Below are 72,089 nucleotides of genomic sequence, written 5' to 3'. Positions count from 1 at the left end.
CTGCTACAGCACTTATGAATTCTCAGACTTTACTCAGAGAAGTAGAGCCATGCAGTTTTGGGCAACAAACAACACCAAAAAATGCACCAAAAATGCATAAAAAAATGCAGCGTGCGCACACAGCCATAATTTTTTCCTTTCCCTGTACTCTGAGTGTTGGTGCAGGTGGGTGATCACGTGATGTCACTGTGTGACCCAGGTCGGCCCAGGTCTGAAGTAAATAATGGAGTAAGGAGACGATGGCTCTCTGCTTTGCCACAGTTTTTAACGATATCCATGTCTTGAGGTGTTGGATAAATTGATTGATGTAGGGAGGTCCTCCTCTCAGGTGTCTTGGTCCCAGATTGGGTGCCTAAGTGTGGAGAAAAGCGCGTGGCTTGTCAGCCATGAAGCCGCTTTTCGAGGTCAGATATAGGGCACTGACGGGAAGGTGAATGGTTCAATTTAGTCTTATCGGGAACTTTACCTACAAGAACGGTAGAAAACACAAACCCTTCCACATTCATTCCTCAGGCATAGCTAGGTGGGATCTGCAGGGGCCTGTGCACTGGGAGTTAGAGGAGAGGAGCAGTAACCCTCCACCGTAGCCAAGGTATCATGAAACAGGGCTACGGCAGTGCGTGGAGTGACTGTCCTGGGTGGAGAGAAGCCCGGCCTCTGCACCTCTGGGTGTCCCAGGATTTGTGGAGCAGCCTCAATGCTGTGTCCATCCAGATGTCAGCAGGATCGCAGCTCGTGGTGTGGGACTCCTCCAAGCACCTGTGTCGTCTTGAAAGATGTTCCCTTCACAGAACTCTGTTTGTCTCCTCTAATCACATATGACCCGGTGCCAAACAGCTGCCGCCAGCGCTATTAAAGGGCCAGGATTCCAGCGAGCATCTGCTCGAGGGTCGGTAAACAGCCATATTGGAAGAAAAGATGGTCCCGATGTTCTCCACAGTAATCCCGCAAGGAGCGTATTTATATCCTTCTGAGCCCAAAATAGTTCTGCATGAACCAAAAACTTGGAATTCAGAATTTGTAAATATTTTTATGGATCAGATATTTTTTTTTAGGGAATCTAATATTATTGGCCATGGGATGAGTTGAACTTGAGTTACATAACTGAGGGCTGGAGAAGGAATCTGACCGTAAGGGGAAAATGGAGGAAAAAGTCTGATAAATTGAAATGAAAAACCTGTGATGACTTAAGTAAATTGTAATGATGAGAATGACCTTAATAATTCATGAGAATGTCCCAGAGGACAAACCTGGACACATATGTGATGACTCATGTACAGTCATGATCAAATGTTTGGAGACTGACACAAATTTTTGTTGTCAAAGCTTTTGCTGCTTCTGTGTCCCGAATCCTCTGTGCAGAGCATCTTGCCTTTAGAGATGCTCTGCTGCGCGTTCCTGAGTTAGTGAGTTTCATTGACAGCGCAGGATTTCATGTTGATGCTGATCTATCAGGTGTTTCACCTTTCTGCTAATTGCTCAGACTTTTTTACTGAGCCTAGAACAATGCCAGTTGTATTTTCTAGTTCTGCAGTTGTGCTGTTGCTTCTGCTAGCGTTCTGATCTTTGTTTTCTGACCCCGGATTGTTATTTGACTCCTCTTTGCCCACTCTCTGTTTCCGTCGTGACCTCCTGAATTTTGACGTCGGACTGTGACCTGACCACATCTCTGTTTGCTCCCTGAACTTATTACGCGCTCTCCTGGATTTCTGACCCATTGATATTGACTTGACTATGCCTCTGTTTACTCCTTGTGCTCATACGTATCCTCCTGTTACCAGACCTCAGCTTTCCTGACTACTCTTCCATCCATACTTCCCGTAAGTAGTGGCTAGCATCACATTCAGTTTTTATACTGACAATACCTGAATTCACCATTGAATGTTATGAAGAGTGATCAGATGAATTACAGTAAATCACACTCATTCCTTGCCATGAAAATTAGCGTAATCATAAAAACCACATTTACATAGAATTTCAGCCCTGCCCCAAAATGACCGACTTGCATCATGTCAGTGATCTCTTTAGAGCAGGAAAAAAGTGTGACAAGGACAAGGCAGCTGATATCATGGTGATTGATTTATACGAGCAGAATGGTTGCTTTGCACGAAGGTGGGTTGGGGGCTGGTGCGTAAAATCATTGTCATCTTCCTTTAACCATGATTACTTCCAAGGAAACATGTGCCGCCATCATCATTGCTTTGCATCAACAAGGCTTTACAAGCAAGGAGATTGCTGCTTGTAAGATTGCCCCTAAATCAACCTTTTACCAAACATCAAGAACTTCAGAGACAGAGAGTGAGGTAAAATTGCTGTGAAGAAGTCTTCAGGGCGCCCAAGAAAAATCCTGCTATGGCCAGGACTGACTCCTAAAAATGAATCAGCTATGTAATGGGGTTAAGAACAGTGCAGGGCTTGCTCAGGAATGGCAGCAGGCAGGTACAAGTGCATCTGCATGCATAGTAAAGCGAAGCCTGGTGGAGGTAACCTGGTGTCAAGAAGAGCAGCAAAGAAGACAGTTCTCTCGAACAAAAACATCAAGGACAAATTAACATTCTGTAGGAAATACAGGGATTGGATTGTAGAGGATGGGGGATTTATGTCCTTTAATTAATCCCCTTCAGACTGTTGGGACATAGGGAAGATGATTGTCTGAAGATGAAAAGGTGACATTGCCATGAGTCCCATTTGTATGCCAGCAATAAAGGCTCCTACACCACTCAGGTGTGAGGGCTACTCATCCATGGAGGGGGTCACTCACAATGTGTGGAGGTGTCTCACCCATGGAGGGGTCACTCACAATGTGTGGGGGCTTCTAATCCATGGAGGGATCACTCACAATATGTGGAGGCTTCTCATCCATGGAGGGGGTCACTCTCAATATGTGGGGGCTTCTCATCCATGGAGAGGGTCACTCACAATATGTGGGGACGTCTCATCCATGGAGGGGTTCACACATAATATGTAAGGGCTTCATATCCATGGATGGTCACCCACAATGTGTGGGGGCTTCTCATCCATGGAGGGGGTCACTCACAATGTGTGGGGGCTTCTCATCCATGGAGGGGTTCAGTCACAATATGTGGGGGCTTCATATCCATGGAGGGGGTCACTCGCAATGTGTTGGGGGCTTTTCATCCAAGGAGGGGGTCACTCACAATATGTGGGGGCTTCTGATCCATGGAGGGGTTCATTAACAATATGTGGGGGCTTCATATCCATGGAGGGGGCTCACATGGTGATGAATAAAGAATGGGCTCTAAACCTCCTTGGAGAACAACTTCTTCCATCATCCAGGACAATGTGGTGATGATGATTTTTCCCTCATGATGGAGACCGGGTCAGAAGAGAAAAGTAAAATCTAAATGTCTCAAAGAACAAAACTTTGACATTTTGGACAAATGGCCGGAAAACTGCCCACATCTAAAGGCCCCGTTACACCCAGCGACATCGCTAATGAGATGTCCTTGGGGTCACAGAATTCATGACGGACATCCGGCCTCGTTAGTGACGTTGTTGCATGTGACACGTATGAGCGACCGCTAATGATCAGAAATACTCACCAAATCGTTGATTGTTGACACGTCGTTCCTTTCCCAAATATCGTTGCTCATTTTGGACACAGGTTGTTCATCGTTCCTGAGGCAGCACACATCGCTACGTGTGACACCCCGGGAACGACGAACAACAGCGTTCCTGCGTCCTCCAGGAACGAGGTGGGCATGACGTTCATGAGGCTACTCTCCTCCCCTCTGCTTCTATTGGTGGCCCGCTGAGTGACGTCGCTGTGACGCCGCACGAACCTCCCCCTTAAAAAAGAGGTTGTTCGCCGGCCACAGCGACGTCGGTAGGAAGGTAAGTATAGAGGACGCGTACCGGCGATATTGTGCACCACGGGCAGCGATTTGCCCGTGACGCACAAACGACGGGGGCCGGTGCTATTGCTAGCGAAATCGCCAGTGATGTCGCTGCGTGTAAAGCAACCTTTAGTCCCATTGAGAATCTGAGGTCAATACTCAAAAAGTTACAAAACCCAGAACCACAAACTCGGTGCTAACTGCGAGCTCTGATGAGACAAGAACGGGTCAGTAGTCAGTATCGGCCGCCGAGGGACGGGCAGATTCTGGAGAAATTCGGGTCAGTGCTGAGGAATATTCAGTCTGTACAGAAACTTCATGGATTTGTCAATAAAAGTGTAAAAACTGATGAAATGTTAATAATTGTCTTTCAGTTACTAAATAAATAGCAAAGTAAAGAAGCGACTGAAAACTTTTGCCCACGACTGTCCAGGCTCATGAGACTGTCCAGATGACAAACACCCGGTGAGAAGAGATGAGCGGACCGGAAATCCGATACAGAGAGAAGGGATAGTAAACGTAGGGCGTAAGAAGACCCTGATACTCACCTCACCGCTCACGTGTCTGGACCCTCCACTGCTCCCCGGTGTCGTAAGGTTCTCTGCTCCTCCATTACTTCACATCTCTGGCCCGGTAATCACTTCAGGCCAGGACTGCCAGCGGTGTGATATATGATGGATGAAGATGGCTGCGGTTATTCTCGGTTCCCACCACTGGGATTATACCAGTCACTGATAGGTAACAGACTCATGTCGCACCCGGTGGGACCAACGCTCGAAGCCCTGGGTCCTTTGCTAATGTCATACCCATGTGACCAAAAGGGGTGGGTCCTCAGCTAATAGCAAAATAATTTTGCTTCCTGGTATCAGCTATGTTGGCTGAGGCCCTGCCCGTTCTGATCACATGAATATTTCAAAAAACTGACCCGCACATCCTACAAGTGTGTATAGGTGCCAGCTGAAAAAACATAGCAAATACAGAATGAATGTTTTTAACCTAGATAGTGGCATTTTAGTTACGTACCCGGAATATTGAGATTTACCTTGCTGTTGGTTCCGGGCTTGCATGTGTGAAGCCCCACAGGTGTTGTGTCGGTGCATTACCTTCAGGGACTCCACTCAGCTGGATCTGGTCACAGGTAGGAGATCTTCTTCTTGTCGTGACGCCACTCTCAGTATTGCGGCCAGTAGGGACCGCCACTGCAGGTTGAGGGTCGCCTGGGGCTGATGGTGTGTGCAGTTAGTTGGAATAGCCTCCTGAGAGTGAGGCAAGCCCCAGGGCCCGGTGTAGGTGCGTAGTACCACAAGGCGCAGAATAACTTCACACAGGCAGAATGTCTTTCAGGGTTTTTACTCACTTCAGGTGGCAGGGTGAGTAACCCGGGCGTAGCTGGGATGAACCAGGCGGGAACCAGGTGTCCTTCAGGCTGACTTGTGAGGGTGACTACTAACTCGCCTTCCTTAGCCCTTGGTGGTTTGGGGTGACCCCGACTTTGAGTCCCTATGGGGGTCACCCAGGGAAGATGCTGCAGCCTCTCTCCCCTTCGTTCGCCGTGTGCTTGTCGCCTGGGCCAGATCACTCCAGCTTCCTGCCTCCTGTGAGCTATGGGCCCTAACTGTGGCTACGTGGCTGCGGCTTTTTGTGGTGTTGTGGCGTGGGCTTTGAGAGCCCCACACCGGCAGGTTTAGCAAAAGAAAGCTGGATCTATCTCCGCTTCGGGATCTGCCGCCCGTTTGGGCCTGGTGCTCTCTAGCAGTCTCCTTACTTCCCACTCTGTGCTCTCTCTCTAGCTGGAGATGGGTTTCGGGTAGCACTCCTAGGTGACCGTTCTCCCCCGTCGGTAGCCACTGCGCGGACGCTGTCAGACTCCAGCAGCCCAGGGGAAGGGGTCAGCTCTCTTCGGAGCTCCCTGGACTCTGCTCTGAACTGGCTCACTGCTCCTCCTCTCCTGTTCTTGCCTACGCCACCTAGCAACCAGACTCTCTTACCACACCCCTTGAGAGGAGATGGAGGCTTTTGGCCCCCTCCACTATTCCAGTGAAGGTCAAGGCTTTTCCCCCTCCTGGGATCCCCAGGGGTCCTCTCATGGGTACATGTGTGAGAGCTGATTACTATGCGCCTGTGTTCCACACCCCTGTCAGCCTTCTGGATTACCTGTATTGTACTGTCCCCAGCATGGGTGCAGTACTCAGTGGTGCCTGACCAGGTCAGGGGCGCCACATTCCCCCTTAGTTATCACCAGCACGTCCTCGGGCTGCAAGACAACATTTTAAAATGCATAAAACATTAAAACATGTAAAACATTTGTAAAAGCACCAGGTACCATACATCACCACCCTCCACCCACAAGTCCGTTAACCCACCCAAAAACCCTTTCACGTTGGCCGCGGCTTCAGCCACTTCTGGCAGGATGTAGAGGCGGCTTACATGGGCTGGTGGTTTCAGGGTATACCTGGCCTGGTGGATCCGCGCCCTCAGCCTCTTCTGGCAGGATGCAGAGGCGGCCTCCACAGTTGGTGCTGACCAGGTACCCTCTTTGTGGTGGAGAGCCAGGCCCCATAAACAGGCATGCTCTCTGGTTGCAGGTAAGCCAAGGCCCTATATACGGACGGGCCCCCTGGTTGCAGACGAGCCAAGCCCCTAAACAGGCTGACTCTGGTGGCGGTGGTGCCCTCTGGTGTAACTATTTACACTGCGAGAGTTTGTGGCTATAGCCAGTTCATAGCCTTAAGGTTTATGGTTTTTCTCACAATAGTTTATGTGGGCACATTCTTGAACTTTAAAACGTTGCAAAACAAACTTTCCAAACTGGTCAAAACTTGCTGTACTTTACTTGAACTTATGCAGACTCCTCTTCACCAGGGCTTGGGCCTGTAGGGCTGCGGCACCTGTTGCTTTCTTGACCTTTTTCTTCATCTGTAGTTGTCTCTTCAGTAGGTTCTTTGTCTTTTCTTTCCTTATGGCTGTCTTTCCTTTCTTCTTTGGGACATGGCACTACATCTAACGCGTACCAGCCTCTTTCGCCTTGATGCAGGGTAAACTGTACGGGGTCTCCCATTTTCAGGTTTCTTCCAGGATGTCCTCTGGGCAAGTGGGCTCTGACGTCTCGTCTATTGACAAAAATGCCCTCTTTTATGCCAGGTGCAACTATAAAGCCGTATCCTGACTTCAGGCTAAAGTCTTCCACAATTCCTCTACAAAGGGGTCCTCTGACCTGTGCTTTGGCTCTTCTCAGGAACCGTTTTTCTTCTAGGTCTCTGGCCGTGACTTCTCTCTGCTCTGGGGATGGCGGTGCAGGGAAAGACTGGGTTCTGCTACGGCGCCGTGTCTTGCGGACTGGATTCTGCGAAGTGCAGCTTACAAGCTCCCAGGTGAGGCTTTGGGGCAGATCTTCCTCAGCAGAAGGTGTCAGGTCTTCCTCGTCCCAGCGGGAATACGGCAGCATCTCTGGCTCGGGGCATGGATCCGCTGCTGATGGCTCCTGAGTCAGCTCCTCAGTTTCCTGGCCTCCTCTCCCCCTTAGTTCTTCTTGGCACTCCTTTGGTGGCAGTGCTGGGGATGGGCTTTCTTCAGCAGGCCCAGGCGGGGGACTCTTTGGCGTGGTTGCTGCAGGGGTTGCTGGAATCCTCTTGGGGGTATGCGGAGGGAGCATGTACTGGTCCACCAACCATTGTGGAAACTTGGCCTCCATGTCAGCCTTCAGCTGCCAGTATGCGGGGTCCTCCCCCAGCGTGGGCTTTCCAGCAGGGACCTCTTTGGACTGGGGAGCGGTGTCTGCTCTGGCCTTGCAGGCCGGGGAAAATGGTGATGCAATCTCTTGGCGGGCCGCGCCTGGCATGGTGGCGGCCTGGTCTTGGCGGGCCGCGCCCTGTATGGCGGCGGCCTGGTCTTGGCGGGCCGCGCCCTGTATGGCGGCGGCCTGGTCTTGGCGGGCCGCGCCCTGTATGGCGGCGGCCTGGATCGGCGTCGCAGCTGCGATGGGATCTGTGCAGGCTGGGCTGGGCGTCGCTGCAGGGACCGGGTCTTGGTGGGCCGAGCAGGGCATCGCTGCGGCGGCCGGGGCTTGGCGGGCCGAGCAGGGCATCGCTGCGGCGGCCGGGGCTTGGCGGGCCGAGCAGGGCATCGCTGCGGCGGCCTGGGCTTGGCGGGCCGAGCAGGGCATCGCTGCGGCGGCCGGGTCTTGGCGGGCCGAGCAGGGCATCGCTGCGGCGGCCGGGTCTTGGCGGGCCGCACCTGGCGTGGCTGCGGCCTGGCTCAGCGTCGCCGCGCCGGGCGCCTCTTCAGGGACCGCGGGCGTGGCAGCAGGGGTCGGGGCATCCGGGCCGGCAGGGGTAATACTGGACTCACCCATCGGTGGCAGCATCGGGGTCTGAGTCGTCGCCGTCCGGTCTGGCACTCGTCGTGCGGTTCCCCTCTCATAGGCCTGAACCGCGGCAGCCATCTCCAGAAGTTCCATGCGTTCTTCCCTGATCTGCTCCACGACCCGGGTCTCCAGTCGGTCGCAGAACTGGGCCAGCTCCCGATACCACCAGGCAGCGGAGCCCGGTTCTGGGTTTCTGCGGTCAGACGCCATTTCTTCTGCGCCCTCTTCTGCACGATTTCCCAGCAGTGGACTCGCCGTTGCCTCTAGTAGCAAGCTGTTCAGTTTCCGCTCTGCCTCTTTCAGCAGCTCCTCTCCCAGCAGCAGGCTTCTGGCTCCCTTTCTGTCCCGACGTCTCTGAACGCTTCCGCTCTCTTCACAAGCGAGGTCAGAACTCTGCAGGGGATCTCTGGGTAGCCACACCTCTTCGTGGGCGGTAACTTCTTCCAGCGCGGGCTGCTGTTGTTTTTCAGCGCGCTTTTCATGGTGGCAATATGGCGGCGCTTCCAATTTTTCAAGCGGACCGCCTAGGCACATGGTCACCTGTCTGAACAGGTCTAGTCCTTATCCTGTTCGTGACGCCAGATGTGAAGCCCCACAGGTGTTGTGTCGGTGCATTACCTTCAGGGACTCCACTCAGCTGGATCTGGTCACAGGTAGGAGATCTTCTTCTTGTCGTGACGCCACTCTCAGTATTGCGGCCAGTAGGGACCGCCACTGCAGGTTGAGGGTCGCCTGGGGCTGATGGTGTGTGCAGTTAGTTGGAATAGCCTCCTGAGAGTGAGGCAAGCCCCAGGGCCCGGTGTAGGTGCGTAGTACCACAAGGCGCAGAATAACTCCACACAGGCAGAATGTCTTTCAGGGTTTTTACTCACTTCAGGTGGCAGGGTGAGTAACCCGGGCGTAGCTGGGATGAACCAGGCGGGAACCAGGTGTCCTTCAGGCTGACTTGTGAGGGTGACTACTAACTCGCCTTCCTTAGCCCTTGGTGGTTTGGGGTGACCCCGACTTTGAGTCCCTATGGGGGTCACCCAGGGAAGATGCTGCAGCCTCTCTCCCCTTCGTTCGCCGTGTGCTTGTCGCCTGGGCCAGATCACTCCAGCTTCCTGCCTCCTGTGAGCTATGGGCCCTAACTGTGGCTACGTGGCTGCGTCTTTTTGTGGTGTTGTGGCGTGGGCTTTGAGAGCCCCACACCGGCAGGTTTAGCAAAAGAAAGCTGGATCTATCTCCGCTTCGGGATCTGCCGCCCGTTTGGGCCTGGTGCTCTCTAGCAGTCTCCTTACTTCCCACTCTGTGCTCTCTCTCTAGCTGGAGATGGGTTTCGGGTAGCACTCCTAGGTGACCGTTCTCCCCCGTCGGTAGCCACTGCGCGGACGCTGTCAGACTCCAGCAGCCCAGGGGAAGGGGTCAGCTCTCTTCGGAGCTCCCTGGACTCTGCTCTGAACTGGCTCACTGCTCCTCCTCTCCTGTTCTTGCCTACGCCACCTAGCAACCAGACTCTCTTACCACACCCCTTGAGAGGAGATGGAGGCTTTTGGCCCCCTCCACTATTCCAGTGAAGGTCAAGGCTTTTCCCCCTCCTGGGATCCCCAGGGGTCCTCTCATGGGTACATGTGTGAGAGCTGATTACTATGCGCCTGTGTTCCACACCCCTGTCAGCCTTCTGGATTACCTGTATTGTACTGTCCCCAGCATGGGTGCAGTACTCAGTGGTGCCTGACCAGGTCAGGGGCGCCACACATGCATTGGCCAATTCATAAACTAAAAATCTCATTTTTTCATATAGCAGTAATGCACTAGTAGAGTTCCCTTATACATTGATGGCATTTAGTGTGCGGCTGTATCCATTTTGTATTGGTTCTGATCACATGGGTACGACATCAGCACAGGTCTTTTTAGCCACCATGATTTAGCCACAACCAGTAGTAAAACACTTCTATAATAGAATTAGCATATATAATGGACACGGGGGGGATGGACAGGCAGGGAGTCGGAATCACTACCAAACCTCACCCCACCTATTAGCTGCTCGGCAGCTGCTGCCAATCAAAAGGCTGCTCATTTTATAAACTTTACTTGCTTGTGTTTCAAAACCTCTACATCCGAGCTGACCACTACAGAATCAGCCTGATAACGCCAGTATAGCACTGGTTATATGTTATATAGGAAAATCCTGATGATTGGTGCGCGTTACGTAGGTCAGGAGACTCACCGTGGTAATGAAACAGAGTCCAGCAAAGTGGCAGAATTTAATGCATTAGGAGGCACACGGTCGCAATGTAGCAGAGCCCAGCAATGTAGCAGAGCTACGCATGTCAGAAAGCACACTCAGTGATGTAGCAGAGTTTGGTAGTTTAGGTTGTACACTGCAGCAATGTAGTAGAACCCAGCAATGTAGCAGAGCTGGGTATGTCAGGAAGCACACTATGGCAATATAGCAGAGCTCCATAAAATTGCTGAGTTTGGTATATCAGGAGGCATTCTATGGCAGTGTTACGCCCTAAAAAAACCAGGTAGTCACACATAGGCCCCCGCATAACACCTTCCCTCACCTAGGTCACATACAGCCGACCTGAAACCCTAGTCAACCCCCTCAAAGCAAGACAGGCACATCAGTGAGTGGGAACAGGCGGTTAGGGAAAGCCCACCTAGGGGTCTAGACATCCCGGGGCGGGAAAACAATCAGTTAAGCAGTTAAGCAAACAGATGAAGTTGTAGTTCAAGTTGAGAGGAGTGTGGGCTGGAGCTAGGTGTAGCTCCAGCGGAGGTGACGTTCAAGTTGAACGGTGCCAGGGTCGGAGCCCTGGTACCTTGGCTAGGTGGCAGACGGTGGTCTCCGTCAGCAGGAGACGGGAAGACGGCTCGGCAGATCCGAGGAGGACCGGAGCACGGTTGGAGGCCGCCGGTACCGACACCGGAGACCCGACCGGAAACCGTGCACAGAGGAGGTACTCGGACCCTGAAGCCAGGACCAAAACCAATGGCCTAGCTAATTAACCGATTGAGGGCAGGATTATAGGTTCTGCCCCAACCAAAGTCCCAAAAGAAAAAACAGAGTACGAGGTCGGAGCCCCGTATTGGGAGCGGCAGTGGCGCCAGCTGAGGAAGGAGATTGCCGCCCGGGAGAAGAGGAAAGCGAAAGTGCTGACCCGGACCTACACTGAGAAGGACCACCTCCGGAATGCCACCTTCCGGGTGCAGGGTCCAACCTATCAAGGGCAGGTCCGGCACTTTAATGCCCAGAAAGGATGGGGCTTTATATATGAGCCGGGCCTGGATGCCGAGATCTTCGTATCCCGGAGGAATGTGGCCCCTAATCTGCCCGTTGGCCACCCAGACCGAGACCTGGAGCCCGGAGAGTTGGTTATGTACACCCGGCATTGCGGAGAGAGGGGTTGGTTCGCCCTTGATGTCAAAAGATGGGTGAGCGATGGAGAAAAATTCTACCTCCGCCACTCTCCAGCACAGAAGATGATGAGTAGGTAGCGAAACCACGGCTACCCCAGAGTGAGTCCCCCGTTGGGACTGTTAACTGTTTAAAATTCACGCTTGAAAAGTTTTTTTTTAAAAAAGGACCATGGCCGTGAACTGGCAGGCCAATCCAAAAACTGTTGGGCCTTGTAAATAGTCCCTGACCAACCTTCTCACCCTGCTGCAGTCTCTGGAGAGGCTGATTGGAGGAAGGGCCTGCGGTAGAGTCGGCCGAGGCCCAGTCACCACCAAAACCGGTGACTACCCTCCGGGTCAGGGGTCCCCTGGACGTGGGGCCCTTGAAAAAGACTGTCGGGTAAGGAACTTTTTACCCGGCCCGTAAGGGCAACACCCGGACCTGTCCTGGACTTGGGCAAGGGGTGTGTACCATTGCTTAGCGGTGGCACCATGGGACAGGTTGTTTTGGGTGGGGGTGAGGTGAGAAGGACCCGGTCCGTCCCATCCCGGTTTGCATGTGTAACGTTTAAGAAAAGTGCCTCCCGTAACGGAAGAAAAACAAAATCTACCACTGTTATTATACTTGTAAATGTTCTTTTTCTCTTTTCAGTTCCTGTTAAATAAACGTTGGTGGTCGGACAGCCCGCGGATGGTCTGTATTAAACCAAGGGGTAATGTGACGCCCTGGAAAAACCAGGTAGTCACACAATAGGCCCCCGCATAACACTTTCCCTCACCTAGGTCACATACAGCCGACCTGAAACCCTAGTCACCCCCTCAGGGCAAGACAGGCACACCAGTGGGCGGGACCAGGTGGTTAGGGAACACCCACCTAGGGGTCTAGACAGCTCGGGGCGGGAAAACAGTCAGTTAAGCAGTTAAGCAAACAGATGAAGTTGTAGTTCAAGTTGAGAGGAGTGTGGACTGGAGCTAGGTGTAGCTCCAGCGGAGGAGAAGTTGAAGTTGAACGGTGCCAGGGTCGGAGCCCTGGTGCCTTGGCTAGGTGGCAGACGGTGGTCTCCGTCAGCAGGAGACGGGAAGGCGGCTTGGCAGATCCAAGAAGGACCGGAGCAGGGTTGGAGCCCGCCGGTACCGACACCAGAGACACGACCGGAAACCGTGCACAGAGGGGGTACTCGGACCCTGAAGCCAGGACCGAAACCAACAGCCTAGCTAATCAACCGATTGAGGGCAGGATTATAGGTTCTGCCCCAACCAAAGTCCCAAAAGCAGACAACCACCCACAGAAAGGGATAGGGCAACCGCCAGGGCCCATAGATCCCACGGGTCAGCGTCAGCAGGCACGGCTCCTCAGGCACACAGAAAGCCAGGAGCGGACTCCCTTGTTCCATACCGGGAAGTCTAAAAACACAACCACAACTAGTGCAGAGGAGAAGACGGTGACCATCAACCCAGGTGGGGAACCAGAGTACAACCGGCCGCGGCGGCCGGCCAACAGCACCTGGGTTTACCAAAGGACTCATGTGATTCTTTTACTTGTGAATAACCAAACATCCCCTGGTCTCTCCGGGCGCGTAAGCCCCTGCCATCGTCATACCATGCACAGAGACACTGGGCCCCGGATAAACCATCCCTACCCACTGAGGGGTTAACATCCGGCTGCCATTACATCTCCCCCGGGTATCCCACAACAGCACCGGTGGTATGCCACTTCACCACACACCATGGGTGGCGCCACAAACCGAATACGGTCAAGGCCGTAGCGGGTCCGTATCTGAGCAGCGCCGGCGGCTGGCACGGGGGCGGCACAGCAGTATAGTAGAACCCAGCAATGTAACAGATGTGGGTTTGTCAGGTTACACATTGGCAATGTAGTAGAACTCGATACATCAGGAGGAACACTGTGACAATGTAGTAAAGGCTATGACTGCAGCAGAGCTGGGTATATCAGGAGGCACATTAGCAATTCAGTAGTGCCCAGCAATGTAGCAGAGTTGAATATGTCATGAGATTCTCTGTGCTATTGTAGCAGAGTTGAATAGGTCAATAAGTCCAAAATGACGGCTAAGGATGAGCTATATTCCAGAGCTGTGCAGGGATTGCAGTACCCGTTGTACACCGACTATCTGAATTACTTGGGCTGCCACTTCACATGACCTATAACTCGTCACATAGAAAATCAGAGAGACCTTGGCCCCAGAGGAGGTGTTACAACTGAGCCCTTCCAGTCACACGGGGATGAGCAAACCAGGGGAGATGTTAACCACAGGGCCCTGCACAGGCTAGCAGTACCCTAAACCTGACCCAAATTTGTCCTCGTCTAGCCACAGAAATTGGCACCCTAAAGTTACGCAATGGTGCCCCCACTCAATGTTGGCTGAACCTGAGTGTCCATAAATGCGCTCAAAAACTATAATACAAAACATCAATAAATATAAAAGAAGGGTATGCAGGCAGAGGATGAGACACCGGGATAAACACGTGTTCACACAAAAGTACAGGAAAAATGGAAGAAAAAGAGAAATCCAAAAGACTTATGGAATAAGAGGAAACCCTCCAAATCCCTAATTAAACAGGGAAAAGAAAGAGACTAATTAGCAAGATTATCCTAAACTGAGGAGCTGGGACTCCAAACATCCATCAATCTTGGAATATAGCCAGCAATGAGGCATGTGCATGGCTAGAATACATAGACCCTCCCAAAATGTTATCGGGCAAACAAAACGAGGAAGTGCACAGAGATAAAATAGAAAGGCAAAGGAAAGGAAAGACAAGAGAACTAACAGCAGTTGGACTTAAGCTGGGTTCACACATAGCGACAGCGACGTCGCTGTTACGTCACCATTTTCTGTGACGCAACAGCGACCTTGTAAGTCACCGTTATGATCGCTGCTTAGCTGTCAAACACAGCGACGCAGCAGCGATCATAATGTCGCTACATGTGCAGAGAGCAGGGAGCCGCGCACACTGCTTAGCGCTGGCTCCCTGCTCTCCTAGCTACAGTACACATCGGGTTAATTACCTAATGTGTACTGCAGCTACATGTGCAGAGAGCAGGAGCCGGCAGCACAGGCAGCGTGAGAGCGGCGGAGACTGGTAACGAAGGTAAATATCGGGTAATCACCTTGGTTACCCGATGTTTACCCTGGTTACAGCTTACCGCAGCTGCCAGATGCCGACTCCTGCTCTCTGCTCGCTTCATTTCGTCGCTCTCTCGCTGTCACACACAGCGATCTGTGCGTCACAGCGGGAGAGCAACAATAAAAAAAAACGAACCAGGGCTGTGTGTAACGAGCAGCGATCTCACAGCAGGGGCCAGGTCGCTGCTCAGTGTCACACACCGCGAGATCGCTAATGAGGTCACTGCTGCGTCACCAAAACCGTGACTCAGCAGCGATATCAGCAGCGATCTCGCTGTGTGTGAAGCACCCCTTAGACAAAACAGGCTGTGTTCCTACAGAAAGGGAAAACGACCAGACAACCAGAGGTCACAAGATTGATCCCTGGAGTCGAGCCATGACAGTACCTCCCCTTTAATAAGGGGTCACTGGACCCTCAGAAACACCCATCCTATGACAGCACTGATAACACTCTCTTATCAGGGTAAGGAGCTAGGGTAAGGAAGACAGCCTGAACATCGTCATCTTTAGATGAAACTTTGGGATCAAGGTCAATGAGGGTTCCCCTAGCCTGAGGGCCAGTTTAGGTTCCCCTGTTCATAATGATCCCGTCACACCTCATGACACTGAATCTCTGTTCATATGTAGTGTACATGTGGCGCCCCTGACCTGGTCAGGCACCACTGAGTACTGCACCCATGCTGGGGACAGTACAATACAGGTAATCCAGAAGGCTGACCGAGGTGTGACTACACAGGCGCATAGTGATCAGGTCTCACACATGTACCTTTGAGAGGACCCCTGGGGATCCCAGGAGGGGGCAAAGCCTTCACCTCCACTGGAAGGGTGGAGGGGGCAAAGCCTCCATCTCCAATTGAGGGGTGTGGTGGAGAGCCTGGTTGCTAGGTGGCGTAGGCAGGCACAAAAGGGAAAAGAGGAAGGAGGAGGAGGAAGAGTCTGAAGCAGAGTGTGGAGGAGTGAGGAGCATGAAGTGGAGCTCAGACAGGAGCAGCAGTGCAGGTCCCTCAAGTGAGCCAGTTTAGTGTGCAGCTCAGGGAAAGCAGACGTGAGGAGCAGACCCTGGAGCTGTTGCAGTCTAACAGCGTCCGCGCAGTGACTACCGACGGGGGAGAACGGTCACCTGGTAGTGCTGCCCGAACCCCACACACAGCTGGAGAGAGAGCCGCGTAGTGGAAAGTACGGAGACTGTCAGGGAGTACCAGGCCCAAACGGGCGGCAGATCCCGGTGCGGGGATAGATCCACCTTTCCTTGCTAAACCTGCCGGTGTGGGGCCCTCAAAGCCCACGCCACAACACCCCAAAGGCCGCAGCCACGTAGCCACAGTTAGGGCCCATAGTTCACAGGAGGCAAGCAGCTGGAGTGATCTGGCCCAGGCGACAAGCAAACGGCAAACAAACGAGGGGAGCAGTTACTTCCCTGGGTGACCCCCATAGGGACTAAAAGTCGGGGTTACCACAAACCACAGAAGGGCTAAGGAAGGCGAGTCGGTAGCCACCCTCATCAGTCAGCCTGAAGGATACCTGGTTCCAGCCTGGTTCATCCCAGCTACGCCCGGGTTACTCACTCTGCCACCTTCTGTGAGTAAAACCCCTGAAAGACATTCTGCTTGTGTGGAGTTATTCTGCGCCTTGTGGTTCTACACACCTACACAGGGCCCTGGGGCTCGCCTCACTCTCAGGAGGCTAATACAACTGACTGCACCCACCATCAGCCCCAGGCATCCCTTAATCTGCAGTGGCGGTCCCCACTGGCCGCAATTCTGAGAGTGGCGTCACGACAATCAAAATAGAAGATCTCCTACCTGTGACAGGATCCAGCTGAGTGGAGTCCCTGAAGGTAATGCACCGACACTGCACTTGTGGGGTTTCACATACCAAACTTTGGCTGCTGTTTCAATCTCTGGTCAGGAGGTTCTATGCCACCAAGTTTATAATTTGAGTTTGCTGACCATTGAGTGGTCATCCACACGATATTGGTCATCAATATTGGCTGGAGAGGAAGAGAGAATTGTCAGGTAGATGAAAGCATAGTCCCAGGTTCGTGCCAGTTGTAGCCGATTATTCTTCTCCAGAAGTTCTCAGGTGCTGACATTGATGACATTTTTACCGTTCTTACGTAATTGGCTTCTACACTTCTGAATAAAATCAACCTATGTTCATGCATGGTTGGCCCAGAAAGAAGTCATGAAAAGCAGAACATCCCAGAGGAAAAACAACCGTGGACTCTAACATTAGCCCTCAAGCCCTGTTTTTTCTCCAGGTGACATAATACTTGTAAGTTTGACATGACTATTTCTTTTCTTCCTGTGTTTCACAGAACAGAAATGTGCGCTTACCATGTGTCTGGCGGCCGACACAGGGTCAATGCCAATCGCGGCAGGTTGCCTCGTGCTCCCAACAGCAAAAAGAACCTTGACTCGACATGATCTCCAACATCATCTGAAAAGTAAACCCCAAGAGATGTAAGGCCAAAGACAACTGGTTATGTATCCGTCTGTGACCCCAGAAGCTGAAGAGTAGGAAGCAGATGTGCCCATGAGTGAGGCAAGGATATTAGGAATCCCAATGACTTACTTCCGAGTTTTTTTTTTATTACCTTATTTACATTTATTTTTTCCTTTTTTAGAAGACTTTCACATGTTCTACATATCGACTGTCACGTTCAGCTTCATCTTTACTTATAGGTCTTTCCACCAAGAAAACAAACTTATAACCTTTGAGTTGACCTCTCCTGACATGTAGTTGCTACTTGCGTAGTTTTCCTCACCTCGCCCGATCTACAGAGTCCATTACTAGTCACCTGGACACTTCTTCCTCTGCTTTTCGTCGTCTATTTCTGCATTTTCCTTGGATCAGGCCATGACTCTTCTGATCTGTGACTCCATTTTTGAGCATGCTAGTACTGCACCATATCTACTGCAGTCAATCCATGACTGTTCCCGGGACCATGACCTTGGGGTTTTTCTCCAGTGACTTTCAAACCTTCTTATGAGGATTAAGGGAACCAAGACCAAGGGATCCATCGGCATCCACTCTCAAGTCTTGCCAGCACCAGATGTATTTTGGCTTAATCCCAATTTTCAGTACGTGAGCGTAAAGCCCAGTCACACAGTGATGCCTTCCTGCCCCTATATTGACGATGAGGCAGAATTGTTGAGGGCATCCAGTTTGGTTACGTACAACTTCCTAATATTCATATAACTTAGCAATGGCGGGCCATTTTATAGGATTTATTTATATAGTTTGTGTAATTTTGGGAAAACTCCCTTTAAGACATGCTCCAAGACGCCTTTGTATGGATTTTCCCAGTGCTTTAATATTTTTCTGCAGACAAGATCGAGAAAATCCTGTTTTATGTGATAGCGCTGGCGATGAATTATTCATGGAACACGATATTCTCTTGTGTAAGCCAAAGGACAAGTGTGTTGAAAATATTATGAGAAAAGAAACAGAAATATCAAGGAGTGATAGCGAGCAAAAACAGCCCGTAATTCCATGGCCGCTCAGCTGGATCCAGGAGGTAAAGGGTCGGATTTAGCAGCTCGTTTTTCTTTCATCGCAGGACATTAGGCTTCTCAGCAAGTTGGCTTTGGAAACCATGAGTGTCTTCTACTTTGGAGGTCTGATATCACGTGTGGGGTCAGGATACGACATAATGTACACTGAGAAAAGACACACAAGTCACCTACAGGGGCTCACGATGGGTCCGGTATACAATAGTGATACCTCGGAAACATGTTGGATGACAAACAAAAAATTGCCATCAGGCTTACGAGTACAAAGGTCGGCAGAGACATTTCACAGGAGATTGTCATCCATTATGTTGGCCTCATCCAGTTACTATTGACAATAGTATGACTTTTGAGGTCAGTAGATATTCAGTTTACATGATCAATGGACATTTGGGTTATTGAGAACAAATAAGTCTGCTGGCTCCACTTCAAGTGCAGCTGTCAGGAGATGATTAAGAAAACAATGAATAAAGGAGAGAGAAAAAAGGGCCAATTGGGAGCAATGTGACAGTACATCAAAGAGCAATGTCATATTACAGTAAAGTGAAGGCGCCTAGTGACTATATACAGTGACAAGCAAAAGGGTAACAATGTTCTGATCTCTTGACTTTCAGGCTCCATATCTCATCATCTTCTACAGCTTTGAGCGGGAGACGACCTTCATTTTATAGACAATCATCTCGGCTTCTCATACATAAATGTGATTTGCAGCTATTTAGCATATGATTAGCTGTGCAGATTCGTGTCATGTCTCTGCATTGTTACTGTTTAGCTCCTTTTTCTTCCTGTATACTACAAACCACAAGCTGTTGTCACATTCCCTAACAACTCAGTGTTTTGTTGATTACCAAGTGAAAGTCACTGGTTCGAATCAAGGAGCAGCCATGAAGAACATTTCCCAAGAAAAGAAAAACAGCCTCATCCAGCTCCTCGTTAGCGGACTCTCAACCAAGAAAATTACCAAACTGCACCATCTGAGGCCATAGCAGGTTGAAGAATAGGATATTAAGTTTGTTCATCCATTCAAAAGCCAAGAGGTGAAGTCCGGGCAAAATATCGGAGTCAACAAGTTGCTCATCACAAGGTCTATCAGTTCTGGTGACGACTCGTCAGCTCCATAATAGTGACATCACAGACGTCCATGCAAGCACCGAGCGATGCGCGTTACACAAGTCTGGAATGGTGGCCCGAAAAAAGGTGAAGAATTTACTTCAATATCATCATAAGAAGCGTCAGCTCGAGATTACAAAGCAGTATGAAAAGTAGAAGATTGGAAAGGGTGATCTGGAGAGATGAGAAGAAAGTCAATAGGCAGCTCTGATGGGGGAAATGGGAAGAAACAAGGGAAAAAGAGAAACTGAAGAAACTGTCAGATTCGGTGGAGGAAGCCTGATGATATAAGGGTGTTTCACATTCAAAGGCGTTGGATACCTGACCAGGAGCGATGGTGGTCTCAATTCTGAGCTATATGTGAGGATCCTACAAGACGAGTTACTTCATGCACTCCAGTACTATGGGTATGAAACAGACGACATAGTGTTCCAGCAGAACAATGACCCAAAGCATACGGTGAGATTGGAGAAGAAATGGTTCAATGACAATGAAGTAGATGAGCTGGATTTTCGCCACCGTCCCCAGACCACAATCCAATCCAACACTTGTGGGTAAAGAAAAAGCTGTATACCCCCGAGTGAGCCGCCCAGTATACACCAACACTGGGAACGTGGAGAAGAGACCTGACCAGTATACACCAACACTGGGAATGTGGAGAAGAAATCCAGCCAGTATACACCAACACTGGGAACATGGGGAAGAAATCCAGCCAGTATACACCAATACTGGGGACGTGGAGAAGAGACCTGACCAGTATACACCAACACTGGGAATGTGGAGAAGAGATCTGACCAGTATACACCAACACTGGGAACATGGAGAAGAGATCTGATCAGCATACACCAACACTGGGAACATGGGGAAGAAATCCAGCCAGTATACACCAACACTGGGAACGTGGAGAAGAGACCTGACCAGTATACACCAACACTGGGAACGTGGAGAAGAGACCTGACCAGTATACACCAACACTGGGAACGTGGAGAAGAGACCCGACAAGTATACACCAACACTGGGAACGTGGAGAAGAGACCTGACAAGTATACACCAACACTGGGAACGTGGAGAAGAGACCTGACCAGTATACACCAATACTGGAAACATGGAGAAGAGACCTGACCAGTATACACCAATACTGGGGATGTGGAGAAGAGACCTGACCAGTATACACCAACACTGGGAACATGGAGAAGAGACCTGACCAGTATACACCAACACTGGGAACATGGAGAAGAGACCTGACCAGTATACACCAACACTGGGAATGTGGAGAAGAGACCTGACCAGTATACACCAACACTGGGAACGTGGAGGACAGACCGGATCAGTATACACCAACACTGGGAACGTGGAGAAGAGACCTGACTAGTATACACCAACACTTGGAACGTGGAGAAGAGACCTGACCAGTATACACCAACACTGGGAACGTGGAGAAGAGACCTGACCAGTATACACCAACACTGGGAACGTGGAGAAGAGACCTGACCAGTATACACCAACACTGGGAACGTGGAGAAGAGACCTGACCAGTATACACCAACACTGGGAACATGGGGAAGAAATCCAGCCAGTATACACCAACACTGGGAACGTGGAGAAGAGACCTGACAAGTATACACCAACACTGGGAACGTGGAGAAGAGACCTGACCAGTATACACCAATACTGGAAATATGGAGAAGAGACCTGACCAGTATACACCAATACTGGGGACGTGGAGAAGAGACCTGACCAGTATACACCAACACTGGGAACATGGAGAAGAGACCTGACCAGTATACACCAACACTGGGAATGTGGAGAAGAGACCTGACCAGTATACACCAACACTGGGAACGTGGAGGACAGACCGGATCAGTATACACCAACACTGGGAACGTGGAGAAGAGACCTGACTAGTATACACCAACACTTGGAACGTGGAGAAGAGACCTGACCAGTATACACCAACACTGGGAACGTGGAGAAGAGACCTGACCAGTATACACCAACACTGGGAACGTGGAGAAGAGACCTGACCAGTATACACCAACACTGGGAACGTGAAGAAGAGACCTGACCAGTATACACCAACACTGGGAACGTGGAGAAGAGACCTGACCAGTATACACCAACACTGGGAACGTGGAGAAGAGACCTGACCAGTATACACCAACACTGGGAATGTGGAGAAGAGACCTGACCAGTATACACCAACACTGGGAACGTGGAGGACAGACCGGATCAGTATACACCAACACTGGGAACGTGGAGAAGAGACCTGACTAGTATACACCAACACTTGGAACGTGGAGAAGAGACCTGACCAGTATATACCAACACTGGGAACGTGGAGAAGAGACCTGACCAGTATACACCAACACTGGGAACGTGGAGAAGAGACCTGACCAGTATACACCAACACTGGGAACGTGAAGAAGAGACCTGACCAGTATACACCCACACTGGGAACGTGGAGAAGAGACCTGACCAGTATACACCAACACTGGGAACGTGGAGAAGAGACCTGACCAGTATACACCAACACTGGGAATGTGGAGAAGAGACCTGACCAGTATACACCAACACTGGGAACGTGGAGAAGAGACCTGACCAGTATACACCAACACTGGGAACGTGGAGAAGAGACCTGACCAGTATACACCAACACTGGGAACGTGGAGAAGAGACCTGACCAGTATACACCAACACTGGGAATGTGGAGAAGAGACCTGACCAGTATACACCAACACTGGGAATGTGGAGAAGAGACCTGACCAGTATACACCAACACTGGGAACGTGGAGAAGAGATCTGACCAGTATACACCTACACTGGGAACATGGAGAAGAGACCTGACCAGTATACACCAACACTGGGAACGTGGAGAAGAGACCTGACCAGTATACACCAACACTGGGAACGTGGAGAAGAGACCTGACCAGTATACACCAACACTGGGAACGTGGAGAAGAGACCTGACCAGTATACACCAACACTGGGAATGTGGAGAAGAGACCTGACCAGTATACACCAACACTGGGAACATGAAGGAGAGACCTGACCAGTATACACCAACACTGGGAACATGGAGAAGAGACCTGACCAGTATACACCAACACTGGGAATGTGGAGAAGAGACCTGACCAGTATACACCAACACTGGGAATGTGGAGAAGAGACCTGACCAGTATACACCAACACTGGGAACGTGGAGAAGAGACCTGACCAGTATACACCAACACTGGGAACGTGGAGAAGAGACCTGACCAGTATACACCAACACTGGGAACATGGAGAAGAGACCTGACCAGTATACACCAACACTGGGAACGTGGAGAAGAAATCCAGCCAGTATACACCAACACTGGGAACGTGGAGAAGAGACCTGACCAGTATACACCAACACTGGATATCCGGAGAAGAGACCCAACCAGTATACACCAACACTGGGAACGTGGAGAAAAGACCTGACCAGTATACACCAACACTGGGAACGTGGAGAAGAGACCTGACCAGTATACACCAACACTGGGAACGTGGAGAAGATACCTGACCAGTATACACCAACACTGAGAATGTGGAGAAGAGACCTGACCAGTATACACCAACACTGGGAACGTGGAGGACAGACCGGATCAGTATACACCAACACTGGGAACGTGGAGAAGAGACCTGACTAGTATACACCAACACTTGGAACGTGGAGAAGAGACCTGACCAGTATATACCAACACTGGGAACGTGGAGAAGAGACCTGACCAGTATACACCAACACTGGGAACGTGGAGAAGAGACCTGACCAGTATACACCAACACTGGGAACGTGAAGAAGAGACCTGACCAGTATACACCCACACTGGGAACGTGGAGAAGAGACCTGACCAGTATACACCAACACTGGGAACGTGGAGAAGAGACCTGACCAGTATACAACAACACTGGGAACGTGGAGAAGAGACCTGACCAGTATACACCAACACTAGGAACGTGGAGAAGAGACCTGACCAGTATACACCAACACTGGGAATGTGGAGAAGAGACCTGACCAGTATACACCAACACTGGGAACGTGGAGAAGAGACCTGACCAGTATACACCAACACTGGGAACGTGGAGAAGAGACCTGACCAGTAAACACCAACACTGGGAACGTGGAGAAGAGACCTGACCAGTATACACCAACACTGGGAATGTGGAGAAGAGACCTGACCAGTATACACCAACACTGGGAACATGAAGGAGAGACCTGACCAGTATACACCAACACTGGGAACATGGAGAAGAGACCTGACCAGTATACACCAACACTGGGAACGTGGAGAAGATACCTGACCAGTATACACCAACACTGGGAACGTGGAGAAGAGACCTGACCAGTATACACCAACACTGGGAATGTGGAGAAGAGACCTGACCAGTATACACCAACACTGGGAACATGGAGAAGAGACCTGACCAGTATACACCAACACTGGGAACATGGAGAAGAGACCTGACCAGTATACACCAACACTGGGAATGTGGAGAAGAGACCTGACCAGTATACACCAACACTGGGAATGTGGAGAAGAGACCTGACCAGTATACACCTACACTGGGAACGTGGAGAAGAGACCTGACCAGTATACACCAACACTGGGAACATGGAGAAGAGACCTGACCAGTATACACCAACACTGGGAACATGGAGAAGAGACCTGACCAGTATACACCAACACTGGGAACGTGAAGAAGAAATCCAGCCAGTATACACCAACACTGGGAACGTGGAGAAGAGACCTGACCAGTATACACCAACACTGGATATGCGGAGAAGAGACCCAACCAGTATACACCAACACTGGGAACGTGGAGAAAAGACCTGACCAGTATACACCAACACTGGGAACGTGGAGAAGAGACCTGACTAGTATACACCAACACTGGGAATGAGGAGAAGAGACCTGACCAGTATACACCAACACTGGGAACGTGGAGAAGAGACCTGACCAGTATACACCAACACTGGGACCATGGAGAAGAGACCTGACCAGTATACACTTACACTGGGAACGTGGAGAGGAGACCTGACCAGTATACACTTACACTGGGAACGTGGAGAAGAGACCTGACTAGTATACACCAACACTGGGAATGAGGAGAAGAGACCTGGGATCAGATTTCAGTCAAGACATGCTTGAATCTGATGGAGCCCAGAAGGAGTCAGGCAGAGCTGAAAGCCAAAGGAGATTTACAAAATACTAACAAAATAATAAAATTGTAAATTTAGATTTTTAGGAGCAAAACAGTAACAGAGATAACAAGAATTTGCATAACTAATCATATGCTAGATAGCTGCAAATTACATTTCTGTATGAGAAGCCATGATGATTGTCTATAAAATGAAGGTCGTCTCACACTCAAAGCTGTAGAGGATGGTGAGATATGGCGTCTCAAATTCAAACATTCAAAACATTGTTACCCTTTTGCTCGTCACTTTATATTGAAGCAATGTCATACCAAAGAGAAGAAGCCAATGTGGCCATACATCATGGAGCAATGTCATACCAAAGAGAGGAGCCAATGTGGCCATACATCATGGAGCAATGTCATACCAAAGAGAAGGAGCCAATGTGGCCATACATCATGGAGCAATGTCATACCAAAGAGAGGAGCCAATGTGGTCATACATCGTGGAGCAATGTCATACCAAAGAGAAGGAGTGTGAGGTAAATCCGGAGATATGATGATAAATCATGATATTCAAGTCATGTCAGTAAGCCCTCCCCTGGTGTCACCCCCCCCCTTTCCTTCACACAGCTCTTTCAATCAGAAAAGTTACCACAGGGATAACTGGTTTGTTTAGCAGATAGGTGTCAGAGGAACTGGTCTGTGTTCCACTCACCCAGCAGAAGGCAATCCCCTGTGATATGGAGATTAGATGAGCAGTGCACAATGGACACAGGATGACCCCCTGCCGTGGCCCTGTAACAGGAGTTTGTATCTCATTACAAGGCTATGGAAGCCACCAGACAGAACGACTCCGGTAAAATATGGTTAATATCTCGCAAGCCATACGTCCAATAAATATGGCAACCATATTTATGGTGCCTCCGTATGCGGACGATGCTGGCACACCTTTTTATGGGAGTGGGACCTTGGAAAGTACCCCAGTCGTGATATCGGCCAGTGGGGAACTAGCAGACAAGCCATGAGTCCTCTCGTTCTGCAGCTAAATTCATAACCGTCACACTGAGAGCATTGGCGTCCACCTACGACGTTCCCAGGCAAAGTTATGGCCAATATCCCCTTTTTGGATATTACCCTGACTCCAGCCAGGGGTGGAGCAGTGCTCCCTCTGAGGTCACTAAGGTAGGAGGGGACAGGGTTTTTGACCAGATTTATAACCACAGTTCGGACATTTTAGCTTGTTCTTTGCTCGGGGGCCTGGTCGGGAAAGACCTGTGAGGGAGTTCCGGAAACCTGGTCTAACAGCGCCCCCCTGTGGCCAGACGCACAAGGTAACTGCTTGAACTGTATGCCTGTTAGTAAACCATGCTTTATGTGTAACTGTACTCTGACCTAACTGTATATTCTAAGACACATAAATAATTGAGCAATGCACATCTCGTATTTAATGCATATGCCACTCCATAAAGGACTTTCAAAAAGAATTGGAAACAAGAGTTTTAAGGCTGAATAAAAGTAACAATTTTATTGAATATGAAAAGGTTAAAAAGTTTTTTTCTGTTTATATAATTACAACATCAAGGTGCAAAAAGATGGGTGAAAACCCACATGCTAGTGAGAAAAGCCCAGGCAAAAACACCCAAGGAATGGGAAGTCAATAAAAGGATATAGTCCTATAATAGCTGACAAGTAATGAGCCCTCAAGGCATATTTAGAAAGGTAATAGGTGAAATGAGTTACCACTGACTAGTGTCAGACTATTACTATGCAGAAGGCAACAGAATGACTATTACTATGCAGAAGGCAACAGAGTGAGTCAGCATAAAGTTGTAAATAATAAGATCCTAAGACTTACACATGGCTAGGGTGGTTGTCTAGACGTCTCACAGCAGCATAAAGACCCTCTAACGCGCGTTTCGCGGATTATCGGATGTTATAAGCTTCTTCAGGGCTGGGCTTTTCTCACTAGCATGTGGGTTTTCACCCATCTTTTTGCACTTTGATGTTGTAATTATATAAACAGAAAAAAACTTTTTAACCTTTTCATATTCAATAAAATTGTTACTTTTATTCAGCCTTAAAACTCTTGTTTTTAACTGTATATTCTGTAGATCCCCTATTGTATATATTGTAGTTTCTAGTGTGGCTTTAGGCTGATTAAATTATATAATTAATCTTGGGCTGTTCTGTTATCTCGATCGTGAATCCCACGTCTGTGTGTTCGGCTAATAGTTACCGTGAATCGGTTGGTGGCAGCGAGTTTGTGCCAAGGATCATTGTGCGGCAGCCAGTGAGATTCGGAGAGGTTTTTATATATTCCGTCCGCGGAGGTCGGGGGAATATATACCCTACTCTCACCGGGAACCCTTCAATAATCGGCATAAGTAGAATAGCGGCCTCCTTGCTTATTGTCGGGCAATTCCATAATTGGCCTGACTATAAGAGGGGCGCTAGAGAGTGCGTCACGTTCTCTGTCTGTCGGTCGGAAGGTATAAAGGAGGGGTGTGAGCTCCGCTTATCACACCCCGATCGTGACATTGGTGGCCAGCATGGGGAATTTCTGAGTGACCCCCCCGGCTGTTCGTCACAAGGAGCCAATGTGGCCATACATCATAAAGCAATGTCATACCAAAGAGAAGAGGCCAATTTGAATATACATCATGGAGCAATGTCATACCAAAGAGAAGGAACCAATGTGGCCATGCATGATGCAGCAATGTTATGCCAATGAGAAGAGGCCAATGTGGATATACATCATGGAGCAATGCCATACCAAAGAGAAGGAACCAATGTGGCCATACATCATGGAGCAATGTCATACCAAAGAGAAGGAGCCAATGTGGCCATACATCATGGAGCAATGCCATACCAAAGAGAAGGAACCAATGTGGCCATACATCATGGAGCAATGTCATACCAAAGAGAAGGAGCCAATGTGGCCATACGTCATGCAGCAATGTCATACCTAAGAGAAGGAGCCAATGTGGCCATACATCATGGAGCAATGCCATACCAAAGAGAAGGAACCAATGTGGCCATGCATCATGGAGCAATGTCATACCAATGAGAAGAGGCCAATATGGATATACATCATGGAGCAATGCCATACCAAAGAGAAGAAGCCAATGTGGCCATACCTCATGGAGCAATGTCATACCAAAGAGAAGGAGCCAATGTGGCCATACGTCATGCAGCAATGTAATACCTAAGAGAAGGAGCCAATGTGGCCATACATCATGGAGCAATGCCATACCAAAGAGAAGGAACCAATGTGGCCATGAATCATGGAGCAATGTCATACCAATGAGAAGAGGCCAATATGGATATACATCATGGAGCAATGCCATACCAAAGAGAAGAAGCCAATGTGGCCATACATCATGGAGCAATGTCATACCAAAGAGAAGGGGCCAATATTAACATATATCATGGAAAAATGGCATACCAAAGAGAAGGAGCCAATGTGGTCATACCTCATGGAGCAATGTCATACCAATGAGAAGAGGCCAATGTGGCCATACATCATGGAGCAATGTCATACCAATGAGAAGCGGCCAATGTGGCCATACATCATGGAGCAATGTCATACCAAAAAGAAGAGGCCAATGTGGCCATACATCATGGAACAATGCCATACCAAATAGAAGGACCCAATGTGGCCATACATCATGTAGCAATGTCATACAAAACAGAAGAGGCCAATGTGGCCATACATCATGGAGCAATGCCATACCAAATAGAAGGAGCCAATGTGGCCATACATCATGGAGCAATGCCATACCAAATAGAAGGAGCCAATGTGGCCATACATGATGGAGCAATGCCATATCAAAGAGAAGGACCCAATGTGGCTGCTATTTACCCTCTGACAATAGTATTAGTGTAATGAAGGCTCTACCCCTTATTATTAGGAAGTGAGAGCCTACAGAGAATGGTAAGACCGCCATCTTCAGAGCTTCATACATAGCAGCCTATCCACTGTTTATCTTCATGTGCCAGCTTTCCATGATTTACCAGTGTGTTGTAATATGGCCGAGCAGATCCAAGATGTTGGGCTGCAGCGCTGTGAAGTCTACGGTTGGTGCAGTCGCCGGCAGAATGGGTGCACTGATGTCTTTTTTTTAGGAGTGCAGTAGTTGTCTATTGTGGGGGCTTTTCTGCTGGAGGTTATAGAAGTTGCTTTATGACTTGATCTATCATGAGGACTTTCACCATTTATGTTATAATAGTCTAAGGATAGTTTGCGGCAGTAGCGAGGCCCTTAGGGGCGCAAAAGTTTCCTCGTAGGGTTGATCATTCCCTCTGCACCGCATACTGAGGTGGACATGATACCAACTATTTATTGGGGTGAAAGGGCCTGAATGTTAACCAATGGCAACCAGCAAGGTCTACACACTGGGTGTACTGACTTATGCTGTGTGCCCTGAAACAGGAAAATAAGAGCAACCTTCATTTCAGTAGTCACGATAATAGCCGGGGTCGGAGGAAATTGTGTAAAACCTCCAGTGAGGAGAGGAATCGTGATCTTTCAATGACCCTAAGTCTAAGAAATGGAAGCCGGCCATTGAGCATTACACAATCTCCCAACCCCAACCTCGTGAGCGTCTCCGAGCTCCCAGCACACAATTATCAAACGCCTCAGATCTTAAGCAGCAGATTCAAAAACATTCCAGGGAGGTTTTTTTTCTTCCCTCTGTCCAGGCTCTTTACTAAACGCTGACAGATATTATGGCAAAGCGTCCCCCGACTATCAGCGCAAATCTAGATTACTAGACTGTGTCCAAAAGGAAAAAACTGAGAGAATAATCTCACCGTCGTGTTGATGTAAAGCAGCCGCAGAAGAAAGCGAGCGAGAAAGACGGGAATCTGGCCCCAAAATGGTGAAACTCTGCTCAGATAGAGAAGATGAAAAGTGAGACGGAACCGGCATCTCCACAAAAAGGGGTACCACCGCAGAGACGGAAAATATACAGAGAAGATGAAGAGGATGGTGCGAAGGAACCAGCATCTCCAGAAAGAAGGTGTCCCCACCGCAGACACGGAAAATATACAGAGAAGATGAAGAGGATTGTGCGAAGGAGCCAACATCTCCAGAAAGGGGGTTCCCACCGCAGACACGGAAAATATACAGAGAAGATGAAGAGGACGGTGAGAAGAAACCGGCATCTCCACAAAAAGGGGTACCCACCACAGCCATGGAAAATATACAGAGAAGATGAAGAGGATGGGGAGAAGGAGCCAACATCTCCAGAAAGGGGGTTCCCACCGCAGACACGGAAAATATACAGAGAAGATGAAGAGGACGGTGAGAAGAAACCGGCATCTCCACAAAAAGTGGTACCCACCGCAGAGACGGAAAATATACAGAGAAGATGAAGAGGACGGTGAGAAGGAACCAGCATCTCCAGAAAGAAGGTGTCCCCACCGCAGACACGGAAAATATACAGAGAAGATGAAGAGGATGGTGCGAAGGAGCCAACATCTCCAGAAAGGGGGTCACCACCGCAGAGACGGAAAATATACAGAGCAGATAAAGAGGACGGTGAGAAGGAACCAGCATCTCCAGAAAGAAGGTGTCCCCACCGCAGCCATGGAAAATATACAGAGAAGATGAAGAGGATGGTGCGAAGGAGCCAACATCTACAGAAAGGGGATCACCACCGCAGAGACGGAAAATATACAGAGAAGATAAAGAGGATGGTGAGAAGGAACCAGCATCTCCAGAAAGAACGTGTCCCCACCGCAGACATGGAAAATATACAGAGACGATGAAGAGGACGGTGAGAAGGAACCAGCATCTCCAGAAAGGGGATTCCCACCGCAGACACGGAAAATATACAGAGAAGAGGAAGAGGACGGTGAGAAGGAGCCAACATCTCCAGAAAGGGGGTCACCACCGCAGACACAGAAAATATACAGAGAAGATGAAGAGGGGGTCCCCACCGCAGACACGGAAAATATACAAAGAAGATGAAGAGGGTGTCCCCACCACAGACACGGAAATTATATAGAGAAGATGAAGAGGACGGTGAGAAGAAACCGGCATCTCCAGAAAAAAAGGGACCCCACCACAGACACGGAAAATATGCAGAGAAGATGAAGAGGATGGTGAGAAGGAACTGGCATCTCCAGATAGGGGGTCCCCACCCCAAACACGGAAAATATACAGAGAAGATGAAGAAGACGGTGAGAAGGAACCAGGGGTCCCCACCGCAGACATGGAAAAATATACAGAGAATATGAAGAGGATGGTGAGAAGGAGCCAACATCTCCAGAAAGGGGGTCCCCACTGCAGACATGGAAAATATACAGAGAATATGAAGAGGATGGTGAGAAGAAACCGGCATCTCCAGAAAGGGGTCCCCACCACAGACACGGAAAATATACAGACAGAAGATGAAGAGGATGGTGAGAAGGATCCAACATCTCCAGAAAGGGGGTCACCACCGCAGACATGGAAAATATACCGAGAAGATGAAGAGGATGGTGAGAAGGAACCAGGGGTCCCCACCGCAGACATGGAAAAATATACAGAGAATATGAAGAGGATGGTGCGAAGGAGCCAACATCTCCAGAAAGGGGGTCCGCACTGCAGACATGGAAAATATACAGAGAATATGAAGAGGATGGTGAGAAGAAACCTTCATCTCCAGAAAGGGGGTGACCACCACAGACATGGAAATTATACAGACAGAAGATGAAGAGGATGGTGAGAAGGAGCCAACATCTCCAGAAAGGGGTCCCCACCGCAAACACTGAAATTATACAGAGAAGAGGATGGTGAGAAGGACCCGGCATCTCCAGAAAAGGGGTCTCCACCGTACACATGGAAAATTTACAGAGAAGATTTATGAAGCTCTTGAGTCCTTGCAGGCCGCCATGTCCTTGGCTATACGTGTGGACAGATGCCTCCGATACAGACTGGTTAGACCATTCTCCCTGGAGACCTTTTTTTGGGTCAGGACCCCATTGTTGGGCAGCAATCTGGTGGTGAACCACCACTCATGGGTTTGGAGGAGCCCAAGCAGCTAGGGGGGAGCCACTATTTTGCATGTTCCCACTAAAATCCATAAATAGAATCCATAAGATTTTTTTTTGTGGTACAGAGGGTCATTATATTGGAGTTGTCCCTTAATTCCTAAGTAGAAAGGAATATCTGGAACTCGCCTTACCCTTGGTGGTGGGGGAGGGACAATCAGGGTGTTGTTTGTCTTCCATATGTAATTCTTGCTCTGTCCTGACAGCAGAGGTGGCGCTAGAGAGCAGGACTGAGAGAGTTTCTGTGTGTGTGGACAGTGGAGCAGCAGTCAGCATGATAGATGCTCTGTTTTTAACCCCTTCATCCCCGGGCAATTTTTCGTTTTTCCGGATGGGAGTTTTACCATATAGTGTACTGAAAAATGGCAAAAAAATTCCAAGTGTGAAAGAATTTCAAAAAAGTGTGACCGCCTGATTGTTTTTGGGATATTTTATCCACCGTGTTCACTATATGGTAGAAAGTATGTATGGGTGTGATGCCATAGATCAGTACCAGTTCGTAAACATGTATAGGTTTACTTTTATCTAAGGGGTTAAAAAAATTCACAAGTTTGTTAAAAAAAAATGACATTTTCTGCGACCCGTAGCGGTCTCATTTTTCAGGGTCTATGGCTCAGTGATGGCTTATTTTTTGCGTGTCGAGCTGACATTTTTTACAGTTCCATTTCTGCGTTGATGCTATGTTTTCATTGCTTTTTATCACATTTTCAATGGGGCGAATAGGGTGATTTGAACTTTTAGGTTTTTTTTATTTTTTTTAATTTTTTAAAACTTTTTTTTTATTCTACTAGTTACCCTAGGGGACTATAAGGATAAGCAGCCTGATCGCTCTTCCATTTCTCCAGATCACAGCTACACAGCTGAAATCTGCAGAAAAGCAGCTCTCCTTTCACACAACGCCCTCTGCCGGGTGTAAGAAGAAGTGATTCATGATAGCTACAGGAGTCATCACATGACCCTGTGCTACCATGACAAACATCTGATCCACATGATCACGTCATGTGACTTCCGATGGCGCCGGGTAAGTAAATGCTTACCGCAGAACGCTGTTTCATCTCGCTGTCATATTTTGACAGTGGGATGCAAGAGGTTAACAGGAACGAGTGGAGAGCGGATCCACTCGTGCTTGATAGCCGCACATGTCAGCCGTACAAATCAGCTGACATGTGCAGGGATCGCTGCCAACCACCCGCAGCAGCCGGCAGGCATTATCCTCACATGATCCATGATGTACCCAGTATGTCATGTGTCGTGACTCGTGAAGAGGTTAAGAACTCATGGGCTCACCTGCAGTATGAGGCTAACCCCATCTCCATCTACACCATTGTATCAGCAGCACTTGCTCGGGGATGTCTGACACAGATGGTACATTATATAAAACTGAGGGTAGGACCCTGCATTATGAGGTAATTTCTTGCTATGTCCTGGAGGGTCTTCTCACTCACATTGTACTGGGTCTACCCTGGTTGGTGAAGCATAATCCTGTAGTGGATTGGCAATCCAGGGAGATTGTGCAGTGGAGAATCTACTGTATTGATAATTATCTGGTCACTTCTCTCTCTCCGGTCTCTACAGAGTCCTTACCTGCATTTTTGTCTGGGTTTGAGGATGTATTTTTGGAGAGGGGGTGTCAGGATTTGCCTCCCCATTGTGTATATGACTGTCCTATTATTCTGCTTCCTGGAGGAAAACGTCCCAAATCCAGACTGTATAATCTTTCTGTCCCAGAGAGACAGGCCATGAAGGGTTAAATTGCTGAGGGTCTGGAGAAGGGACATATTAGACCCTCCTCTTCACCAATGGCAGCAGGGTTCTTCAGTATTAAGGTCTTTGTTACCATCCAAGACCCTTATCCTCTCTGTCTGATTGTTGATTTATTCAACTAGATTGTGGGAGTTAAGTGGTTCTCCAAGTTGGATTTAAGTGGAGCTACAAGAATCCGAGAAGGGGATGAATGGAAAACGGCTTTCTATACACCTGAGAAAGTCTGGTCATGCCATTTGGTCTCACTAATGCCTCTGCTGTTTTCCAGCATTTTGTGAATGATATTTTTCAGCATTTGGTGGGCAGGTTTGAGGTGGTTTATTTGGACGATATCTTGATCTGCTTACCTGATGGAGATACATCAGATACATGTAAAAGAGATATTACATATTTTAAGAGATAAACTGTATGCCAAACTTGAAAAGTGTGTTTTCACTGTCCAAGAAGTCCAATATGTGAAGTCCTATTGTCGTCTTCAGGTTTTTGGGTGGATCCAGAGAAGGTTCGTGCTGTACTTGACTGGGATCATCCAGAAAACCTGAAAGCGTTACAACGCTTACTAGGATTTACCAATTATTACCGTAAATTTATTCAGAACTATTCAGTAATTGTACAGCCTCTCACTGACATTACAAAGAAAGGGACAGATTTCTCTAAATGGTCACACTCCGCCCAGGAGACTTTTACCTTTTTAAAAAGATGTTTTTCCACAGCGCCTATATTCACAGTCACCCTCATGTTTTGCCGCCTTTTATCGTAGAGGTCGATGCATCTGAGGTGGGGGTGGGGGCTGTGTTGTCACAAGGTCCCTCTCCTGGTAAATGTTATCCTTGTGCTTTCTTTTCCAAGAAATTGTCCTCAGCCGAGAGATACTATGATGTTGGTAACAGAGAGCTGTTGGCATTTAAGTTAGCTTTTGAAGAATGGCGCCGTTGGATGGAGGGGACAGTGCATCCCATTACGGTAATCACAATCCATAAAACCCAGCCATATCTCGAGTCTGCCAAATGTCTCAATCCCAGGCAGACTAGATGCTGGTCTTTGTTTTTTACCAGGTTTAATTTTACTATCACTTACTGTCCAGAAATTAGGAACATCAAAGCAGACGCATTATCCCGGAGCTTTCCTGGTGGTAGTGATCATGTGAATTCGGTGTCCATTTTGTAAATAAGGGTGGTTGTATCGGCTTTGTGCCCAGACCTTGAGGAGGAGGTGTTGGAGGCTCAGGGGGACGCCCCGGCATCTTGCCCTTCAGGGAAGTTGTTTGTGCCACCCAATTTGCACCATAAACTAATTGGGGAAGATCACAATTCTGTACTTTTGGGTCATGCAACCTCGGACGTCCTGTCTCATCATTTTTGGTTGCTGAGGTTGCATCAGGATGTGGTTACCTATGTGTCTGCTCACAGTATTTGAACACTTTCCAAAGTAATACATACCTGTCTATTGGGATCTCTCTTGCCATTGGCTATCCCGAATAGACCATGGATGCATTTATCCATGGATTTCATTACTAACCTACCTTTGTCTTCGGGAAAGACTGTGATTTTAGTGGTTGTGGATAGGTTCAGTAAGATGACGCATTTCATCAAGTTGCTGGCATTTCCGAATGCCAAGACTCTAGCTCAGGTGTTCATCAATGAGATTGTGAAGCTTCACGGGGTTCCTTCCGATGTGGTCTCAAATCAGGGAACCCAGTTTGTTTTCAAATTTTGGAAAGCCTTTTGTGCTCGACTGGGGGTGCAGTTGTCTTTCTCTTCTGCCTTTATCCTCAGTGGAATGGGCAGATAGAGCGCATAAATGAAAATTTGGAAACTTATCTTAGGTGCTTTGTGTCTGAGAACCAGGAGGATCGGGCATCTTATTTACCATTGGCCGAATTTGCTTTACATAATTGTCACCAGGAGTCTTCTGGCAAGTCACCATTCTTTGGTGCATACGGATTTAATCCACGATTTGGTACCTTTAGTGGTAGAGGGGCTTCAGGAGTTCCTGAGGAAGAGCGTTTTGCCTCATCACTCTCTTCTATATGGCGAGGGGTTCAAAATAATTTGAAGCTCATGGGAGACAGATACAAACGTATGGCTGACAAAAAACGCTTGCCTGGTGCGGAGCTAAGTGTGAATGACTACGTGTGGTTGTCTACCAGGAACATAAAGTTAAAAATTCCTTCCTGGAAGCTAAGGCCTAGGTTTCCTGGTCCCTATATAATAACGTCTGTCATTAACCTTGTAGCATTTCGTCTGGAGTTGCCACAAGCTCTTAGGATCCACAATGTGTCCCATAGGGCACTGCTCAAAAAGTATGTGGAACCTTTGGGGCTATCCCCCTTGCCACTGGCCCCAATAATGGCTGATGGTAATTTGGAGTTTCAAATAGCTAAAATTGTTGATTCTCATTTTGTACGTTGTTCCCTTCAATACTTGGTGCACTGGAGTTATTACGAATGAGAGGAGAAGATGTGGGTCCCAGCATCGGATGTGAATGCCACAAGATTGGTTCACTGATTTCATGCTGCCCATCCAGATAGGCCTGGTCCTGAGTGTCCGAAGACCAATCGTAGAAGAGGGGGTACTGTCACGGGTGTGTCATGGGTGACACAGTCATATGGCTGCTGGCAATAGAATATCACAGTGTTTGGCTGCGCAAAATGCTCCCTGACATTCCATTGTTCCTGCTGTCAGTATACATTGGTATAGGAGCTTTCCTGCTAGATTTTCATCTCTCTCCCTTTTGGACCCAGCAGGAGCTCGCCTTCCACCCAGCTGCTGATCATCAGTATTCTCTTGGTGCTTAAATACCCCTTCCTTCCTAGGACTGGTGCTGGTGATATTATTCAGTTCATTCTAGCTTTTGTTGCAAGCAGGTGGCCTGTACTCATCTGTGGTATCATTGCTAAAGCTTTTCTGAACTCCTGCCTGAGCCCGAGTCATCTGTGGATAAGTAGTTCTTGCTTTTTCCCTTGTATGTTCTCCTTGTGTCTTCCTTAAGCGTTTAATGGGTGTCACGAGGTCCTTCTCCCATATCACACAATCAACAGAGCGAGAGATGGGTGACCAATCCAAAGATCCTCTTCCAACAAGCCTACAACCTACAATAGCCTTCAGCCCAGTAGACCACTGCGCAACCAGCTCTGTCCTCACCTATTGTACCATCACCCATTCCCTGTAGACTGTGAGCCCTCGCGGGCAGGGTCCTCTCTCCTCCTATACCAGTCTGTCTTGTACTGTTAATGATTGTTGTACGTATACCCTCTTTCACTTGTAAAGCGCCATGGAATAAATGGCGCTATAATAATAAATAATAATAATAATAATAATCCTTTATTTCATGCAATCCAGAAGGTCCATAAAATAATCCACCACACAGAGGGTAAAATAGTCCAGGAATACGGATACAGTCCAGTACACGAAAAATGTCCAGGTCTCTCTGGGGAGCCGCAGCTTCTCCACCAGAGGATGAACCTTCCTGCCTGTCTCTTGTCCTTCTCCAGACTAACTGAAGGTAAGCAGAGAGTTTGGGAGGATTCCAGGCCCCCTCCCCCACACCTAGGAACAGAAGCACTGCAGGGGGTTATTAACCTGCAGACAGGACAAATAATACATAGAATAGACAGACCACCATGCCTAAAATACGAACCTACACAAAAAGATGCACAACCCGCAATATCATACTATTACAGTGGGCTTGACGTTCAGCTTATCCCACCCATTCACTATTTAGGTTCCAGCACTAGAGATACCTAGGATCAGGTATCAGGCTCGGCGCATAGGTGTGGAACCTATGTAGGGTGATGAGGGACCCCAGGGAACAGCAAGGGTCACCAACTCTCCCTTCCCTAGATGCAGTGGTCCCCTTCCCTTCCCTTTCGCCACTCGCTTGGTGGTACTTCCCTGTACCTAGCATCACAGTTCGATTGTAGGATCTCTTTCTGACTACAGGACATAGAAAGTCAGCCGGAGCCAAATTAGATGTGACAATGTGACTGCAGAAAGTCACACCAGGTGTGCAATGACTCTCAGTGAACGGCGCAACGCAGAGCGAACACCAGAGACACAGGTTCACCTCCTAACACTCGCCTAAGGCTGATTCCTGCATTACCTAATGTTCCTGGACAGGTCCTTCCCCCCTGGCATTGTCACATGCGTAGACCCTTTCTGGCCTTTCAGATACCCGGACTAGTGGGGGCCAGTGAGACGTTAGTCTTGCCACTGCAATAAGCCAACACAAGGAAGGTAAGACAAACAGTAAAAACACCACAGCTCTGCAGAGACGATCTCCTTCAACATGGACAGCATAGGTATGAGCTATAACCGGCATAGGAAGGGGAGAGGAGCGGATATTTATAGCAGAAAGGAGTGGCTGCAGCTGAGATTACAACTACCTGTTAGATCACTGCAGGATAGAAAGAAACCTTAACTCCTTCAGTGCCAGATGGAATTAAATACACTCCATCTCAGGCTAAGCAATGTGCGGTCACTAAAGCGCATCTGTGATCCATAATACGTTGTGACCTTCTGATTCCAGATTCACATGAGGTCACATCTGGCCACACTTGTGACATGAGACCTCACATTTTCAGTGGATTGTTCTGGAGTTTTCTGTAATTTTGTCCTCCTTTTATTATTTTAGGCACTGTGTACGGCTGGTGATGGTGGGTGGTGTCGCGGTGACCAGTGGTTGGCATTGCTGTAATACAGAACTTGGCCTGTACATTGCCATCTGCCCAGGACAACACCTACGAGAAGCTCATCTGATCCTTCTCGATTTCCAAAAAGATTAAAAAATCAGAAAGATGCTTGACAGATAGATGGATGAGACTTATGGAAAGTCGGGTCCCAGTCTGAGATCAGAGACTGCTGCTGATGACAAAGACATGCTGGAGAGACCATGTCCTCGACGATGCTCTGAAGACGCCATGTCCTCACCGACGCGCTACAGATGCCATGTCCTCGCCGACGCGCTACAGACGCCATGTCCTCGTCGACACGCTACAGACGCCATGTACTCGCTGATGCCCTACAGATGCCATGTCTTTGCCGACACGCTGCAGACGCCATGTCCTCGCTGATGCCCTACAGATGCCATGTCTTTGCCGACACGCTGCAGACGCCATGTCCTCGCCGATGCTCTGCAGACGCCATGTCCTCGCCGATGCTCTGCAGACGCCATGTCCTCACCGATGCTCTGCAGACGCCATGTCCTTGCCGATGCTCTGCAGACGCCATGTCCTCGCCGATGCTCTGCAGACGCCATGTCCTCGCCGATGCTCTGCAGACGCCATGTCCTCACTTTCCTGAGACGGATGAGACGAGGAGAAGACTCTCCAGAGCTTCTCTATCCTGCTGAGGGACCTCAGGAGCCCGGTGGGGCCACCGCGTTTCTCGGAGCTCTCGTTGCAGCTGTGTTATATGTCTGGTGATCATTAAGAAAACATTCATAGATTTGTCACACAGTTAGAAGTCACTGCCAAATCCGACCTGGCAACGGCGACTACGATAACAGAACGGAGAAACCATGATGGAGAGCTCGGGTGTCTCACGTTCACTCCGCCTGAGGTGGCTCCGTGCCAGAAATCCCTCTGAATCAGCGCCGTGCACGTGACCTGGACCGGCACAGCGCAGAATGGGAAGAATCTGTGGACTCAGAAATCAATCCGTCAATGTCGCGAGAGTGTGAGAAAGAAAGCGTGACAAACCAGCCTGAGCCCAAACCAGGCAACGCTCCCTACACCCGGAATCCCACCGGAGCCGCTCACCGCAAGCCATCCAAACACGAAAAATCACAGCAGCCGGAATACCGCATCAAAGGCGCACAACATCTCCCAGCAATACACAGAGACAAAATACAGAGCCGCCATCCGATGTAACACCACAGATACGGCACATTGTAGTAGTATATTATTATATATAGGGGCAGTATTATAGTAGTTATATTCTTGTACATAGGAGCAGTATTATAGTAGTTATATTCTTGTACATAGGGGAAGTATTATAGTAGTTATATTCTTGTACATAGGGGAAGTATTATAGTAGTTATATTCTTGTACATAGGGGGCAATTTTTATTAGAAAAAACAAACATAAATTCATGTATAAGAAACAAAAACTCCCATTAATACAAGTCACAAATCACTGAGGTTACACAGACACCAGCACTAAATAATCAGATCAAATACAGAAATAAATTAACGAGTCCACACCTGTCGGGGGAATGAAGCATCAATGAAACTCAGCAATCACCATACAATATATAGAAGGAGCAGAGAGATACTCATCATCCCGAGTCAGGGACATTCTGTCCACCACCGGTGTCCATGGCAGACTCTACCTGAGGGGCTACAGATAGAGGAGCATCCAGCGCCAAAGCGGAAGCCCCTATGTCCCTGTCACATTCAAGTGTCCCCAATTCCCTCTCAAAATCATCATCATCATGGGACAAAGCCCCATACTTGTCGGACACGACCATCACACCCACAGAGCTCTGGACCTTCTTACTAGCCCTGTCACATGTAGCCTCAGGTCTACGGGAGGACGTGGCCTTCTTCTTCCTTTTATTCTGATTAATGGTCCAGTCATCAGATACAGATGCTGAAGGGGGGGCCACCTGAGACTGCTGGACCTGAGGGACGACCTCCATGTTCCCCTCCGCACCATCCTGCTCTGGTATTACCTGAGCGGACTGCCGGGGGACATCTGAGTTGGGCAGTACCTCTCCTGATGTTAAAACCTCCTCCTGGAGCCTCTGCCTCCACCTCCTGAGCCTCTGCCTCCACTTCCTGAGCCTCTGCCTCCACCTCCTGAGCCTCTGCCTCCACCTCCTGAGCCTCTGCCTCCACCTCCTGAGCCTCTGCCACCACCTCCTGAGCCTCTGCCTCCACCTCCTGAGCCTCTGCCTCCACCTCCTGAGCCTCTGCCTCACCTCCTGAGCCTCTGCCACCACCTCTTGAGCCTCAGCCCCTGCCATCACATCCTCATCAGGGAACTCTCTGCAGATGTTGTGCCAGGCGTCTGGACAGTCCCTGTGAGGGTGGCCCATCCTACCACAGAGGTTGCACCTGACGTCCCGGCAATCTGCAGCGACATGACCGATGTCCCCACACAGGCTGCACTTCACCACAGTACAGGCATTGGCCAGATGACCAGTTTTACCACATTTGAATCACTTTCGGGGCTGCCCGGGATAGTAACATCTCCCCTGCTCCCTCCCAATGAAGAAGGAGTTGGGCAGGTGGGCAGTGATATTATTATGACTGCTGAGACCTGATTACCCTCAACCAAAACCCTCCCATGTCCGATTAACCACTCCGAGACAAGTTAACCAAAAATACAAACTTTATTAGGAGAGCTTTATAAAATTGGTAAACATCTCCCATCTTTTGTTGTGGATGGAGGTCGGTCACAGCACAATTAACCATTATAAATAACCACTTTCAAAACGAAACTTTGTGCCAGGCCGGACTTCCGGCGCACTTTAGCTTTCGTAATTGAACTGTGTTCCTTGAAACCGCCACGGAGGAGCAGAGGCCCTAGACTGCGCTCCGACCCCCACCCATAATGAACAAGGCCTGCTCAATACCGTCTTGCAGGCCTGATAAAAATATGTCTAGGCCAATGTCATTCAAATGAACGCCATCGTTCAACATCAGGGAGGAATTGTCCCCTTCCAATTGCCAGTGTCTAACGACGATCCCTGCCTTAAAGCGGACAAAACGCGAAATACATGAATTGAGTGTCCGCCTCGAACGCTCCAGAGCTGCAGCTCCTTGAGCCCCTCGCCAAACAGGCCGGGAAACGACCTCGGACCAAACAAGGACAAGTTCAGGGAAAAAGGCATGAAACTTGTCCACGTCAGACCTCATTGTGGTGATAAGTTCCGCTAAACGGCGGGCACCGAGGTCATTTCCCCCGGCGTGAATGACGAGGACCACTGGAGTTAAGGCAGACCTCGCAATTTCCACAACCTCCGGTATAACTTGAGGCCATATGAGACCCCTGACGCCTCTCCAATTGACTTCGAAGCCACGAAAGCCAAGGGCACATCCTCCAGGTCGATTCTCAGCCCGCTGTCCTGCCCAGAAAATATAGGAGTGTCCCAATAACCAAATGACAGGCTTGGCAGCTCCTAGAAGAAGAAAACTGTCAGTGACACATATACAAGAAGGCAAACCTGTGCAAAAGAAAATTGATTAAAGAAGCAGTAATTCTGGTCTAATATATCTCGCAAAACACGCAGAACGCCACCGGCCTATGCGTTGAATGACTTCATTGGGCAATCCCGCCCGAGCGGCCTCAGTCGCCGCCCCAATCCGGAAGGAGTGAGTACCAAATTCGCCGGCGGGAAAGCCCAGGAACCTTAAACATTTACGGAAAACAGCTAAAAATTGGAATCTCGTCAGAGGGGAACCATCTTCATGGACTAGGAAGGAAGAGCTACCATGGCGCAAAGCGATATAGTTAAGGGTCAATGTAACAGGGCATACTGGGCCATGAATAGCAAACAAAGATATCCAGCAGCCATTCCCGGTTTGATCGGTCTTAGATTTCCGAATTCTAATCCTTAAACCCCCATTACACAATGCGATGTCGTCGTGCCGAAGGCCCCCGTGGGTGCCTCTGGCAGGAGAAACCAACTCGCTAATGCGCAATGCGCCAAAAAAGGCAATAGCAAAAGAGGCGGAGAAAAGGGCAGACTCAAAAGGAGGAGGACAAACAGCGGAGATATGTCCGAAGATACGAGAAAGAAGGCTAAAGGAAACCGGCCTTCTACACTCCCTTATGGGCTGCCCCCTACCCCACCCCTTAACTGCTTGCTGGACTATAAAAAACTTAGTAACGTCCGACCAACCTCGAAGCTTGAAATGAAAAGCAAGTCCAGACAGTCGGTTCCGCTCTACCGCGCAGGAAGCACCTTTATTATACAGATGATACAGATACCGGCAGGTAACGTCCAGTCTGGCAGAATCAGAGGTAGAAACCGGGTAATTAGCTGCGAAAAATAGCCATTCCTCCCATGCCTTACCGTAAGCCAGCCAAGTCCTCGGGGCCACTGAAGACGTCACCAATGGCATCAGCTGCATTCCAGCAGGTCCCATATGCTGGGTGGACACGATATTCCCTCTGGTTGTGCGCGAGGACAGAGCTGCCGGAATTTCTGAAATTGAAAACGGGAAAGTGAGTCAGCGATAGCGTTGCACCTGCCAGGCACATGGCGAGCCCTGAACCACATATTGAGCTCGAGGCAACGCAGCACAAAAAATCTAAGTAACTTTAGGACTGGCAAAGAGGATGAAGTCAGATGGTTTATCGCGTGCACCACGGACATATTATCAGTCCAGAATAAAATCCGTTTATTTCTGAAGGCTGGGCCCCAGATCACGACAGCTGTTACAATGGGGAACAATTCAAGGAGGGTCAGGTTGGACACGAAACCTCTGGCGTGCCAAGATTGAGGCCATTGCTCAGCACACCATTGATCGCCAAAAATAACGCCAAAACCCAACGATCCCGATGCATCGGAAAAAAGTGATAGTTCTTCATTGTAAAGAACGTTATCCTGGAAACAAGTTTGGCCATTGTACCTGGATAGAAAATCATTCCAGATAAACAAATCAGCTTTCAAGCAGGGGGTAATCCTGATGCGGTGATGAGGAAGGCGAATGCCTTTAGTGGCAAGTGATAACCTCCAGGAAAAAACTCGGCCCATTGGCATGACACGACAGGCAAATACGAGAAGGCCCAGCAAAGATTGCATCTGACGGAGGGTCACACTACGAACCGAACAAAAATCCATAATCAGCGAGCGCAGCTTTAATACCTTGTCATCCGGGAGGCGGAAGAGCATCGCATTGGAATCTATCTCAATACCAAGGAAGGAAAGAACCTGGGAGGGGCCGACTGTTTTGTCCTTCGACAAAGGAACACCAAATCTGAACATCAAACTGCAAAACGTATCCAATAGAAGCTGGCAATGGGTGGAATCTTGAGGGCCAACAAAAAGGAAGTCATCAAGATAATGAATAATAGATTGGGAACCAGATTCAACCTTCACGACCCATTCTAAGAAAAAACTGAATAGCTCAAAATAGGAGCAAGAGATTGAGCAACCCATGGGAAGGCATGTATCGTAATAATAAAAACCATCTACGAAACATCCCAACAGATGGTAGCAATCCGGGTGGACCGGAAGGAGGCGGAAAGCCGACTCAATATCTGACTTGGCCATCAAAGCCCCGGGTCCCGCTTGCCTAACTAACGCAACAGCTTTGTCAAAAGAGACATACGTGACTGACGCATCCGATTCGGGTATACCATCATTAACGGACAAACCTTTCGGATGAGAAAGGTGATGAATTAAACGAAATTTCCCAGGCTCCTTCTTCGGAACGACCCCCAGCGGGGACACCCGTAAGTTGTAAAAAGGTATCAAATCAAAGGGTCCCTTTAATCTGCCTTTATCTAACTCGCAGTTTATTTTATCAAGTAAAACCTCGTGAAGTTCTGTCGCAGACTTTAGGTTACGGGCAAAAAGGGGGTGTCTGTTAAGTTTAAAAGGTATAAAGAAACCAAAAGTGAAGCCGAAGCGCAGCTGCGCCGCCGCGTCCTTATTGGGGTACCGGTAGAGCCACGGCCCCATCTCGGCTACGCTCACCGGCGTCTCGATTTTCAGGTGGGTTTGATGGCTTTGTTGGCAATTTCGCAGAAGGGCGGGAGCATTTGGCTGCTGCGTGGGAGCCTCCGCAAGTAGAACATTCTGCAGAGACCAAAGAATCGGCAGTGCCCTTCGTTGAATTGCCAACATGTGCCGGGTCTACGCACGGCCACTGAACTGGAACCGGCGGAGTTGCCAGGGGCCGCGGCATGAAAGGGGGCTTTAGGAGTCATCATGAGGCGCAACCAGGAATCAGTAGCTTTAACCCCCCACCCTAAGTGAGGTTGTAGAGCTAAACGACGCCTGAAATCCTCATCATAACGCCACCACGCAGATCCGCCATGCGCTTTGTATGCGTTATAAATGGAATCAACATATATAAAAAGTTCAGAACAGCGTTCGGGGTGTTTCTGACCCATAACACCTCCCAATACAAAAAACGCTTGCAGCCAGTTATTGATAGTTTTTGCGACCCTGGGTTTTTTGTCAAAAGGGCGTTCAGCGGAACGCCTCTCTTTGTCAACCGTAAATTGGTCAGTTGAAACCAGCGACCAAATGTCTATGTAATCATTAGCCCATATTTTGGTAACCGTCTCTGGGTCAAGGTGAGAGCCCAAAGGGGACATACCACAAAAGAACGTGTCCTTATGTACAGTTAGGTCCAGAAATCTTTGGCCAGTGACACAATTTTGGCGAGTTGGGCTCTGCATGACACCACATTGGATTTGAAATGAAACCTCTACAACAGAATTCAAGTGCAGATTGTAACGTTTAATTTGAAGGTTTGAACAAAAATATCTGATAGAAATTGTAGGAATTGTCACATTTCTTTACAAACACTCCACATTTTAGGAGGTCAAAAGTAATTGGACAAATAAACCAAACCCAAACAAAATATTTTTATTTTCAATATTTTGTTGCGAATCCTTTGGAGGCAATCACTGCCTTAAGTCTGGAACCCATGGACATCACCAAATGCTGGGTTTCCTCCTTCTTAATGCTTTGCCAGGCCTTTACAGCCGCAGCCTTCAGGTCTTGCTTGTTTGTGGGCCTTTCCGTCTTAAGTTTGGATTAGAGCAAGTGAAATGCATGCTCAATTGGGTTAAGATCTGGTGATTGACTTGGCCATTGCAGAATGTTCCACTTTTTTGCACTCATGAACTCCTGGGTAGCTTTGGCTGTATGCTTGGGGTCATTATCCATCTGTACTATGAAGCGCCGTCCGATCAACTTTGCGGTATTTGGCTGAATCTAGGCTGAAAGTATATCCCGGTACACTTCAGAATTCATCCAGCTACTCTTGTCTGCTGTTATGTCATCAATAAACACAAGTGACCCAGTGCCATTGAAAGCCATGCATGCCCATGCCATCACCTTGCCTCCACCATGTTTTACAGAGGATGTGGTGTGCCTTGGATCATGTGCCGTTCCCTTTCTTCTCCAAACTTTTTTCTTCCCATCATTCTGGTACAGGTTGATCTTTGTCTCATCTGTCCATAGAATACTTTTCCAGAACTGAGCTGGCTTCATGAGGTGTTTTTCAGCAAATGTAACTCTGGCCTGTCTATTTTTGGAATTGATGAATGGTTTGCATCTAGATGTGAACCCTTTGTATTTACTTTCATGGAGTCTTCTCTTTACTGGTGACTTAGAGACAGATACACCTACTTCACTGAGAGTGTTCTGGACTTCAGTTGATGTTGTGAACGGGTTCTTCTTCACCAAAGAAAGTATGCGGCGATCATCCACCACTGTTGTCATCCGTGGACGCCCAGGCCTTTTTGAGTTCCCAAGCTCACCAGTCAATTCCTTTTTTCTCAGAATGTACCCGACTGTTGATTTTGCTACTCCAAGCATGTCTGCTATCTCTCTGATGGATTTTTTCTTTTTTTCAGCCTCAGGATGTTCTGCTTCACCTCAATTGAGAGTTCCTTAGACCGCATGTTGGCTGGTCACAGCAACAGCTTCCAAATGCAAAACCACACACCTGTAATCAACCCCAGACCTTTTAACTACTTCATTGATTACAGGTTAACGAGGGAGACGCCTTCAGAGTTAATTGCAGCCCTTAGAGTCCCTTGTCCAATTACTTTTGGTCCCTTGAAAAAGAGGAGGCTATGCATTACAGAGCTATGATTCCTAAACCCTTTCTCCGATTTGGATGTGAAAACTCTCATATTGCAGCTGGGAGTGTGCACTTTCAGCCCATATTATATATAGAATTGTATTTCTGAACATGTTTTTGTAAACAGCTAAAATAACAAAACTTGTGTCACTGTCCAAATAGTTCTGGACCTAACTGTATGTATCCCCTTATTTCATCCATTCTTTTTCTCTTGTCAATCATGTTTTTATCCTTTGTTTTGTCAGTCTTATATGTTTTGTATCAATTAAAGCCATGTTTATATATAAATAGTTGGGTGTGCACAATTTTACTATGCAGCTTTTTTCCTTTCAATTCATTTTTTTTGATAGTGTGTGTTGGGGGATAGTATATAGAGGGGCAGTGTGTGTAGTTGTTTTTTTGGTTTTTTTTTACACATGGATTCTTTGTCATGCATGTTCATATTGCAAATGCAACATATAACATATCATGTAAAGGGTATGTATGACCTTGCATAAAGTCTCTGTGGTATGTTCACATTGCAAATGCTAAGTATAGTATGTGTATAAAGTGCGATCATGCATTCTCTCTGGTATGTGTTCACATTGCAAATGCAGAGTAGAATATATTGTGTACAAAGTGCGATCATGCATACATCCTCTGCAGCCTATATTCACATTATAGATGCAGGATATAACATTATCAGTATACATGCATTTTTATCTTTTATCATTGTATGATCATGCATAGAATTAATTGGGGGTTTTTTGTATTTTCACAAGCCATATTCAAATTCTGTATTTATATTTATTTTTCCTATTCCTTATGTTTACTTTTTATATAACTCTTGATGTTTTCTTGCAGTAGGCGTCATGTTTTTTCCAAGCCTGATTGTTCAGCCCACAGCAATTATCCACACACGGGCACCAAGTCTCCTCCGATCATCCTGCATGTTCATTGGATGACTTTTTTCTTGTTTTTTTTGTATTTAAGAGGTTCAGTTTGTTTTGTAAGGTTGTCACGATTAAGGGCCAGTTCTATGTTAGGCCTGAAACGCGTAGACCCTTGTCTACACACTGAGCTTTCTATCCACTGTCTGTTTTTTATGGATTTTTCACAATGAAGCTTCAGTTTTTCCAAGATGGTTGCTGACTTTTTCCACTTCTCTTAATTATGTTTTTAACCTTTGTTATGTTTTGTATCAATTAAAGCCATTTTATATATATATATATATATATATATATATATATATATATATATATATATAAAATAGTTGAGTGTGCACAATTTTACTATGCAGCTTTTTTCCTCTCATCTTTCAATTCATTTTTTTTTATAGTACATAGAGGGGCAGTGTGTGTAGGAGAGATAATATACAGAGGAGCAGTGTGTATGGCAGGATATTATACAGAGGGGCAGCTTGATGTAGCGTATGTGAGGGATATGTGTGTGGCAGGATATTATACAGAGAGGTAGTGTGTGGGGGGATATTATACAGAGAGGCAGTGTGTGGGGTGTGATAAGATATAGGTGCAGTGCGGGAGAGATATTATGGAAAGTCAATAAAGTACAGCAGAGCTAACACGATACAGCAGAGTCAATAAAGTACAGCAGAGCTAACACGATACAGCAGAGTCAATAAAGTACAGCAGAGCTAACACGATACAGCAGAGTCAATAAAGTACAGCAGAGCTATCACGATACAGAGGAGTCAACAAAGTACAGCAGAGCTAACAGTGCAACAGAGTAAACAAAGCATAGGGGGCGCTAATGCAGTACAGCAGAGCTTTCACTTTACCTCGGCTGGGATAATGGGAAGAAAAAATCCTAAATGGTATAAAATGAAGGTTTTTCTTAAACCAACACATTTTGCGCTGAAGCCGTGCTGTTTTCAGGACTTTTTTGTTTTTCTTTTTACTTTGAAAAACGCACAATGCGTTGGTGTAATAAAAACTTTAATTTCATGCTATTGATATTTCTTCATTCCCGTGCCCCCTATAATTTAAAGTAAGCTCTGGAGGCGGAAACTCCACTTTATTCCCAAATTAGTAGCACGCTCCACTGAATGATTGACAGGTCAGTGGCCAGCGTACCTGAGCAAATAACCTGTCAATCAGGGAGGGTGCTGCTAGTTCAGAAACGCAGCGGAGGCTGAGGAGCAGTAAGTGCAGTGTCACATATACAGAGCTTCAGGATGGGATTTTTGCCGTTAGAGCAGCAGATTTGGGGGTCATAAAGGTGTCACTGACATATATATATATATATATATATATATATATATATATATATATATATTAAAGAGCTACAGCCACAGAAATGGTTTTGCTTCTGACAAAGTTGTTTGAGATCTATTACTAATTACAGACCCCAGAGAGGTTTTCAGCCCCGCCCCCTGGTGATGACATCACTGATATAATGGCGTGATCAAACATGCCACCATACCCCTTATATATAGCCCAACCCGCTGGTGATGACATCACTGATATAATGATATGTGATCAGACCTGAGACCACTCCCCTTATATACAGCTTCACCCCCTGGTAATGACATCACTGATACAATGACATGTGATCAGACCTGAGACCACTCCCCTTATATACAGCCCCGCCCCCTGGTGGTGACATCACTGATATAATGACATGTGATCAGACCTGAGACCACTCCCCTTAAATACAGCTCCACCCCCTGGTAATGACATCACTGATATGACATGTGATCAGACCTGAAACCACTCCCCTTATATACAGCCCCGCCCCCAGGTGGTGACATCACTGATATAATGACATGTGATCAGACATGACATCACACTTCTTATATACAGCCCCGCCCCCTGGTGGTGACATCACTGATATAATGACATGTGATCAGACATGACATCACACTTCTTATATACAGCCCCGCCCCTGGTGATGACATCACTGATATAATGATATGTGATCAGACCTGAGAACACACCCCTTATATACAGCCCCGCCCCTGGTGGTGACATCACTGATATAATGTCATGTGATCAGACAAGATAACATAAGGGAGTGCTGCATCTCTAAGAAGCAGGGGAGACAGTCGGGGGAGGGGCTGCAGCCATCCCTGGATCCTGATGTCACGGGCTTTTCTGGGACTGAAGCATTATAGATTGTATATGTGTCTCACAATGAGCTTGGTGAGCGCATTCAGACCAACCGTAGTCTGATGCACAACGAAAAACTTACCTAAAAAACACCACATACAAGGGGGGAACACCAGGGAAAGAATAACAATGGTGGACCATGGGACTAGTGAGAGGGTAGATGGTCACCTCCTAACCTCATCTGAGATGTCCCTACTCTCCCAGCCAGTCCCTATACACTGTCCGCAACTGTCGCCAAGCAGCATCCTCGATCCCTGTGAAAACCCTATGGATGCCTTGACTAGTGAGAGGCGGGTTAAGTTAACTAAAACCATCACTGCATTAAAGAGACAAGAGGGCAGGAGAGACAAACAGGGAATAAAGAATCAAAAGAGAGGATGCGATTCTCAGGAGAATCCACAGCAGCTCCTTCCACCAAGGCGGCTTTCACACAAATGGCTTTGTATATTCAGCTTAGCTTGCTTGGAGACCTGTCTAATTAAGCACAGGGGGCATGACTACAAAACAGGTGCAGCTGACCTCCACTGTAGCAGAGGGGCTGGCAGAAAACTGACATTAACTTCTTCAGTGCCAAAGAAAATGAAATGGCATTTAAATGTATAGTCCTATATAAAGATAAGGGGCTTCAGTCCTCAAGCTGATACTGGTCTCCAAAAATAGGGGGACAACCGTGACACTACCTCCCTTAATGAGAGGTCTCTGGACTCTCATGACTGTTCCACCTCAAATGTGTACAGGTCCCTCCAGTTACCAGTAGGAGACAACGCACATTTCCGGAGCAAGGACCTGTGGAGTACGACATGGGTTTTAAGTGCTGGGGGTAATTCCAGCCGTACAGCCATAGGAGTAAGAACTTTAGTTACCCTAAAAGGACCGGAAAACCGTGAGCCTAGAGCCCCTGACACACACTTCCACCTGGTGTTCTTGGTGGACACCCACACGTAGTCATTCTTACCCAGGACTGAACATGGATATTTATTATTGTCCACACACCTGGTAATAGAGGAAAAACTGACCGAATCAACCACAAATGAGTCTCTGTCTATTCTACACCTTACGCTTCGGTACCACACACTTAGTGGGATCAACTACGCTCCCTCGATCACCTCCACAGGGGCCGCACTGGAGCCTAATCTTCCCCTGAGGTGGGGGTAGCGCACCCTCTCTTTTCTTAGACACTTTGGTGGTCACTATTGGCGGAGAGGGTAGCAGGATTTGAATAAGTACTGGAGATATGGTGGTACACAGGCACTTGGTTTCACAGAAACTGCCGCAACTGACTACTTTCCCTGTCTGCCAGTCAAACACCGGATTATGCCTTTTCAACCAGGGAAGACCCAACACGATGGGAGTGGGAAGACCCTCCAAAACATAGCAGGACAGACGTTCAATATGTACCGAGCCCACTCGCAGGTTAATATTTGGCACGGTATGGGGCAACTCTCTCTGGCTGAGCGGAGCTGAATCAATCACCTGGATGGGAATTAATCTTGTCAGTGCACTACGTATCAAACCCCGAGTCTGAGCAAAGGAAGAATTCACCAAATTGGCCCTGGGTCCGCTGTCTACAAGCACAGAGATCGTCTCAGCCTTCCCACCAATATCCACCTCTACAGAGATGATGAACTGGTACATGTAGATGGAGGAGATGTACACAGCCTGGTCATTTCCCTCCACCAGGCGGATGCGGCTTATTGCCAGGTGGAGTTGGCTTAGGTTTTAATGGACAGGCCCCAATGAAATGCCACTTATCCCCACAGTAGAAGCAGGACCCGGACTAACGACGAACCGCAAGTGACTCAGACTGAGGGCAGGCCCCCCCAACTGCATAGGTTTGTCGGCTTCCACCAGTGGGAGCTCCTCCCTGCGGAAAATGATAGGGGACAGTGTCCTGGAAGGTCTCTCCCTGAGGCGTTGATCCACTCTAATGGCGAGGGCCATGGCGGCCTCCAGCGACTCTGGGGAGGAGTATTGCACCAGAGAGTCCATAAGCCAAGCTGATACCCATGGCAGAAATGACTCCTAAGCGCTGGGTCACTCCACTGGGCGTCAGTGGTCCACCTCCAGAACTCTAAGCAATATCCTTCTACTGGCCGTGTCCCCTGCTGGAGCCTTTGGAGTTTTGACTCCATGAGCATGACGCCATCAGGGTCACCGTACACAAGTGCAAAAGCTGGAAAAAAACATTGTCCACCGACCGTAATGATGGAGAGGCGGTCAGCAGAGAGAAAGCCCAGGACTGCGGATCTCCCTGCAACATAGAGACAACAATCCCTCCTTGTTGTCCTCACTCCACGAAAAATGAGGGAGGAGCCTGAAGTATAGTTTACAGGCTTCCCTGCTGATGGTAAACTTATCTCTCCCGCCAGAAAACGTATCAGGAAAAGCTATATTGGGTTCTGGTTGAGCCAGCGCATTCGCAGACACCAGAAACCCAGCAATTTGTTGCAACTGCTGCATGACCTCAGACTGCATGTCCAAAAACTCCTGAGACAGGGTCTGCAACAGCTGTGCAAATGCCGCAGCCTGAGCCATAGTGGTGTAGGAAAAACGGTATTGCTGATTATAATGTCACACAACGAGCGTGGCGAGCGCATCTAGATCAGCCATAGTCTGACGCACAACGAAAAACTCACCTAAGAAACACGACAGAAAAGGGGGGGAGACACAATAACAATGAATGACCCTAGAGCTAACCTCACTACTCTACTAACCTGTCCCTATACAGTCGTCACAACTGTCACCAAGCAGCACCCTCGGTCCCTGCGAAAACCCTCTAAATGCCCTGATTAATGATATTTGGGTGAGGTTCACTAGACCCACCGCTGCACTAAAGAGACAAACAGGGAATAAAGAAGCAAAAATGGAGAGGATACGACTTCAGGATAATCTGTAGCAGCTCCTTCCACCAAGGCGGCTTTCCTACAAATGGTTTGTATAGTTAGCAAAGCTTGCTGGGAGACCTGGCTATTTAAGCACAAGGGGGGTGTGACTACAGAGCAGGTGCAGCTGACCTTACCTGCAGGAGAGCTGCTCGCAGGAAAACTGACATTAACTACTTCAGTGCCAAAGGAAACGAAATGACATTTAAATGCAGAGTCCTATATAGAGATAAGGGGCTCCAGTCCTCAAGCTGCTACTTGTGAAGCCCCACAGGTGCTGTGTCGGTGCATTACTTTCAGGGACTCCACGTGGGATGGTCTGGTCACAGGTAGGGAACCTTCTCTAGGATTTTCGTGACACCACTCTCGGTATTGCGGTCAGGGGACCGCCACTGCAGATTAGGGAACGCCTGGGGCTGATGTTGGATGCAGTTAGATGTAGTGGCCTCCCGAGAGTGAGGCAAGCCCCAGGACCCTGTGTAGGTGTGTGGAACCACAGGTCGCAGAATGACTCAGGCACAGTCCAGGCAGTCTTTCAGGGTTTTTTACTCACAGTTGATGGCAGGTGAGTAACCCGGGCGTAGCTGGGATGAACCAGGCTGGAACCAGGTATCCGTCCGGCGGGCTGGTGAGGGTGACTACCAACTCGCCTTCCTAGCCCTTTGTGTTTTGGGGTGACTGTGAAGCCCCACAGGTGTTGTATCGGTGCATACCTTCAGGGACTCCACGTAGCTGGTGCTGGTCACAGGTAGGGAATCTTCAGTTTTGATCGTGACGCCACTCTCAGTATTGCGGTCAGTGGGGACCGCCACTGCAGGTTAGGGGACGCCTGGGGCTGATGGTGGGTGCAGTCGGATATAGTAGCCTCCTGAGAGTGAGGCAAGCCCCAGGGCCCGGTGTGAGTTTATAGTACCAAATGTCGCAGAATGACTCAAACACAGTCCAAGAAGTCTTTTAACGTGTTTACTCACTGTTTGGAGGTCACGGTGAGATGCCCGGGCGACACTGTGATAACCAGGTGGAACCAGGAATTCCAGGAGGCCGTTCTGAGGGTAGCTGTCCACTCGCCTTCCTTGCACTCTTTCTGTTTTAGGAGGATCCTTTGCTTGAAGCGTGGTAGGACCCCTCCAGGGAAGCTGTTACCACCCTGCTCCCCTCTCTCTGGCTCGTCTGCCGGCAGCGTGGCCTTGGTGGGATGGCTTCTGGCCCTGTCCCCTTATGGGCCTGGTGTGCTGCTTGGCTCAAGCTCTGTGTAGTCGTGGTGAGGGCATGAAGTACCCCCCCAACCTGTAGGTTAAGCAGCTCTGGATGATCTGCTGCCTGTACTGGGGACCTAGTTCCCCTTGTGTGCTCGGATACCGGGATCTCCGTACTCAGCCACCCCTCTTTCTCTGGATGCTCTTCAGGCCGACCCACAGTACTCCGTTCTCCTCCGCTTTCAGCTACAGCACTCCTCAGGACCTGTCTGCACGGGAGCTTCTCTGCTCCCCCCCATACACTTCAACTTCTTCCTCTCGACTCCCTCACTTCCTCTCTCTCTCTGCCCTGCTTCCTAGCAACCAGCCCCTGAACACACCCCTAGCTGGGAATTGAAAGTTAACCCCTTCTGGCTACCCAAGGGTCCCCTCTGGTGATGTGGGAGGCCTGATCACTATATGTTTGTGTGTGCACCTCATCCTGGCCTTTGGAGATTACCTGGAAGCATTGCTCCCGCATGGGTGCAATACTCTGTGGTGCCTGACCAGGTCAGGGGCGCCACATTCCCCCTTAGTTATCATCAGCACGTCCTCGGGCTGCAAAGACAAGAGAAAGAAAAAAGGTAAATACAAATTTTTCCCACACAGGGGCAATTATTTACATTTAAACATGCCAGGTACCATTCCACCACCAACCACCCACATGTCCGAACCCCACCCAAAAACCTCCAGGAGGTAGGTCACCGGTCCTTTTGGTAACCAGGTCTGGGCCATCACATTCCCCAGACCTTTCCTCCAATCTTCCTCTCCTGAGGGGAGTGGTGTAAGGTAGGCCCCATAAACAGGCGTACCCGCTTCCGAGTGTTGGAGGGCAGGCCCCATAAACAGGCGTGCCCCCTTGTTGGTGCAGAGCCATGCCCCTCAACAGGCAGGCCCTGTGGTTGGTACCAAGAAGGCAACTTTTTACAATGCAAAGTTTGTGGTTAAAGCCAGTTCATAACCAGTGGTCTAACATTTTAAGGAAGTCTCACAATAGTCCTTGTGGGCACATTTCGCTTAAACGTTGCTTAACTATAACAGGTTAAACATTACACTTCATACCATCACTTTCAACTAAACTGTACTTTGTCTATAGCGTAATGGGAGCTGACCAAAGTTGCTGCGGGTTGATCTACGCAGTACTATACTGTCATCTGTCTGAGGTTGTGTCCTCCCACCCGATGTATGTGTCTCAATGTGAATTCTGGGTGTACTGGGTACTGATACCAATGCGTGGTTTTCTGCTTCAGCTACATTTGGCACTTCTAGGTTCTGAACAGGTGCTTCTAGGTCTCCTACTTCTCTAGATTGAGTGAATGTAATGACTGGAATAACAACTGCTCCATTGTATTGAGGCCAACTTGCTGGAAAATCTCCAAGCGCAGTATGGATCATCCTTTCTTTTGGTTCTTGAACTGGCAAAGGGTTGGGAATTTCTTCAGGGATTCTTAGTTGTTCAGGACATTTCTTTAAGCGATCTCTAGAAACGACAGCTGTTGTTTTTCCTCCATCTTTGCTGATAAGGCATGTCTTTTCATTGCTAAGCGTTGATGGTAACACAGTATAGGGTTCTTCTTCCCAGTGATTGTCAAGTTTATGACGCCTTCTCTTTCCCTTGAGAACTATATCTCCTGGCATCAAAGGAACAGCAGGTGCTTTTCGATTGTAGGCCTTTTCTTGTTTCTCACGCTGCTGAGTCAGGCTTCGCTCCACACACTCTTGTACTTTCTTGTATTGGGCTTGGCGGTTGGAATCCCAATCAGCACCTTGTTGATGGTCTTCAGGGGTCTCAACTCCCATTTCCAGATCTACTGGCAATCTCCCGGGTCTGGCCCTCATCAGGTATGCCGGTGTGCAGTTCGTGGAACTCACAGGGATGTTGTTATACATGTCCACTAGATCGGGTAGTTTTTCTGGCCACTGACTTCGTTCCTCCAATGGGAGCGTCTTCAGAAGATCGAGAATGATGTGGTTCATCTTCTCACACATGCCATTGGTCTGAGGATGGTAAGGCGTAGTACGGATCTTCTGGCAGCCGTATAGGTTACAAAACTCCTTAAACACTTCAGCTTCAAAGGCTGGTCCTTGGTCAGTGAGCACTTGATCTGGATAGCCATGTGGTCGACAGAAGTGTGTCTGGAAAGCTTTGGCTGCAGTTTGACCTGTCAAGTCCTTGACTGGTACTACCACCAGGAATCTGGAGTAGTGGTCAACCATAGTGAGAGCGTAGTTGTAGCCTTGTCTGCTGGGTGCCAACTTTACATGGTCCAGGGCCACGATCTCCAGGGGCCGTTTAGTTTGGATGGGCTGGAGTGGTGCTCTCTGGCGGTGCTGGTCTTTTCTTCTAAGATTGCAAGGCCCGCAGTTTCGACACCACTTCTCTAGGGCAGATCTCATGCCCACCCAGTAGAATCTTACTTTAAGTAGGGCCTCCAGTTTCTTCCAACCAAAGTGGCCTGCACCATTGTGATAGGCTTCTAGCACCATCCTCGTATCCTTCTGTGGTACAATCACTTGCCACACCTTCTCATGCGTCCTCGGGTCAATGATGCTCCTGTAAAGTTTGTCTTGATAGATGAATAATCGACCCCTCTCCTTCCATAGGTACTGTGCCTCAGGTGGGGCTCCTTTGTCAAGGCTGGCGCCAGGCTGGCTGATCAGTTTCTTTACCAAGCCTACCGCTGGATCATTTTCCTGGGTCTCCTTCCAGTTGTAATGAGGTAGTGGGTTCAGGGTCACCTCTTGGCGGTTGGCACGCGACTGCCGACACTGTTTTGCTCCATGGCGATGGAACGCTGGCAGCTCAATCTCTTCCAGATCATCTTCATCTTCACCCTCGTCTGCTAGGTGAGGCATCCTGGACAGAGCATCTGCGTTGCCGTTCTTGCGGCCAGCTCGATACTTGACAGTAAAGTCATAATTCGCCAGTCGGGCTACCCAACGCTGCTCCATGGCACCCAATTTAGCAGTATCCAAGTGGGTCAGGGGGTTGTTGTCCGTGAAGACAGTGAATTTGGTGGCTGCCAGGTAGTGCTTGAACCGCTCTGTGATAGCCCATACCATGGCCAGGAACTCTAGCTTGAATGAGCTATAATTCTCTGGGTTTCTTTCGGTAGGCCTGAGCTTCCTGCTGGCGTAAGCAATCACACGCTCTTTGCCTCCCTGCACCTGTGAAAGCACTGCTCCCAGTCCCACATTACTGGCATCTGTGTACAGTACAAATGGCAGACCGTAGTCAGGGTAGGCTAGGATCTCTTCACCCGTCAAGGCCCCTTTCATTTGTCTGAAGGAGTGTTCTTCTGCTTCTCCCCAGTGAAATGGCGGGCCGGAGATCTTTCCTCTCTTCTTTGGGTGGCCTACCAGGAGCTCTTGCAAAGGCGCCGCCATTTTCGTGTAGCCCTTGATGAACCTTCTGTAGTAGCCTACCAAGCCAAGGAACTGACGTACCTCCCGGACGGTAGTAGGTGTGGGCCATTCCTGGATGACTGTGACCTTCTCTGGGTCCGGTGCTACTCCTTCTGCACTGACCACGTGACCTAGGTACTGGACCCTTGGCTTCAGTAGATGGCACTTGGATGGTTTCAGCTTCATTCCATATCGGGATAGTGCTTCAAAGACTTCAGCCAGGTGTTTCAGGTGGTCCTCATAGGTCTTGGAGTACACGATGACATCATCCAGGTAGAGCAGGACGGTTTCAAAGTTGAGGTGCCCTAGGCAGCATTCCATAAGCCTCTGGAAGGTCCCGGGGGCATTGCAGAGTCCAAATGGCATGCTGTTGAACTCACAGAGGCCCATTGGGGTGGTGAAGGCCGTCTTCTCCCGATCTTCTTCTGCTACAGATACTTGCCAGTAGCCACTAGTAAGATCTAGGGTAGAAAAGTAGTTAGAGGCTTTCAAGGCAGCGAGGGATTCCTCTATCCTTGGCAAAGGGTAGGCATCCTTGTGTGTTATCTGATTTATCCGTCTGTAATCCACACACATCCTCATCGTGCCATCCTTCTTTCTTACCAGGACCAGGGGAGCTGCCCAGGGGCTGCAACTGTCCCTTATGACTCCTGCCTCCTTCATGTCCTTCAGCATGTCCTTTGTGCGCTGGTAATGGGCTGGTGGAATAGGCCTATGTCTGTCCTTAATGGGAGGATGACTGCCTGTGGGTATGTGATGTTGCACCCCTTTGATCCTACCAAAGTCTAGTGGGTTCTTACTAAAGACCTGCTCGTATTCCTGCACGACCCTGTAAACCCCATGTTTCTGGTAGTCGGGTGTAGAGTCAGTCCCCACGTGTAGTTTCTGGCACCAGTCCTCTAACTGCTTTTGGGAGGTCTCGCCCTCTTTTGAGTCAGCTTGTGTCAGGGGACCTACAGGTGTTATGGCGTCATCTGAGCATGTAAACAGTTTGGCTATGGTAGCGTACCTTGGTAGTCTGGCTTCCTCCTCCCCACAGTTCAACACTCGTACAGGCACTCGTCCCTTGTGTACATCAACTACCCCCCTGGCTGTCAGAATCGTGGGCCAGTGGTCTGAATGAGTGGGCTCTAGTACAGCCTGGTAATCTTGTCCTCTGAGACCTACCGCTGCTCTACACCACATCATCATTTCACTCCGTGGGGGTATCACAATGGGGTTAGCATCCATCACCCGTACACTACCAATCTCACCGCCAGTCTGTTTTACCTGTTGCTTCCTCAGAATGATTCGGATCTCCTTTTGCAAGGCTCTTTGCGACCTGCCGTCAGCACCTTCAACAATCTGGTGAAGCAACAACAACACTTCCCCTAGGCAATTTTCTATGACATTAGTGCCTAAAATCATTTGCGGGTTCCTTTCTCTAACATCAGTGTCCACAACAATCAGTCCTTGTCCCTTCATTTCCTGCCTTCCCACCTTTATGGTTACCTCTTTGACCCCGATCTGGTCTATAGGTTGTCCGTTGGCAGCATAGATGGTGAGGGAGGGGTCCGGTGGTCGGAGATCGTCGTCCGACCAAAACCTCCGATAAAGGACATGCGGGATCGTGGTGACCTGAGAGCCGGTGTCCAATAATGCCGGGGTAGGGATCCCGTCCAAGACGATGGACAGGACAGGACGTCCACCCACGTACTGATCACAGCAGCGACTTGGGCCTGATCTTCTTAATCCTGAGGACTGGCCCTCGGCCCCAGGTTTGACTCGTTTAAAGGACAGGCCCTTGCATAGTGACCTGCCTTCTGGCAACGACGACAGATGGGTTGTCCAGCTGAGTCATAGCGATCACTGCTCCTGCCTCGAGTTGGGGGACCCCTTCTCCTCCGCATCCAAGGGACGTCCTCTGGGTTGTCGGCTAGCAGGATCTGATGAGGGACTTTGGTCTCTGAGGGCAACTGCATTGCTTTCAGGATTTGTGCGACGTCCTTAGTGAGCTGCTGCACTTGGGAGGATAGCGTACTTATGGTCTCTGCTGGCGCGTTGAGTCCTTTTGCAGTCATCAGGGCCTGCGTGGAGGATTCCGCTCCTGCAGCCGTGGAACTGGCAGGGTCTGTGTCCACAGGGGGTTGGAGTGCTTTCACTGCCCGGTCTTTCAGAATGGCAAAGTCCACGTCGGGGTGTTCTAGGGACCACAGCTTCATCTGCTTCCCATCCTCAGGAGAGCGCAGGCCCCGCAGGAATTGTTCCTTCATCATCCGGTTTCCTTCCTGGTCACTGACAGGGTCCACCAGCTTGAGAGCCCGTAGTGCAGCCTGCAGCCTGAGGGCATAGTCTCTTATACTATCTTGGGGCTTCTGACGGCAGTGATAGAAGTCCGTTCTCAGCTCTCCCTCCGTGCGGTGTTCAAAAGCAGCTGCTAGTTTGGCAAAGATGGTCTCAACAGAGCTCCGGTCATCATTGGCCCAGGACTCAGCTTCCAATTCTGCTGCTCCAGTCAATTGTCCCAGCACCACAGCGGCCCTCTGCTTACCAGTCATCGCGTGCATGTCTAGCAGGGTGTTGATCTTTTTCTTAAACCCGGTCAGCGTGTCTATTTTACCGGCGTATTGAGGCAGCCATTGCGCCCCTGGGGCATACAACAAGGACACTGGCATTATGGGGGCGACCTCGGCCGGCGCAGCTGCGACCGCGGCACCGGCACCAGGCGCTGCGGCGTCCAGCGCGACAGGGGCTGGCATCGCTTGGGCTGCGTCGCCCTGACCAGGGGCATTACCTCCTGCAGCGTCCATTTTTCTTCAGAAATCTGCGCGCTCCCTTTCCACTTCCTGGGTCAGAACGCTCTCTGAATTGTGGGGATTCTGGGGCGGCCACACCTCTTCGTGGGCGGTGCTCTTCTCCCTCGCGCGGGCTGCAGCGCGCGCTTTTGAAGATGGCAATATGGCGGCGGTTCAATTTTTGCGGTCGGACCTGTGAGGCACACGGTCACCTGTCTGAACAGGTCTAGTCCTTATCCTGTTCGTGACGCCAGAAGATGTGAAGCCCCACAGGTGTTGTATCGGTGCATACCTTCAGGGACTCCACGTAGCTGGTGCTGGTCACAGGTAGGGAATCTTCAGTTTTGATCGTGACGCCACTCTCAGTATTGCGGTCAGTGGGGACCGCCACTGCAGGTTAGGGGACGCCTGGGGCTGATGGTGGGTGCAGTCGGATATAGTAGCCTCCTGAGAGTGAGGCAAGCCCCAGGGCCCGGTGTGAGTTTATAGTACCACAAGTCGCAGAATGACTCAAACACAGTCCAAGAAGTCTTTTAACGTGTTTACTCACTGTTTGGAGGTCACGGTGAGATGCCCGGGCGACACTGTGATAACCAGGTGGAACCAGGAATTCCAGGAGGCCGTTCTGAGGGTAGCTGTCCACTCGCCTTCCTTGCACTCTTTCTGTTTTAGGAGGATCCTTTGCTTGAAGCGTGGTAGGACCCCTCCAGGGAAGCTGTTACCACCCTGCTCCCCTCTCTCTGGCTCGTCTGCCGGCAGCGTGGCCTTGGTGGGATGGCTTCTGGCCCTGTCCCCTTATGGGCCTGGTGTGCTGCTTGGCTCAAGCTCTGTGTAGTCGTGGTGAGGGCATGAAGTACCCCCCCAACCTGTAGGTTAAGCAGCTCTGGATGATCTGCTGCCTGTACTGGGGACCTAGTTCCCCTTGTGTGCTCGGATACCGGGATCTCCGTACTCAGCCACCCCTCTTTCTCTGGATGCTCTTCAGGCCGACCCACAGTACTCCGTTCTCCTCCGCTTTCAGCTACAGCACTCCTCAGGACCTGTCTGCACGGGAGCTTCTCTGCTCCCCCCCATACACTTCAACTTCTTCCTCTCGACTCCCTCACTTCCTCTCTCTCTCTGCCCTGCTTCCTAGCAACCAGCCCCTGAACACACCCCTAGCTGGGAATTGAAAGTTAACCCCTTCTGGCTACCCAAGGGTCCCCTCTGGTGATGTGGGAGGCCTGATCACTATATGTTTGTGTGTGCACCTCATCCTGGCCTTTGGAGATTACCTGGAAGCATTGCTCCCGCATGGGTGCAATACTCTGTGGTGCCTGACCAGGTCAGGGGCGCCACAGTGACCACTACTTGAAGCCCTGCTGGGGTCACCCAGGGAAGTTGCTGCTGCCTGTTCTCCCCTCGTTTCGGCCTGTTTGCTTGTAGCCTGGACCAGGTCACTCCGGCTGCTTGCCTCCTGTGAACTATGGGCCCTCTCTTTGCTATGTGGCTGCGGACTCTGTGGTGGTATGGTGTGGGTCTGAAGTGCCCCCTCAGGCAGGTTTGGCAGGAGAAAATTGAATAAATCTCTGCACTGGGACCTGTAACCCTTGCGGGCCTGGTACCTCCCTGGCAGTCCCCTTAGTCTGCCACCACTTTGCTCTCTCTAGCCTAGGGTGGATTTCGGGTGGCACTACCAGGTGACCGATCTCCCCCGTCGGTAGTCACTGCGCGGACGCTGTCAGCTTGTGACAGACTCCAGGGTCTGCTCCTCACGACTGCTCTCCCTGAGCTGCACTTCAGACTCAGCTCCCTCCTTACTACTCTGTCTGCCTACACAACCTAGCAACCAGGCTCTCCACCACACCCCTTGAGTGGACATGGTGGCCACGCCCCCTCCTGGATTCCCCAGGAGTCCACTCAAAGATAGATGTGTGAGACCTGATCACTATGTGCCTGTGTAGTCACACCTCGGTCAGCCTTCTGGATTACCTGTATTGCACTGCCCCCAGCATGGGCGCAGTACTCAGTGGTGCCTGACCAGGTCAGGGGCGCCACACTACTCGTCTCCAAAAACAGGGGGACGACTGTGACAATATGCCCTGGTCCAGACATTGTGTCGTGGCCGAGAAGCTTCAGGTTACACTTTTGAAAGATATATATGGTATTGGACCCATGGTTCTGGGTGAGCACGGTCCTGTGCTACGAGGTAGGTGCTGGCACAGAACACATCCCCCCACCCCCCGACATCAGGGAATCGGTTGAAGCGGAAAGTGAAAACTCCAAAAAGTAAATGTGAAGGAAAGCAGATAAATCAGTCCGAGAAATCCTCCCAGAGGACATCTGCAAAGCATTATCCGGTATCCTAATATAAACTCCTCCGAAATATCCAAGAAGCCGGAGAATGTGAAGACAAGACTGAAAGAGGAAGACAGGAGGCGCAACAGAGGACCCGAGGCCACCCGACCGCTCACTACAGAACCCATATCTATCTATTATCAATCTATATAAAAAAAAAACACTTTTACAGATGTGTCTGGCACTTTAAAATGTGTCATCTAAATATGTAATGTAAACAAGGCCTCAGATATGGAGGGTTACATCAAAATATAGAGGTTATGATCACAACTATGCCCCGATGCCTCCGCCCTCAGTAATCTGTGACCGCCCGTCGCCTCCGCCCTCAGTAATCTGTGACCGCCCATCGCCTCCGCCCTCAGTAATATGTGACTGCCCATCGCCTCCGCCCTCAGTATTCTGTGACCGCTCGTCGCCTCCATCCTCAGTATTCAGTGACCGCCCATCGCCTCCATCCTCAGTATTCTGTGACCGCCCATCGCCTCCGCCCTCAGTAATCTGTGACCGCCCATCGCCTCCGCCCTCAGTAATCTGTGACCGCCCGTCGCCTCCGCCCTCAGTAATCTGTGACCGCCCATCGCCTCCGCCCTCAGTAATCTGTGACCGCCCATCGCCTCCGCCCTCAGTAATCTGTGACCGCCCATCGCCTCCGCCCTCAGTAATCTGTGACCGCCCATCGCCTCCGCCCTCAGTAATCTGTGACCACCCGTCGCCTCCGCCCTCAGTAATCTGTGACCGCCCGTCGCCTCCGCCCTCAGTAATCTGTGACCGCCCGTCGCCTCCATCCTCAGTATTCGGTGACCACCCATCGCCTCCGCCCTCAGTAATCTGTGACCGCCCGTCGCCTCCATCCTCAGTATTTGGTGACCACCCAATGTTTCCATCCTCAGTATTCGGTGACCGGGCATTTCCTGTCTGTCCTTTAATGTTCTATACTATATTGCTGGTGATACCACTACAATTACACAGCTTGACATCTCCTGCATGTCTATCATGTTCCATACTGTACTGCAGCAGGATGTCCACACTGTCTGCCAGTATATGGTTCAGTTCTGCACTCTCTTCTCCAAACTGGGATGGACTAATCAGGCATTTGTGTCAGCCTTTTAGGCAAGCTTTAGCCGCCGCTGCCGTCGCTGTCCTCCATCCGGGGTGGATGGTTGTAGCAGCAAGGATGGGTCTGCTCCACACAGGTGGAGCGGACCTCGGGGAGGATGAGGGAGGTAGTCTATGGTGTTGGACATTGGGGTGCGGGGCTGAGGACGCCGACAATAACTGGATAACACAGGCCAGTAGTTTCCTTTACCTTTTTACTGGTCAGATGTTGTGGTCCCAGGTTACAGTGGTCCAGTCAGCCGGGAAGAAATGAGGAATCTCTTCTTTGCCAGGTATGTTGGAGACCTTCCTTAATGCGCTCTGAATGTGGGTCACTGTGGCCTGAAGCATCACAGCGTCCCCTTTCCTAGATGTGATTTACTTGGTATCTTGTGGTAGGGCCCGCTTGTTTTTCTGCGGCCTCAGGCTCTATTGTGCTACTTGGCGCGAAGGCCAAAACCCCGCCCTAATAGAGATGGGGCCGGAAAGAGGCTAAGAGGGACGGAAACAAGATGTCTGCGCCCGACGGAGCCGCTGGATGAGCGGCGGACGCAGCCGCAGTGGCACCCGTGGATGGGAATGGGCCTGCCCAGGTCCCGGCCGCGCTGGCGAGAGGTGCCGCGGTCCCAGCTCTCGCTCAGGTGATGCCGTTCTCCTTGCCCTATGTGCCCGGAGCTACCTGGGTACCGCATACGACGGGAAACCTGATGCGTTACAGGTCTTCCGGAAAAAGCTTAACCCGCTCCTGGAATTGTACCCCCTGACTGATAAGCAACGTGCAGCGGTAGTGCTGGGCCAGCTAACCGGCGCGGCTGAGCAGGAGGCGGAGACCTGGGCCGAGGGGGACCGGTTCTCTGTAGCCACCATCTTTGAGAAACTACAGACTGCCTTTGAGACCCAGACCGAAGCTGAGCTGAGGATGCAGTTTTACCAATGCCGGCAACGGTCTGTGGATAGCATTCGGGACTACGCTTTACGTCTGCAAACCGCCCTCCGCATACTGAAGCGGGTGGTCACCATCAATGAGGCGGACAGCAACAAAATGTTAGTAGAGCAATTTGTGCAGGGGATGAGGTCCTCTGAGGATCGCAAACAGCTCCGGCTGTGGGCCCTGGAACACCCTGATGTGGACTTTGCTGTGTTAAAGGAACGGGCCATTAAAGCTCTGCAAACCCCGGCTTCGGAGGTCTTGGAACCAGCCCCGTGGCCAGTTGAGACGGCCCCCGTCGTGGTGGCCCCTGCCCTACCAGCCTCTCCAGTACCTACAGCTCCAGGCAGCAAGATGGAAGAACTGGCTGCCCAGGTCCGCCGCATGGATGGAGACCTCGCCAAGATTCTCGCCGCACTCCAACCTCTGACCAGATCCCAGCCTCCAACCAAGATACAGCTCGCCGACAGCCCTGAGGATGTTCCCTGGATGCAGCGGAGAAGTACTAACAACTCGCGGAACAGACCTCCAACCTGTTACACGTGCAGCAAGCTTGGCCATTACTTCCGACAGTGCCCGAGAAACGAGCAACCCCTGGGGCCACGGGCCAATCCTCAGGAGTAGAACCCCGTGGCCCCCCAGACTGGCGGGACCGGTATATCGGGGCCCGGCCCATCATCCCCGTGGCTGTGGACGGCATACCGGTGATGGCTCTCTTGGACACTGGATCACAGGTAACCACCATGCCATACACATTGTACCAATGTTATTGGGGGACAGACGAGCTGGCTCCCTCAGATACTAGTATAACACTGATTGCTGCTGATGGACTCCCACTGACCCAAGTGGGGTATAAACAAGTGGCCATGACGGTGGGGCGAGCTGAACTGCAACAGCAGGGTATGATTGTGATCATGAATGAACCCAGGGATCATAACCCAAAGATAGTGCTGGGAACCAATGTGATGGAGCACTGTATGGGTGATGTGTTGGCCCTACTGCAGCAGCTGGCCGCCACGGCGGCGGGGAGCCGACAGAGAGCTGTGCAGCGTGAGATCCGAGCCTTGATGTACCACCAGCATGTAAACTCGACGGGAGGAGAGATTGGTGGAGTGAGAGTGATGGATGTTGCCCCATTGATTGTGCCCCCTAGGAGTGAGATGATGACTTGGTGTAGGGCAGCAGTAGGGCCTCAGGGGCATGACTACCCTGCCATGATAGAGCCCATGCCCTCCGAGCACTGGCCCACAGTAATGGCCGCCCGAGGGGTGGTAGATGTAAAGAAGGGGAGAGTGCCCGTGAGGGTACTGAACTGTGGGCAGGAAGAAGTTAGGCTTCCCCGGTATGCTACCCTTGCCAAGTTTCTCACCCTGGATCCCCACACCATCCACGGGGCAGCTCCTCCAGTTTCCCCACCTGCTACCAGCCCTCACCCGCCCCAAGGGGAGTTAGACGAGTGGCACCAACAGCTACACGTGGGCACTGACGATACCCCTACACATCACAAAGAAGGGGTATACAGGGTGGTACGGGAGTATGAGCAAGTTTTTAGCAAACATCCACTAGACTTTGGGCAGATCAAAGGGGTCCAACACCACATCCCCACCGGTGAGCACCCCCCTATCAAAGAGAGGTACTGGCCTATTCCCCCTGCGCATTACCAATGTGCTAAAGACATGTTGAGGAACATGAAAGAGGCAGGGGTTATTAGGGACAGCTGTAGTCCCTGGGCTGCCCCGTTGGTACTGGTCAAGAAGAAGGATGGCACCATGCGGATGTGTGTGGATTACCGGAAGATTAACCAGATAACGCATAAAGATGCTTACCCACTGCCCCGTATTGAAGAGTCTTTGGCCGCACTGAGAACTGCGAATTACTTCTCTACCCTTGACCTCACCAGCGGGTACTGGCAAGTGGCGGTGGCACCGGAGTACCGGGAGAAAACTGCCTTCACCACCCCAATGGGGCTCTGTGAATTCAATAGTATGCCGTTCGGGCTGTGCAACGCCCCTGGAACCTTCCAACGGCTGATGGAGTGCTGTCTGGGGCATTTAAACTTCGAGACCGTCCTGTTATACCTGGATGATGTGATTGTGTACTCTCAGACGTATGAAGCCCATCTGGAACACCTGGCCGAGGTGTTCGCGTCCCTTGCCAAATACGGGATGAAGTTGAAGCCCTCTAAGTGTCACCTGCTGAAACCCAGAGTGCAGTACCTTGGGCATGTGGTGGGTGCAGAAGGTGTCGCCCCCGACCCCGAGAAGATTACTGCCATCCAAGACTGGCCGAGACCAACCACAGTGAGAGAAGTAAGGCAGTTTCTGGGTCTGGTGGGGTACTACCGACGCTTCATCAAGGGGTACACGAAGATGGCTGCCCCCATGCAAGACCTCCTCGTGGGACAGACCAAAGGTGGTAGACCCATCGGAGCCCCACTGGTGTGGGAAGAAAGGCATGAGGAATCCTTCTGCCAGCTGAAAGTGGCCTTGACTGGAGAGGAGGTCCTAGCGTACCCTGATTACAGCTGCCCATTCATCCTCTACACTGATGCCAGCAATGTGGGTTTGGGGGCAGTCCTATCCCAGGTCCAGGACGGGAAGGAAAAAGTGATTGCTTATGCTAGCCGAAAGCTCCGGCCAACTGAAAGGAACCCTGAGAACTACAGCTCCTTCAAGCTCGAGCTCCTGGCACTGGTATGGGCTATCACCGAGCGGTTCCGCCATTACTTGGACGCAGCAAAATTCACCGCTTTCACGGATAACAATCCGCTGACTCACCTGGACACGGCCAAGTTGGGCGCGTTGGAGCAGCGGTGGGTGGCCAGGCTAGCCAACTATGACTTCACAATCAAATACAGGGCCGGTCGTGTCAACATTAATGCTGATGCACTCTCTCGGATGCCCCATTTGTCAGAAGAAGGGTGCGAAGATGACGACCTTGAAGAGATCGAGTTGCCTGCATTTCACCAGCCACCAACTGAGAAGGTACATGTCCACCAACAACGGGTGAACCTGGACCCGCTGCCAAGTCAGGAGTGGCAGGAAGCTCAAAACCAGGCGCCCGCTGTCCGCCTAGTCAAGACCCTGGTGGAGTGAGGCGCTGCTGGGATAGACCCTGCCGCCCCAGCTGAAGCCCAACGCTTGTGGAAGGAACGGACCCGGCTGTATTTACACCAAGGGAAGTTGTACCGTGAGCTGATTAACCCGAAGACTCATGAGAAAATCCACCAGTTGGTGATTCCCCAAGCTAATGTACCCACCATTCTGCAAGCATACCATGATGGTGCCGGGCACTTCGGATGGAAGAAGCTGGAGATGCTGTTGAGAGAGCTGTTCTATTGGAGTGGGATGCGGGAGTCTGTGGAGGCCTGGTGTCGAGAGTGCGGTCCTTGCACGCTGAGGAGGAAGGACGAAGCTAGCCAGAAGGCGCCCCTACACCCGATCATTACACATCAGCCGCTGGAGCTGGTCGCCTTGGACCATGTAAAGCTCACCCCCAGCCGAAGTGGGTACACTTACGCTCTGACCATAGTAGATCATTATTCAAGCTTCATGGTGGTTTTCCCGGTCAAAGACCTAACCGGCCGTACCGCCGCTAGAGCGTTCCAAGCTTACTTCTGTCGACCACATGGATACCCTGAGAAGGTGCTTACTGACCAAGGCCCAGCCTTTGAAGCGGAGGTGTTCCATGAGTTCTGTCAGCTGTACGGCTGCAAGAAGATCCGGACCACGCCTTACCATGCCTAAACGAACGGTATGTGTGACAAGATGAACCATTTGGTCCTTGGCCTCCTCAAGACGTTGCCGCTAGAAGAGCGGAACCTGTGGCCAGAGAAGCTGCCTGACTTGGTCGATATGTACAACAATATCCCGTCCAGCTCAACGAAGTGCACCCCAGCATATCTGATGAGGGCTCGCCCCGGCCGACTGCTGGTGGACCTGGAAATGGGACTGGAAGCCCGAGAAACACTCCCCTCGACGGCTGAATGGGACACCCGGCGGAGGGTTCAGTACCGACAGATTCAGGAATATGTGGAGAAGAACTTAAGTCGGAGTCGGGAACAACAGGAGCGGCGCTTTAACCAGAAAGCGTCCGCTGGCCCTTTCCAGCCTGGAGATGTGGTGCTGAAGCGGAAGAGGAGTACCCACAAGCTGGATGATCAATGGGAACAAACCCCATACGTCATACAGCCCACAGGATGGGAAGATGGGAAGGCCTACCAGATCAGTCGTGACCAAGGGGGCACTTTGGCCACGGTTTCCCGGGACCATCTGAAAAGGTGCCCACCGTTCTTTAAAAGGGGGGAAAGAGTATATGTGTTTTAAAGTGTTGAAAGTTTTTGAAAATGAAAATGAAAATGATTACCGAAGCCTCATCTGATTGAACCGTGATTGAACCGGCCGTTGCCGGCACCGTTGTCCCCGTGGGGACCGCTTAAAGATGCGTAAGGGACTCCTTACGGACAAGCCCGTGAACTTGCAGGGCAACCACAAACGTTAGTGGCTTGTAAATTTGTTATTGTTGCAGCTTACCGTTACCGCCTCCGGAGAGGAAGATTGGAGGGAGGGCCCGCAGTGGAGCAGGCTGGGGCCCAGCCACCACCGGAGCTGGTGGCTACCCTCTGGAGGGGAAGGACAGATCCCGCTCGGGTAACTTGGTGCAGGACTGGGGTCAAGGGGTGCTGCCTGTTTCTTAGGGGCAGCATCAGGGCCAGGTTACTTGGGTGGGTGAGAGCGGAAGCCGTAACCGTTAAAACCGTTTTTGCAACATTTAAGAAAAGTGCCTCCCGTTGTGGGATGATGTTACTATACTTGTATGTGTTTTTTATCTTTTTCAGAAAAATAAAACTGGTGTTGGACGGGCAGCCCGCGGACGGTCTGCATTTTGCTAAGGGGGAATGTGACACCCTGGGCAAGCCAGGGGTCACAGGTAATGACATCACCACACCCTACACCCCGGTTAGGTACACCTAAGCTAGACCAGAAATCCTTGTTGCCTTCCTCCAGGGGCTGAGGTCCACACCAGGGGGTGGGCCAGGCGGTTGGCTCCGCCCACCTAGGAGTTCACAGTCCTGGAGGCGGGAAAACCAGGCAGATGAGTTTTGAAGTTAGAGTTGAGTGGTAGAGGAGCAAGTGAGAGGAGTTGAAGTGGAAAGAGAAAAAGTAACAGAGCAGCCTGAAGTTGGTCCGGGTGTGTGCCCCGGACTGAGACAGCAAGGTTAGCAGATGGTGGTGACCGTCTGCAGGAGTGGCCTATCGGAGGTGCCGTAAGGACCGTGGACGGGTGGTGGCCCTGCGGTACCGGACTGGTACACAAGGAGAAGCCAGCACCATTGGCAGGGGCCTTTCGGATCCCGGCAAGGCTAGGAGTCGCCGTGAATTTGCCAAATCCGTCAGTGAAGGGGACCTCCGGGTCTCCAAACAACTAAGTCCCGATTGAAGGCAACCGTCCAACCGTAGGAGAGAGACACCACCACCGCCAAGGCACCAGTTTCTCAGGGCCAGCGCCTGCGGGCAAAGAGGGGCTCCTCCGGCCCATATCCAAGTCGGGGAGCGGGTAACCGGTGGGAACCCATCGCTACCAACATTACACAAGGTGCAGGGAAAGAGACAGTCATCGTTAACTACCGGGGAAAAGCAACCGCAGCCGTCTGGGGGACCCGTCCATCCAGCCGTGTGTTTTACCGAGAACTGTGTCAACGTCTCAGGCTGAGTGAGTACCACCGTGCCGTACGGCACAGCGCTGCCCCCGTGACCCTGCACCTCACCAGGCCCCGCACCCAGCCGGCCATCCACCCCTACCCCACCACTGGGCCCCGGGACAACCAACCCCCTACCCACGGAGGGGAGAAATAACAACAAAGCTGCTCCCTGTCACCGCTCCCGGGATCCCCATACAGAGCAGCGGTGGTGTCCACACAATCACCACAACCGTGGGTGGCGTCACGGACAATAAATCCCCAAAACCAATCCCCTTTTCACTCACGGGCGAGGAGCGCCGCTCGAGTCCCCGGGATCCGGCCCATCGCTCGAGCCACCGAGCAGCGTAGGCCGCAGCAGCAGCGGCAGCCGGACCCGAGCAGTGGGAGAGCGCAGCGTCCCCTCCTCCGCCCGCGACATTATTACTGCTGAATTCTTCATCCGTGCATGTCCCGTGATGCCGGGACCCCCTTGCCTAGGGCCAGTAGGTGGGGCTACCTTTGGTAAGAATAAATCCTCCTTCACCTTGTCCATATTGCATAGAGGTTTTCGGTTCCCTGAAACGGCCCACCTAGATTCCCGATCTGCTGGGAACTTAATTCAGCAGGCTGTGGTGGAGCAGTACCAGATACCTGGTCAGCATCTCCTAAGGCTGCTTTCACACATCCGGTTTGAGCAGTGCGGCTCAATCCGGCTGCAAAACTATGCAACGGATGCAGCGAAAACACCGCATCCTTTGCATAAGTTTTTTACATGCAGCCCGGCCGGTTTTTGCCGCTTGAGGCAGGCTACTGAGCATGTGCAGTGGCAAAAACCGCATGCGGTGGCCGGATGCGGTTTTTACCGCATCGCGCCGCATCCGGCGTCCATAGGCATGCATAGGATAATGCGCCGCATCGGCCGGATGTGGCGCGATGCGGGTTTTTTTGCCGCACAAAAAAAGTGCCAGGCAACGTTCCATCCGGCCGCCGCATCGGCTAAATCTGCCGCATGCGGCAAAAAACGGATGGAACGCAAGCCCATGAGGCACAATGCAGCACTAATGTTAGTCTATGTAAAAAAAACCGCAACCGGCAGCAAAAAAAACCGGTTGCGTTTTTTCTGCAAAGTGCCGGATTGTGCCGCACAGGAAAAACCGGATGTGTGAAAGCAGGCTAAAGCGGGCTTTACACGCTGCGACATCACTAATGCGGAGTCGTTGGGGTCACGGATTTTGTGACGCACATCCGGCCGCATTAGCGATGCCGTTGCGTGTGACACCGATCGTTGCAAAAACGTGCAAAATCGCTAATCGGCGACATGGGGGGGCATTCTTAAAAATCGTTACTGCAGCAGTAACGAAGTTGTTCCTCGTTCCTGCGGCAGCACACATCGCTCCGTGTGACACCGCAGGAACGAGGAAGCTCCCCTTACCTGCCTCCCGGCCGCTATGAGGAAGGAAGGAGGTGGGCGGGATGTTACGTCCCGCTCATCTCCGCCCCTCCGCTGCTATTGGGCGGCGGTTCAGTGACGCTTCAGTGACGTCGCTGTGACGCTGCACGGACCGCCCCCTTAGAAAGGAGGCGGTTCGCCCGTCACAGCGACGTCGCCGGACAGGTATGTATGTGTGACGGCTGTTGTGCGGCACGGGCAGCGATTTGCCCGTGTCGCGCAACAGATGGGGGCGGGGTACCCACACTAGCGATATCGGGACCGATATCGCAGTGTGTAAAGTAGCCTTAAGTCCCTTGATGGTGTCTTTATTGGTTGGAATACTCTGGAAGGAACCTATACGCTTTGTTTCTGAACAGGTGGAACTTCAAATGGGAATTTCGCTCCTTCGGAAAACATATTTCCTGGTGCTTCTGAATTTGTCCTGTCCATTTAACCTGGGTCTGCCTTGGTTCCATATCCCCAAGTCTGCACTGGCCTGGAAATCTGGAGAGGTGCTCCACTGGGGGCAGAATTGCCTTACGAGATGTCAGGTTCCTTAAGTCTCTGTGATGACTACCCTAAAAGCAGATACGTCTGCCTTTCATGATCCGAGAAGAAGTCTCTCAAGCAATGCTTCACCGCTTCCACCGGCCATTCCTACAGAAAAAACATATTGTTAGAGAAGAAACTTCCTTCAGGCCTGGTGAAGAGGGGACATAAGAAGGTGGTACTGTAGTACTAGCATCCCAGTGTCGCGGGCGGAGGAGGGGACGCTGCGCTCTCCCACTGCTCGGATCCGGCCGCTGCTGCTGCGGCTGCTGCTGCTCGGTGGTGGCTCGAGCGGTGGGCCGGATCCCGGGGACTCGAGCGGCGCTCCTCGCCCGTGAGTGAAAAGGGTGGGGATTGGATTGTGGGGATTTGGTTATTGTCCGTGACGCCACGTGATATTGGTGACACCACCGCTGATCTGGACGGGGATCCCGGGAGCGATGACAGGGAGCAGCCTGGATGTTAGTTCTCCCCTCCGTGGGTAGGGGGTTGGTTGTCCCGGGGCCCGATCATGGGGTAGGGATGGATGGCAGGCGGGTTACGGGGCCTTGTGAGGTGCAGGG

This window comes from Anomaloglossus baeobatrachus, chromosome 6 (assembly GCF_048569485.1).
Source record: "Anomaloglossus baeobatrachus isolate aAnoBae1 chromosome 6, aAnoBae1.hap1, whole genome shotgun sequence".
Taxonomy (NCBI): domain Eukaryota; kingdom Metazoa; phylum Chordata; class Amphibia; order Anura; family Aromobatidae; genus Anomaloglossus; species Anomaloglossus baeobatrachus.
This window is presented reverse-complemented; position numbering follows the sequence as displayed.